Here is a 72,089-nt window from a genome sequence, read left to right on the forward strand (position 1 = left end):
TCATCACACGCTTGGGATTTTGTGCGTAATGAATGTTAGCAACCGAATCCGGTCAGCAGAGTGAAGATCTTTGCCTTATTGGAATCCATAAGTATTCCTGTGTCCTCAAAAATAATCATTGTGAGGGGGCATGCTGTTTTCTGGAGGAGGCGATGAAGCAAAATCACAGGGCCTATTTTGCGTGTGTCAGTCAGGGTTTGTGGATTTAAAAAAGCTTCTTATTTTACCCACAAATGTGCTATTTGTTCTCGTCAGAATCAAAACAATACCATCACTGACTTACAGTGAAAGTCAGGGCAGTCGCTACAGGTGATGATACTGTCAGTGATACTAGTTATTACTTTTGGATGAAAGACATTTTTTTGGTTGCTGTGTAGAGCTTTAAAATTTAGTTTGATCTTTTTAATAGGTACCAATGGACCCTTTAACCTTTGACAAATCTCTGTTTAAAATGTCGCCAATCCAAAGTTTTCAATTTTACAAATTGGACATGTTTTTATTCAAGAGTTGGGACATCAGTGATTGGAAAAGCAGTGACATGCAAAAGGCAATAAAATCTCTAAAAATCAGCAACATAGTGCCACGTTTGGAGTACCTTATGAGCTAACACAACCTGAGGCTGTTCACATACAATATCGTTTTATATTTATATTTTTTATATTTTGAGTATGAAGGTTGTTTGCACTGCAAAGTACACCAGAATATAGCTATTACCAGCGCCTGCATCAGTGGCTTTTGGATGAATGTCCAGAAGAAAACGTATCTAATCCTAGGTTGTCAGTTCGGGGGAATTGTTTGTTTAAAAGGAATAGTTTGACATTTCTGGAAGTTCCTCTTCTTTTCCTTTTGGGGTTGGATGAGAATATACATACAGCAGTGCCACTGACATGTAACAGCCAATGTTTCTGACATTTGCATGTCATCACATTTTGTTTTAGAAGTCTACTTAAGCTGTCAGAGGCAAATGTAGGACTTCAGCGAACATGTCATTGTACTGCGTCCTTCAGATATCTCTGGATCCTCTTGTTTTATCTGTATCTGTCCTCCAAATATGTGAATAGCACAAACTTCTAAATTTCTGAAACAGTGGTATTGTATTGCAGTTCTATTGTAGGAAACCAGTGGAGTGGGCTTTGATTCCAAAATTTGACAATAAATAAGATAATATAAAGTTTAAAAATCTTCATCGGTATAAGAACAGAAAGATGATAGAATAGAAAGACAGAAAAGCACGGAAACACGCATACACATACACTTACAAATTCACACACACACTTTTTCATTACCAGGGGAACCATACAATACAGAGGAGTTGATTAGGATTGCCGACAAAAGGACAGTAGGCTCCAGCTGCCTCTCTGAATTCATTGTCATTAGCAGTGGAACACCAAGCCCTTTTCAAACTCATTAGTTGATAAAACAACCCTCTGATTTCCCATTAAAAAACCCATTCGTCCTCCCTCACTGACGATGCCCCCCTCCCCTTCCACCGCATCCCTGCGTTTTCACACCTTCAAAGTCACTCCTGAGACTGGGAAAAGAAATGGCAGCTCGTATGCATTTTATTTTTTCATCAAGTTCCTCCAAGACTTATTATGCAAGTGTATGGTTTCACGGCAAACTGCAGCCATGATTTAAAAAAAAAAAAAAAATGCTTTACAAAAACCCAAGAACTGATGAATTGATTACTTATTTTGCACCTGCAACTGTTTGCAATTTATATGATTGTGCAATTTGATTTCCTGCTTCGGTTTAAGGTTTCTAACCACTTGGGTTTTTTGGAGCTGATGGGTGCTATTAAAGGTCTGAAATAGAAAAGTAATTGTGTGCGATGCTGTTATTCTGAATTTCCTATGCACTTGAAAAAAGCATTTGAGTACATCTTTTTTTCAAAGTAAGCAACTGAATATTTGTGTTAAAGAGAAGCAAAATCATATGTAGTTTCCTGGCAGAATAACAATTTATTTAAATTTAAACAAAAGGAAATACATATTTGTGCTTTGTGCAGTTTAATGAACAGCTTTGTTTATATACACCTTTATACACTGTTTTATATATATGTGTTTAGATATATAATCTCTTCTTACACATACCTAAACTGAATTATCATCACTTATTGTATATTCATAAATATCAAAGATCCCTTACCCTCCCCCCACATACCCATCTGTACCCATTTGATAATCTAAAGTTGTAAAAAACTGTTATCTTTTTTTTTTTATTTTCAAAAACATTCATTCAAAGCTGTGTAGTGTCAAAATTCAAGTCAGTATGTCTCATTCAGCCAGGATCAACATCTGAACTCTTTTATCCATCATCTGAAACAAAGGTCACGAACCCACAAGTACCAACAGTGTCTAGTCTCTGTTGTAATCCAGGTGAATCAAATCAAGACAGATATGAGAGGGCATTCACAAACAACAGCAGCCCGAATCCACCCAGCTTAACCTAGTCGTTCCTCCTAATCACTTGTCATCTGAGATCCTGAAGACGCACCTGAGCACAAAGTTTTTATTTTTAGCAGTGGTTCTGAGAGGCAGATTTGCCTCTTGACAAATTTCTTCATTATAATGTAGAACTGACAGGCCGTTTCAGTTCTGAGAAGAAAAAACTAAAATGTAAGATCTGTCAGAGCGTTTTTACAAATTTGCATGGATGTCCTCATGTCGCAGCACTTTGTAGGTGATCCAGTAGAAGATGTTGAATATGAGGAAGCTCAGTGGGAAGACAGCTCTGGATATGGTGTCAATGCGTTTGGCCCGGTCCACAAAACGCTTGTGAAGTACTTCTCCATTGTACATAGTAACGGGAGGCGGGGGGGTGAACACGGTGGCCGCTTCCACAGCGGTACCATCCTTGGTCTGCAGGCAGTGACCCAGTCCGTAACCCCGGAAGTAAAAACCGCGGCTCTCCCTCACCAGTTCCTCCTCCTGTGGAGTCGAGCAAAAATAAAAACAGATTGGCCTCTCGCTGTCAACAAGAATTAGCACACAGCTTTTTACGTTTCCGCTCAGCGGCTAATTCCCAAATGCATTTGGGGTGTCGGCACAAAAGAGCAGCCGAATGCAACAAAGCGAGAACATCAAAAGAACAACTTGGACTTCAAGGGTGAGTCTTTTTCAAAACAGTAGAAGATCTGTCAGTGATTGTGTATAAAACCAGCCTCAGTTTGAACCTCTAATGTATGACCTATCAATTCTAGTCACAGTGGTCAGCACCAGTTTCTCAGTTACAATGGTAATGTTTTAAAAACAATTTTTTTTTTTTTTTTGATGAATTCTCCCTCAATGATTTGAAAACTGTTCTGTATGCAGGACAATTTAAAAAAAAAAAATTGTATTCCTTCATCTAGTTGCGCCTATATTTTCTAACCCAAGTAACCAAAAAAAACGCAAGAAAAATATTCCTTTTGTTTTGTATAAAAATATATAATAATAGAAAGAGATGTCAATACAGACAAATACAATACATATTTAAAAGAGTTTTGTTTACATTGAATAGTTTAAGTAAAAACATAAAGCCAAATGGGCCAACTTTCACTATGCAGAAAATAAATATTTGTGCAACCAGTCTTTTACAGGAGTCTTTCAGGTTTGGAAATGCAGTGATTTTAAATGACCTAATGGGTCATTTAAACCAGGAATATCTTTTTTTAGAAACACTGATGAGAGGCATGCAGAGGGGAGCTTAAACACAGACGACTATTAGATCCACTTTTGTTTAATCAGTTAAGCTTTTTGAAGTTTCTGTAACACAAAGAGGGGGATCGGAGGGCATCTTCATTAAGAGGTAAAAGAAAATGTGTCCTTCTGAAAGTTAATCAAAAAATTAACCTCCATCTCTCCTTTGCAGCTCTTTTCAAAGTTGCAGAATGATAGACCTTTCAAAATGTTAATAAAACGGTTCAAAATATTAATAAAGTCATGATCTCACAAAAAAAAGCTTGCACTTGGCATTATGCTTTGATGAATGGCTGTGCTTTTTTTCTTTTTTTTTTACAGTGAATGAGACACTGTTCCCGCCCTTTGAAGAGAATATTAATAGACATGCAGCTTAACTCTGACAGCCCTCTGACACTTTGAGAGATTCACTTTAGCAGGGGAAAGTGAAGATGTGGGATCTAAATTGGATGATTAGTAGTCAGTGTGAAGGGCCCTGAAAGCTCTGATCCCTGCATCCCGCCTCTTCCCCTTTCCTCTCTCACCGACCCTGGCAGCTCACTGGTGCTCTGCCGACCTTCACATGGCTGTGCCGGACAGGTTTGGCAGAGAGACACCGACAGCTCCTGTCAAACATGTAGGGAGACTAATATATTTCACACCTGTCTCTTACTATTACATGTCTCCTGCACAGTATATTCATTGAGTCTTTAAACTTTCCCTACCTCTGATCTCTGCCAGCTGCCCTTTGCTTGGACCATCACAGTTTAGCTGTTAACTTAGTTTACTATAAACTTCCTCCGTCCTACGGTTTTCTGATTGTGAGTAACTTTATGTTGCCCCTGTGACAAATTGCACCACACAACAAAAAGAAAGGGAGTTGTAGCTCTTGGAGCACAGCTTAATTATCCCTCCCACTCCTCCTTAAATGATACAGTACATCATGTGCTAAAGTCTAATGGTGCGTTTCTCTAAAGATAATAGGTGCTCATCGTCTCTGCTCTGTGCTCTCAGCAGCTACTCACTTTGTGATTTGTTGGCATAAGATCAGTGGAACCTGCTCCGATAATCACATCGTGCGCGGTGGAGAGTGAAGTTATTGCGAAAATGGTTGTTTTTAGTCAATGATGAGCTGTGGTTTCCTGTTCAGTTGTAACTGTCAAATCGATCATTAAAACATTTGACGTTTTGGGAGCACTGCTTCTTCATCATAGCTGAGAGTTGGATGAGACAATTAATACCAGTCTGAGCAAGAAAGTAAATAAGAGTATTTCCCAAGTAGTTCTTGTCTTTATCAAAATCCGATAATTAGATGATTCAAACACAAATACTTCACTGTTTTAGTAAATGCCAAGACTTTTTGAGAGCATCCTGAAAGAGGATATTACAAATTCGATGACAGGGAGAGAACAAGAGGAAGAAATGTATGTTGAATTTAAATTAGCTTTAAAGCAGGTTCCACTTTGGGGAAGAATTGAGGGGAAAAAAAAAAAATCCAAGTCAGTAATAAAGGAGCAGGAGGTCAGAGGGAGAGGGCTTCAGAGACAAGGTGAGACAAGGTGAGATCAGCACAAAGTGAATTTGGTTGTGTGAGAGATGCCAGGATAAATTCATGTTTGAGGTGAAAGTTGCACAACACAATACATTTGGGAGGCTGGAGGCATGGACAATGGGTTGGGTTGGGTTGAAAGGTCAGGGTTGACACAGGGTTCCTTTTATTTATCTATTTTTTTTTACCCCGGCACAGGCGCTGCAGTGCTGATTTAGATTCCTGTAGGTTGAGTTGTTACCAGGGATGTTGTTGGCTTTCCGCAAAGATTCAACACTCCCAGGCTGACTGGCAAACACCTCCATTGGAAAGGAAAGTAGACAAATTGAGACAGAAGTTATTGCTCCTTATTTCAACTTTTATTGTAAAAGTTTGGTCGTCTTTTTGTTTTTCAAAGATGGAGTTTTATTGTGAATTTATAACTTGTTTTGGAAGTAGGCAGGGAACAAAAACTGTCACAGCTCCATTTAAATAAAAACATGTGCCATGACAGAAATACAGTTATTAAATAGGAAAACAAACTCAAGCAGACGTTTTCAGCTTTTAATTAGAGCGGCACTGTGAGTGTGATAATACAGGACATTATCTGCGGCTGTTAAGAGAACTGGCTTTGAAGATGGAGAGTGGCTCCTCAAGGAGACAGCTCAAGTTATTTCTGTAAAGACTATAAATGGAAGTATAGATCGATTTATTTATTTTTATAGTTTTGAAGGCTGTGTGGATGTACAGTGCTCGGAAGACAGTGGCTGTTTTAAAATCTCTGGTGTTTTCTTAGCAAAATGGAAGGCTGAAAAATTACATTGATTAAGCTTCGTTGGTCAGATTCCCAACCTCTCTCTACTACCAACACATCGAGTCGTGCCTCAATACCTCCCAGATGGATAATTTGCGACTTCAGACCCCTCGGTGGGAGTAATCGTGCAGCTGATGTGGACAGGGGAGGTCCTTTCCTCTGTGGACCATCACTTTCTCTCTCTCCTGTATCCATGCAGGATGGCAGACTGCCCAGTAAATCTGCTGGACTTTTCAGCATTTCCAGGGAACTTTGCCATGAGTCTGGGAGCCTGCTCAGCATCAGAGCTGTTTAATGGGATTTTCAAGATGTCCTGTCTGTTTATTTTAAGACATACATCTCGTTGTCTCTCACCTAAAAGCTTTTTGTCAACTTTACAAGCTGTTGGCTTTCATAATCGTCGTTCAAGTTGTGGATCCAGTTTCGGATATGTATGTTTGAATGAAAAGTGATGCCAAAAACAAAGATGCCACTTACCATTAAAGCATACTTTTCAGAGAATTAGAGTACTGACTATTGACTTCACTAATTCTAATAAACCATGTGTTAATGCGTTATAGATATCTAAGAAGGAATTCTGAGTTGTCAGGTTCTGAAAAATCCCATTTTCTGGTGTTCCATTGCTAACTTACTTTATCATTTTATTAGCTCTTAAATTCAACAGGAAGAAGCCGTCAATGAAAATCAGGACCTTTTGATATCCATTTAATAACAACTTATAAATTAAAAGCCACAGGTTTAAAATTTTCTGACAAACAATCAAGTTTGCAGTTATAGGTATTCGTGATTCACTTAAATTAAGAGTATAACTGCAGGCTTGATGGCCTCTTGTAAAGTGGGCAAGTATTCATAAAAGGTACTTGCTTTGTCACTTTATAATCAGGTATTGAATGAATAAAACCGTAAAAGAATCCATGAAATCTTCAGTTATATATATATTAATGAATAGAATTTTGGTCAGAAGGCTCTGCAGCTTCTTTGCAGAAAATCAGACTCTGTATTCATGATGTGTTTCTAAAGAACTGAATAAAATAAGTTATGTGAGGGTAATATATATATATATATATATATATATATATGAGGTATAAAATCTTTTTTATATGGAAAAACAAACACTGCATAAAAATGGTTTAATTGTTATTCTATTTATAAACATTCATAAAGCCTAATAGTTCCAGTTAACTTCAAACCATTATTGCAGAACTGGTTTGACATTTTGGGAAAAACACTGATTCACTTTTTTGCTGAGTCAGATAAAAGATGCTGATGGATACCATCTTTCCAATAAAATATAAATCAACAGTCAGCAGCCATTTAGCTTGGCTTAGCAAAAAGATTGAAGCAAGGAGGGAACAGGCCTGGCTTTAAAAATGTTTGTCAGACTCTAGGAATTTTCCGCGTCCCTCTACGAAATAATTGACATAAATCCCATTGTGAAACCAGATTGTCGTCTTGTTTTTATTTTTTTTAGGTTGAACAAATGAGATGCAGCATGCGAATTGGTGAATTTCAGAGGTGATGGTTGTTGGCACATTTTATTTTTTTTGGACAAAGCCATGGTCGATATTTCCCATTTTAAGTTTTCATGCAAAGTTGAGTTAACCAGCTGCTGGCTGTAGCTTTATATTTCACAAACGGAGAAAGGAAATACAAATATTTTCCAAAGTTTCAAACTATTCCTTTAAGTAATACTTTTTAGAATAGAGTGCAGAGAAACGGTTTAATGATTTAGAATTACAAAAAGGGACCGTTTTAAAAGATAATTTAAACACAATTATCTAATTAATGCTTCTTTGTTATAATAATCAATCAAAATTAAATTACTGGATGGATAAAGACAAGGTAGGAAAAGAAAAAAAAAACAGTTGGAGTCTCTCACACTGTCCATAACCGGTAAGACAAGAGACATGTATCAACCAGGGTGGTTTCAGGGTGATTGCGAGGTTATGGGACCGCAGTCCGAAGGGGCTGTTGCTCTGTGTCAAACTTTGTGACGGAGGTAAAGAATCACAGGTCAGTGCTCACCGTGGAAACAAGCTGAACTGAAATGATCAGATCTTCCTCATGTAATATGACAGCCAGCTGTAGCGTGTTGATGTTGTCAGTTCCCGAACATACAGCATCCCACAATAACAAGAGGCATAAGTCAATGTTATAGGGGCTGACAAGGACTCCAGTGTGTGTGTGTGTGTGTGTGTGTGTGTGTGTGTGTGTGTGTGTGTGTTTTCCTCACGCTTAGTTTTTCAGAATCTGGCACAGTGTGTGGTGTTGTCAGTGTGTCTGGTTTTCCTTCTGGACCAGGCTTTAAACTGTGTGTGTCTGCGTGATTTACACTTACTATTCTCTGCTGCCGCTGCTTTTTCCTCAGCCTGATGAACTCCTTGTGTTGCCTCGAGACAAAGTTAACGGCTGCATACTCGAGCAGGGCGGCGAACACAAAGAGAAGGCACACCGCCATCCAAATGTCAATGGCCTTTACATAGGACACCTGGAAACAGACAAGGTCACGGAGCAATCAATGCTCAATCCATATGGCTGATGGATATTTTGTGGGTCGCGTAAAATGTAGCCATTCCTCAGCTCTGGCCTGTGATGACACGCATCTTTGGGATGGCCTAGAATTAAAATGAGTCAGTGGGATGCTGGCAGTTGACACATAGCCATGAGACAGGTCACAGCTAAGACTTGGGGAATGCCCCGGCCGTGTCATTCATGAGAGAAGACATGTCACAGCACATCAGCAATGCCCACTGAGCAGGCATTGTGTGGAAACTTCACTCAATTGAGCAGCAGTTCGCTGACTGTTACAGATACATGCAGAGAAATGGAAAAACCACACAGAAAATGACACGTGTATTGTCTGAATCAGAATCTGCCTCATGCAAAACCAGCATGTCTGGACTAAATACACAGTAACAGTTCATCCCAAGCCTAGTCTTTTACCAAACTTTGGAGGGCACAACTTGTACCTTCAATAATAATTAAACATCTGTCTCTGTTTCATGGAGTATTCAGTTTGGCCTTGTCAGAAAATATCAGGAACAAAAGGTAATGGTATTTCTAAATCATGTATCACTTTTTGGAGGATATGTCAGAGCAAAATGTCAGAAAAGTCGACAAATTTCAAACTGAGGCTGCACTCCTGTTTATTATAGACATTGTTTTTTTCATTGAGCCACTGACCTTTTTGTTGAGCTGAAAACACAATGTAATGTTATTTCCTGTCATTTACTTGCTTTTTGGAGAAAAAAGGGCGTATGATTACTTGCAAAATATCTTACTGTGACTAACATTTCAAGTTCTGTGGCAGATAAGTTAGCACTTTCTCTGTGCTACACTTATTTTTCTAATGTACAGGAAGTAAGACATGTTTTAAAATAAATATCTATTTACAACTACCACAATGTAAATATCCCACTAAATTGAAAAGACAAGCAGTGATGTAACTTATTTTAGTCTTTGGTGTATTTCCCCCTCTTTATCTCTGGTTTCTGGCATCTGCTTGCACCTGTGAATCCACCTGCCACTATGTACAAGCCATCACACATAACGATCACTAGTGTGCAGACTCACCTTGGGCAGTGAGGCTCTCGAACCCGAGCTCTGTGTGGTCATTGTCAGTACGGTGGTGATGCCCAGACCAACTCTGGCTGGTGCTGCGTCCATGTTTATCCAGAAAGACACCCACGAGAGGATAACAATGAGGAGGGAAGGGATGTACATCTGGATCAAGTAGTAACCCATCTGACGTTCCAGGTGGAACTTCACCTCAATGCAGGTGAATTTACCTGCAGGCAAATTACAATAGACATTCAGTTGTCTGTTTTGTTTAAAACCATTAAATTGGGTTTCTTTTAGGAATGTAAATGTAGGAAAATGACAGTTTGGTTAAAACCCACTAGATTTCATGGAATCATAATCATGCATTGAGTTGTAGGTTAACTACCCACAACCACCATTGCTGTATTCTACAAATGGTTGTAATTGAAGTGAATCTGCAGCTCAACTTGCTGCTAGAAAAATGATCAGCTTAAGCACTCAAATACAGTTTGGTCATGCAGCAGTGGGGTTTCTAGCTCTTCAACACTTCACATGGCATTTATAATTCACCTGTGTTGTAGTACTTAGTGCAGTTGCCCAAATCCTTTTCTTCTTTCAGCACAAACTGGGGGAGGGTGAGATCATCAGCCACCTGAACGGGGTTCTCAGCCAGCCACTCAAAGATCAAGTCATTCATGGTGTAACCAACTGTGAAAAGAGACATAAAGAACAGAGAGGATAGAGATTATATTTAAACAAAGGAGGAATCGTGAATTTTTTTTCTATCTTAGTCTATTTTAGACACTATAATCTGTGAATTCTTCGTGTTTGCATGGTTTTCCATCTATCTTCCATGATATTTGAGACAGACTTTGGCATACCCTTGTAAGATGATAAATCTTAGCATTTCGCCATGCCGAGCTCTTTTTTTTCATTATTCTTCTCATTTTGAATCAATTCAATTCTATTCAATTTTATTTATATAGCGCCAAATCACAACACAGGTTATTTCATGGCACTTAACACATTAAAGTCCTTACAGCAAGATCTTACAATATTATACAGAGAAACCCAACAATTCAAAGACACAATATGCAAAACATGTTCAGTTTATAAAATCTGGCAAAATTAAAAATGTTGCATCTGTAAAGCATCATTTTCTCCAACATATGGGTGACATAGGTGCAAGATGCTAGAAGTAGATCCTGGAACAAGGATGCATATCAGTTACTGCCTGATTATGGGAGAACAATGCATCATTCATCATTCAACAAATGCAAATCATTGACATCTTTACTAAAAGTATAACAAACTCTCTTCATATTTCAAAATCAAATCAAGTAACCAGCTGCAGTAGCTACTAAATATTCTTGTTATCACTGTTGTTCATCATTCTCCCCTTCCTCCATAACCTCATTTTTCATTGGGATCTTGTTACCATAGAAAACATCAAAACCTTTGGCAAATGAGACTCAGAGGCGGAGAATGAAATTCGGAAGACTGTGGTGACGTAATGTCCCTCTGCCCATCTGTTCAGCTACCAGCGACCCTGTGCCATCCTGTTTGTCACATTAAAGGTCACACACTGCACAGCAAGAGTTGTGTTTTCGTGGCTCTTTGAAGGTTGCAGAATATGGGGCACATGAGGGGCATTTCAAAAGAGAGTGGGAGATGTTGTAGGTGTTAAGTCACACTGAGCTCATTAGTGTGTATATTCTTACCAAAGCAAACTGTAACGTAATGGAATATATACTGTAAATCTTTGCTTCCTTTCACAGTTGAATATAGAGTTAAGTGAAGCACTTGGATATGACCACTCAAGAAAAGTCACTAATTACTTTGCTTACACAAATCTGTATCCGTTCGTGTTGATTTGCATGATGTTTTTGGAAGGTTATACTCCTTCTCACAGCTGCCTGATTTATCAGTATATTAAAAATGCATGCCGCACGCAACACCAATGTGGAGTTCCTCGCATATCTGAATAATACTGATGTCTACTGGGACCCTTTAGGGCCTGAGTTAGAAAGACATCAATTATTCAAGATGTTTTACACAATCCCGCACCACCAGTCTGAATAACACCACCACTAAAAAACACTTATCCTGTTCATGAGGAGAATTCACTGTCATTCACACATCCTGCTGCAACAACCAAGGGGAATGCCAATGCTACGCTAAGATAATGAAATGATCTTCTTTTCTTCTGCCAGCTGCAGCTAAGAGGCGTCAAACCATAACTGACATTGTGTTCATGGTGCAATAAAATTCCAATTTATGAGCCGAAATGTCTGGAATATCTCGGCAAGGTAACGACTATTAGTCACATACCATCTCCTTGTTCGTGTTAAAGAGTCGTTCATCTAATGAAAGCTACTATCGCCATAAAGCTACAGTCATGCTTCACATTTGCTGTCTCGCTCTTCACTTATCGTGTAAGTTGGAAAGTAGATTTGACAATACTGGACACTAATGGCTCAAGGCAAAGCAAAGTGGTATAAGCTGAATATATGGGGCTTTGATGTGTCAGAAGAAGGCAGAATCCTATGGCTGGCTTTATATACGTATCTGTACAAGCCCGTGGCATGAAAGGCCAGAAAAGAAGATCCTTGGCTCTCTCCAACCCCAAAGAAAACGCCTTTTTTTTTTTTTTTTTCTCCGTCACCCTCCTCTTGCTTTTCATGCTGGAACAGATGGTGTTGCCAAAGCTCCAGTAGTGGCACTAAAACTTATAATGTCCTCTTAACATTAAGCTCAAGCCAAGGTGATCACACCCTTGGGTGGTGTACTCGCACTTGTCAACACAAGGCCAAGTATCCTCACGAGGCCTTTAATCAGAAATGATCACATTTCCTCTAATGGAACTGTGATGGGGTACAATCACCCTAACACACACACACACACACACACACACACACACACACACACACACACACACACGGGTAATACTAAATTATCTGTTTGTCCCTATGTTAATTTGCAGAAATAAATCATGCTGCTTCTTGAACAAAGAAGGGCTTAGTTCTCTAAAAAAACAATACATCTTGATGTTATTGAATCAGATAAGGATACGGGTAACAATACTAGCACTGTAAGGTTGACTTATTTAGTGGTAAGAAATGCTGCTGAAAAGATGTCTTTATAGTGTGAGTGCTCTGTCCGTTTCACCTCTTGAGACTTAAATTCTTTTGGTCCCCATGATGAGAAATTACAGTAAGTCACCTCTAGGCACAGGGGGGTCACATTTAATAAAGGGGATACAAAATTAAAGTTTTATTATTTATATCCTGGAAATTGGTTTCATGAGGGCAAATACTGCTACTACTCTCTTGCTAAAGGCAAGGATAGACTGAAAGAGGAGAATATATTCCTACTGTATGTTCTGTCAATGCAATTGTACATTTCTCAAATGTGCAGAAACTAATTAAAAAGCAAAAGCACTTGACCGTTATTGAGCTCCATCCCCTTTACTGTTGCACATGTTGTTCATTGTTGAGGGTAGCAGCACGGGAAGGGGTCTTAAAAATGCATTTGATGGAGGTAGGGTACCAGATAATGTGCTAAAAGACAGATCCTAAAGGTACTCTTCACATGAGAAAGTTAGCATCCTCTTTAGCGGATGACCTATGTAGCTGCTCAGCTTGCATACAACGAAAGGAAAGACAAATTTCCTACATGGAGACAAAAGGTAGATGTGCTAGTCATGAATGCTTTTATTTTTTGCATAACTTGTCACCCCACAAAATAATGTAGCATAACATACCTTTGGTCTTTAAAGGCATGCTGGGTTACTGTATCGGGTGCATTAAGGAGCACTTGATGACAGATTACAAGAGCACACACAACGGAGACTATGATTTCTTGTAGTTTTTGTTTCGGAGATGATAAGCAAGTATAAAGCTTGACATTTATACTCCTGTCTGTTACTGTGCTAGGTTATGCCTGGACAACTACTGTCTGATACCACGATACATAGATAACTTGCAGTACTTGTTTGATTGAAATCACTTTCCCAGTTATGAAAAACCACAAACACATGGAATGTAATTACACAACCTCAAAATGAAACAAACCTAAAGGTATGATAGAGTTGGTATCTTTGGGGATATAGCAAGGTTAGACACACTGCAAGCCAGGCAAAAGTTAGAGTACAGGAAGCCAATGGAAGATGAAAAGGGAAATGTGAGACAAACAGAAGAGGAAGAAATTAAAACTCACAGCTTTCAAGCTGCATGGTACAGGTCTGAATGTCCATTGGGAAATTCTTCAAGTCCATAGGGCAGGACAGGGTAAGAGTCAACCTGAGATAGAAAAACAGATTGGAGAGAATATAGGAGCAATAGGGGATGTCAGAAGGCACAAAAGGGCTCAAGGGAAGGAGAGAGGATAGGTTAAGTGATTAAAAGAACGATGAAATAAATCAGTGACAAGTTGCTTTGTTTTCCAATTCATAAAAAAAAATTCTGTTTAAGTGTTCAATCCAGTAAAATTAGAACTAAACAGATTTTTCATTAAAACAAAAGTAGATTGGAAAAACATCTTGAGTTACCCCGCTATGTGATCACCTCTCAACACAGTAATAGCAAAGTAATTGGTTAAGGCATTCCCACGCTCATTTGTTGTGGTGTTGATGCATTAAGCCTCGAGAATACTCAGAGAAAAGAAAGAGAGGGCGCTATTGGGGAGTCTGTCTGGAGGAAAGCTGTGTAATTACCTTCTGTAATGCATTGCCCCGAGGCGAGACAAGAGCCACCAGCAATATACATACAGGCACCCATTTGCGACTGCGTTATGATAACACAAAAAATGTTTTTCACAAGCAGAGGAACAAACTATAAATCCTCAAGTGATTGACTCTCCTAAAGTCACCTAAATTGTGTCATGAATTTAGAGCACACAAAGGCGTTTGATCCATAATTACTAAACTCAGAACGCAAATCTGGAAGATGCAGTAAATCAGTGGAATGAGGAGGTGATTATCTGGATTTGCAATACTGTTACTCTGACTGTGATTTCACAAACACAGTTTCCAGTTTGGACCGAAAACAATTTGTTCCTTTCATCCTTGAAGATTTGACTGTTCAAGTAAAATTATGTACACCTTTAGTCCATGTATCAGACTGAATAGCAATCATGTTTTCATCTATTTTCTTCATTTCATTTTGAAGAATCGTACCAACACAGACCTCTCCAAAATCAGTGTGGAAAATGGTCACCTGCTTCATGTTGATTACAAATTAAAGCTACAGCAATTGTTTTTTTTGGCATAGCAGTAATACCATTGTGGCAGTCTGTCCTGAGATACAAATTCTTGTCCATCCTTAGCATCTAATTAGTCAATTTTTAAGTAATTTCTAACTGACATATTTGCTTGTAGCCTCTCATCAACAATCTGATTATATTAAACAGTTGAACAAATGACAGTGAATTTTACACACCATGTTGCAGTTGCAGTTTGGCCGACCCCCCCCCCACTTCTAAATGCTCATGACCCAGTGACCAGTGGCTCTGACGTTTTGGAAAAATTATCTAGTTACCTGATGCTGTAAAGAACGCTGCCATCCTGGAAAATCCGTAGCAGCTTGTTATCAGTGGTGACTTCGTGGAAATTGGCTCCTTTCTCGTTTGCAAAGAATAAATCGGGTTTCCAGATAGAGTCCAACATGGATGGATCCAGATCAAGGGAATCATCTGGGTATTCACTGTACGCCAGACGAGGGTCATTCCATTTTTGCCGTAGAAATACATTAAGCCGGTAGTCCTGTGGAAGAGCCCGGGGTAGTTAATGGAAAATGTATCATCGGTGGGATTTGAACAGATAGAGAGCTTAAAAGTGGATTATTATGCTTTGTTGTGTTGAAGTTTCTGGACCTGCTTTGATACTGGTTACTGTTCGTCCTCTCTAATATTAATTAAAGGGATTGTACGCAATGAAAGTATGATGAAAGAGTTACTGTCTTTGGATGGAGGATAACTTAGAATATACAAAATTAATTTGCGCTATATAAAACTTGATTTTGGATTTAAGGATGTATTCCCCATGATAAGACAAAAATTAAGATTTGGATGGCCAATTTTATTTCTGAGAAGTGAATAAAAACAGTTCTGCTGTTGGGAGATGGTGTCTGAGCAGCCTCAAGATGTGGAGTTTTCAGTTAAACCTGGTGTCATGCCAAAAGCATGCACTAGACCTGTCAGACCACTACATTTTGCCTTACATGGGCCAGAAAAGTAATATGCCTTAGGTTTGGACACCAAAAAGCATGTGGCTAGGGTTAAGAAAAGATCATGTTTTGGGTTGTTTGTGAAGTGGTCACAATTCAGTATGGATGGGGAAAAGATAATGGGTTGAGTTAAAATAAAGTAATTTTATGTCAGTAATGTTACATATGTCGTGCAAGTTGTTTAACTTTATGTTATGTAACTCGCGTTACTCAAAATATATCCATGTTGACTTTTGCTTTTTCACTAAATCACACACTGGTCTCTTGGGTAAAAGTCCTGTGTTGGCGACCGTTGTCGCTCTTTGTACTTTGTCACATGACCTCCTACTTTAACCCAGGTCATCCGTGTGTGTACTTTTCATGCCGGGCAAAACATGACACTGACACAGAATCCTCTACTGGGCTGATGTATTTATTATACACTTTGGCTTAAAACTGGGCCATTCAGTGAATGCTTGATCTTGAGATGTTTTTTTTGTGAGCAGAAAATTGCAAATACATAGTAGACTTAAAAAAAAAAGTTGATGTAATACCCCTGCTACAATCAGTTAAAGTGCATTTGCTTGAGCATATTCTTCAGATTTGACCATTAGTGACTGATTGAATAAGATGGGATGAGCAGAGGGTTGGCAATGTAAGCCAGGCCAAGGACACGTACTGAACACAAACCTGCCTGCAGCCAACATACATGACTAATTAAATTTGAATTCTAATCTGTACAAACAATTCTTCTTCGAGTATTGTAGATTGTTTCTTTTCTTGCTTGTTCACTTTATTTATCAAAATAAAAACGGACTGCTTCACCAGCACATAGAATAACGTCATTAGTGTTGTCATTCTCAGGGCTAACCCGGCTGAAAGACCGGCCCTCTGGAACTCCCTCAGATCCCTTTAAACACTTCATCGCTGATTTGTGCTGACCCAGCAGCCCTACATACTGTAAATGCAGACTTAAGGGAAGCCATTTTTCCTATCCTCTCTCCCTCCCCCCTTTTCATTCATTTTCTCAATTTTTCATTTTAATTGCAGGGTGGACAGTTCATTATCATCATGTCAGTGACCCAGTGGTCTCTGAAGGTTGCACTGTTATGCTCGAGGAAACAGAAATGAAGGAATGGCTTCAGCACCAAGAAGATTAGCACAGAAGATGGTAGAAAAGGAAAAAGAAAGAGGTGTTGAAAGATAAAAAAAAAAAAAATAAATCATGGCGAGATACGACTGCGGTCTTACAAACCAGAATCCATGTTCCAATCAGGTCCAGAAAAGAGTGAATTTCAGTGAGATGTTTTGATATATTATTTGTATGTTTTTGTGCTGTTTTTAAGAAAAAAAAAAAAAACTGCATTTCTAACATATGCACAACGTATGAAATCTTTAAGGTCTTCTTACCATGGTAGTTTCCGTGATCGACCCAAAGCTGTTGATGAAAATATTACAGGTGACATTCACAGGTGGGCCTGAGGGGGGAAAAAAACAATAGACTGAATGTACACATCATTACAGATAAGATTTATCAAATGACACTGGTGTCAACATTAAAAATCCCTTTCGTAGTGTCTGTCTCCTGAAGCTTCTGAACATTTTTTGTGGTTTTTCATTACTTTTAATGCAAGTTCAGTAACAGTGACTGCAAATGTTGCTGCAATAAAAGTTATGCTAGCTCCAGTTTGAGCCTGTGAAAGACTGTTTTCATTTTTAAAGCACATGTGCTCTTTTTAGGCCTTCAGTGTAATTATAGCTAACAAAGTTCTAAGAAAACTTCTTGGGGAGTAGAATATATTGCGATTGTTAAGACTGAACAAGAGAGGTCACAGAAATGTGCTTGCCCACTTTTAGATGTGAAAATACTTTGTTGTGTATATATGTATGTATGTATGTATGTATGTATGTATGTATGTATGTATGTATGTATGTATGTATGCTTGTATGCTTGTATGCATGTATATATTATATATATAATGGATATTCTTTTATAAGGTGACATTAAGGCACTCAAATCACTCGGTTAAGTTTTGGAATTGATTATGATCTGTTTAAAATTGAATAAATCAATAGCTGTTACAACAAGCAATACATTTTTTTTTTTTTTAACCTTAACACACACTTGCAAAGATTTTCCTAAAATTAAACAAATTGCTCATAACCATCAAATTAGTGGTCCCAAAACTGTGAGCATTATTATCCCCCAATTATTTGTAACTACTTCAAAGCATTACATTGAGTAAGGCAACTTTCTGGACCAAGATATCCACCTCCACTGTATCAAGACTTAGAGCACGAGCCTCCCCCAAAGCAAAATACAACAAGAATAATAGCAGAAACTGAAAAATCCTTTTGCTTTTAATGCTGAACTATTATACATTATTAAGGCTCACACTAGGTTCACAGGATGCAGTTATTTCAATTTGTGTCTGGGGTGCATCCAGACTGTTAAACCTCACTACATGCAGGAGTCAAGATGCTTCATATGCGCACCATCCACCTAAACCTCTTATCTTTGACTTGCATGTGAAACAAACTGTAGGAGACGGGTAATTAACCTGTAAGTCATTTCTAGGAGACAGGGTTGTAGTGTTTGTACTGCATGTCTAAATTAAGACAACTTAAAAAGCATAATGTCTGACTGTTACCATCAAGTGTAATATAGAGTATATGTAAGCTAAAAATCTCAGAATCATACTATAGTTTTGACAAAAACATAGGGCACATGCACTGAGAGTGGTGGGCTGTTTAGCTTTCACAGCACAGATCCACCGGTGTTTGTTTTGTTTTCTAGTGCTTGTGCTTTCTACTAGATTTTCCTTGAGGGCTACTGTGAAGGTCTGCCTTAGCACACATTGTACCTTTGAAGTTGGGTCTGATGCGGGCATCATATCCTGACGTTCTCCCCATGAGCTTGTCCAGGAAGTCAGAAGGTGACAGCTGTGGTCCCGACCTGCTTGGGGGCTTTATCTCCTCCTTACAGGAGCTCAGTCTGACATTACCCAGGGAGGGAGGCAGAGATGAGAGCACCATACACAAAAGGGAGAGAAAAGAAAGAGGATTTGAAAAATAGTAAAGGAAGAGGGTATGCATGTATGGGAGGTAGCAGTGGGGGTGGCGGGAAAATAATGAAAATCCAACAGAATGAGAGACCAACAGCTAACAGCAAGTCAGGGAAATGAGGGTGAAAAATGACAACTGAAAGAGTTGCCTTAGCTGGCAACTAAAAGCTTATCTATTTCACATCAAGTCTTAGCCTCATTGTGGTTGTTAGGCCCTAACTACAGAGAAGCAAAACAGAAGCAGAGGTAAACTTGTCCCTCTTCTGTGCTTCCCACTGCTCATGGCTTAGCAGGGGTAAAGCTTGACAGATTGATGGCTCAATTGTAATGCTGTGAATGTCACACCGGGGAGAGGAAGGAGTTGATACGAGCTCCGGTGAGGCTCAGGCAGCTACTGACAGGAATAACCAACAGGCCAGGGTAAAAGTAAAGACGGGAAGGCAGCCAAAGGAACATCTCAAGGAAAAGCAAAGATCGACAATGCTCTTTAGGCCACAGTTCATATTAAATGTGATTTCTGTCTGGTCCCTGCTGTAGCGCAGCGTATTGCACCCCATGATTTTGATACAACCGTTAACAGTTCACGATCTGTCATGATCTAAAGCTTTGTAGTACAGATGGCAGGTTCAATCCCCTCCGAGGCACAGCTTTGCTGATGCCCTGTGTTCTCATGAGTAGCTGATCCACCAATGTTACGGCCTCTTAGCATCGTCACGGGCTACAGGATGGAGGAGTGGAGTATAAGGAGGATATTTTTGGAACTTCAAGAGTGAAGCTGAGTTGATCCTGAGATATTTTCCTTTTATCGGAGTGTAGGTTACAATTAGGAATTGAAAATTAGACTATAGTGAAAGCAACCACTGTGGCAACTTCAGAGTGTTATGTTTATGAAGTATATTTTCTGGACCAAGAAATCCACTTATTCCACTACTCAGGCTGAATATTTCATCACACAAGCATTAATACTTACCCATAAACTTTTGCTTTTTACTAACATGTATTCATCTGCTCACCTATGATTTGCTAATGATTCCCATCCTTCAGATGGAAACTAGCATATTGTTTATTTCTCAGTGTCATACAACAGGAATTGAAAACCTTCAGTGACTATCGATCAATCAATCAATCAAATGTTAAGTATTGCGTCGACAATTATTTTACTGCAAGAGACAGATTGCAAATTCTACATACTTCAAGGCTGCAGGTTGCATCAAGATGCACTGTAATCTAAGGAGTTAAATCCCATCCCCTCCCACACTGGACAAAACAAGTACATACTGTACTTCCTTTGTAAGGGTGGGTATCATTCAAAAGTTTCTGATACCTTGACTTCAATACCAGTTCCTGAACAATACTTTTTTTTTTGGACACCAATTTGATAACATTAATTTGAATAAAAAAGAAGTTCTTTACACATTTTGGTACAAGCCTTTAATTTCCACGCACTTTAGAGGGATAAAATTAAACCCAGGTTGTTTTCAGTACCTACAATTGACAGATGTCTCTTAGACAGCTCTCATGCAAGTGATGTGGTTAATGCCATAAAAGTATCCAAGTTCAGTGCCTAGCACTCATCATTCGTGCCTCCTAACTATACACTGATTAAATAAAGGATTCATATGTTTGCTTTGTGATCTGCAATCACTTTTGTTAAGGCCAGTTCAGGTTTAAACACACTAACTGCTACAAAGTCAGGAAACAGTCATGGCTGAAAGACTTTGGTAAGCCCACGAGGTGTTGCAATGCTATAATATTGTAAAAACAGTTGTGCCTTTTGCTCCGAAGCAGACAATAGTCAAAGGCTCAGTTCACACTGTCTGTCCAAATCAAATATTTTGTATATCCAACAGACCAGCATACAAACAGTTGTCATGGTAACATCTCATACGTCATGGTCAGCTGTTAGTCTTTATCACCGGAGCCTCATCACGTGTGTGACTATGTAGTACAAGCATCCACCGCCTTTGTTGATTTTCATAATGGAGCTGTGTTCATACATCAGTCTTTCTAACATGATAACACTCAATTCTCTCTGGTCCCTTCAGCCCACTGTGCTCTTCTTCTGCTCTGTAGTGATACGGATATTAAAGCATATCAGTATCTCCTTCATCCTTCTCTCTCTCTCTCTCTCTCTCTCTCTCTTTCTCTCTCTCACACACACACACACACACACACACACACACACACACACACACACACTCAGTTACAAATACACACAGGTGAACAGGGAGATGGATTGATGGTCAGATTCTTACTTTCAGTAAGTCATCGATAACAAACAGTCTCTCTTGGGTGGAGAGCCCCTTTTATAAATACGACACCGAACAGTAAAATATCATGTTTGGTTTCAAGTGTGATTTTTCTCTCAATGTGACAGTAAACTCTTTAGTCTTTGGGAAATATTGACAAAAGAAGGATGTGTTTCTACTACAATAGCATGTGTTGGCACTGAGTCTAAATGCTTTTTGATATGGCTTGCTTATGACAGATGGAAAGGGGTCCGTTAGATGACATTTCTGGGTGGAAAAACCTAAAGAGGTTAATTACAGTCAAAGCACTCGGTCACACCAAGACATAGTCAGCAGCCTATAAGAAGAGGTTACTCACCACTTACCCCCTATATTATACATACACGAGTCAGTGCACTGAAGTCAATACTATTAACCAGGACAGTGACATCTACATCATATTCTAGTAAATTATAGCCTCAATCTGTTGAGCTGAGGTGAGAGTCATTTCTGCTTATAGATGGTAATGATCACAAGAAATGGCATTATGAGATTCTTGAGCTATAAAAAGTCCTGTTGTTTTGATGATTTTTCCTGATACTCGTCAAACACAATGGTTCACATTCAGTAAAAACACAGTATGTGATCAAGTCTTTCTCATAATGAATGTCTGTCAAGTGTTCCTTTTTTGGGGGATTTTCTGTGGATTAATAATGCTTGGGTTTGCATTAGTTGTGCTTTAGTAGCGTTTGTTTAATGATAAATAATTGTTTTGATCTTTTAAATTCTTTATTTGGGAGCACTCTTGTATTTGAAAATGGCTTTTTGAAGATGTCTTGGCAATTTGTTATTTACTTGATATATTTACTGTAAATCACTTGTATTTATTTGCATTTACATACATGTATTCATAAAAGTTGGCACATCAGAGGTTTCTGTGTTTTAGAAATTCAGCTCCACTATAGGTACCCGAACAACAAAAGTTTTGTTATTTGAATAAAGACCATTTTTCTCACAATACTAGTCAGACAGTAATCATATTATGAGTGAAATCTTTGTGGTGAGGTGTAAGACTGAACTTCTCACCCTCAGCTCTGGGAAGCGCTGTGGGTTTATGCTTTCCCTCAGGGCCTACATCCCCATCAGCCCTCATGCATCTCTAATTGGACTCCTTCCTATTGTGTACGGTGTCATAATAGGATCTTATATCACTGACAGCTTGAAAGAGGGAACAGCCCGAGTCCATTTACAAGGATGTCAAAACAATTTTATCTTCAAGTTTTTGGCACAAATTCTCTTGTTTGTATTCACACTAATGACTGTGGACAGAGGTTTTAGATGCAGTGCAGGGAGTGCTGGAAAACCTGAACTCCTTCCAAAAATGGACATCTTTATTGGCAAGCAATATACTGTGTCTTATGTAATTGTTTTTGGATTTAAGGTTAATGTACTGTACAACGGTCACTCTTAAAATTCATGTCCACTGCTTGTATTGACTATAAAACTACAAGCGTAACTGCAAGTAGCTCCTCAGAACTCTTTAGAACTAAATTATGTGGTTCTTTGTCTGAATGATTCAATTATTAAGATGCTCTTTTCTGACATTTAATTAGCCTGACCTTTTGCTTCCCCCTGCACCCATTTCATTCGAGCATCCATGCCAGACTGCTGTCAAGAATACGTAACGACTCTTTCTTTCCTTCCATAACAGAGCAAGTTTTGGCTGTCACACTCTTGTTAGCGATGACTTTATTTAGTTTGAAGTGGAGTCAAAGCTGAAATACAACTGTATAAACATATATTCAAATACAAGAAAACATGTAACAATCTAGCTGATAAATTATTTAGGAAATATGTTTCTTTATTGTTTTGTTGTTGTTGTTTTTTCCTCTTTATTTCTTGAATTTATCTGAGAAGGTTATTTTGACATGGAAAATATGGTTTTAATCCAAAAACCTGTCCATGCAAAGTAATTACAGACATAGATGCATTACTTTTATTCTTGATGGAGGTTGTATTTCATTTATTCATCATTCTGCACTCGCATAAATACAGGTCAATTCAGTCTCCTGCAACAATTGGGAAACCCTGTTTTGACAAACCTGTCAGGACTGTGCTGTCAGCAAATCCACCATGAGAACCTACAGCATGTGAAACTAATCTGAACAGCTAGTTAGTATTTGATTGCCATTCCACTCCACCTGGCCTTTAACAAAAATTTCAGTCAGCCGTTCATTTTGATTAAAGAAACACTCTTACCGTGTGTACACACAACCAGCAGTTCAGGAAAACAACATTAATGTCATTAATTTTCAGCAGAGATAGTTGCGTGTATCAGTGTTGCCAATGGTTGCTTTGTTTTTCCAATTTTTCCCACGCAGAAAAAAAGCTCCTTTGGCAGTAGGCAGCTTTGTCCATAAGATAGACGATGCATTGTTTATTATAGGTGTTAATATTTTATGCCAAGTGTTTATCCAAATCAGAGTGGGTCCAGACGCATTATATTTCCTGCTTTTGTTCAGCCCAGCCCTCAGTAAGAGAAAGATCATGGTGATGGCAAATACGCTACAAAATCATATGATTTAAAGGACACTTTCCAATGGCAGCATAAGTGGTTTTAGCATGTCATCAATGTCTATACTTTTATGGAGACCAGTCAACAGTGTTTATTTTTGAAAAGCATTATAATGATTTATCACCTTAGCCACGTTTTATTCGTAATGCATTGACAACAAAGATCCTCTATGTATCTATCCTCTATCCTCAAATGTAAAATTTTGGCCCAAATTATGATATTGCCCTAACCTTGAAGTGGTTATATTCTATATTTATTCACACAAAAATGAAATGATGATATGAATTTTTTTTTTAAAAGGGGTCGCTAAAAGTAACAAACCTACATAGAAAAATAAGTTAAATCTACCGCTTTCTCTTGGCTTAACAGCTGTATATTTATGTGATCAACCAAAAACACGACTGAGCGATGAAGTGATTTTGATATACGTTATTCCCTAAAAATAAACAAGCCGTTTCTGTGCCAAAATCAAACATAGTGTTACATCATCATAAAACACACTTAGTTTGCAATTATTCCTTGAATGGTAGACACGTTGTTTGATGATAAGGGCACCAGATAAGGCTTTCTGAGTCATTCTGGAGGGTACACAAACCTATTTTATTTGTTAAGCCCTCCACACTCTTACTTTCCAGCCCACAACATTAAAGGCACACTCTTTCCTGTGTCGGCATTGAATTTTGGCACTGCATTTAAACTATGAGGTGTATGTATTCATATAATTCCTACAGATACTTTGCTATTGCAGAAACAAAAAGTACAAAATCATACAAATATTATGTAATGTTAAATTTCAGTGACCAAACAGCTCAGGCGAATAATGTGAAGCAGCTTAACTTGAGAAGTGGCATCCCTTTCCAGTGTAGTGCATCACTTAGTTGTAAGGAATATGTCAGCACATACAGTAAAAGAAAAGAACTTAGACCTGTCATGCTGTATATATTACATACGGCTCAAATGTATAAGGACATAAATGGACTGGGGGGGGGGGGGTGGTGGTGGTGGTGGAGGAGGGGTTGGGGGGAAGCAAGGTCAGCAAGAGATCAACAATGTTTTACATCTGCAAAATTCTCTGCTTCCTCTTTTTCTCACCAACATAAAGCTTAGGAGGCTCAAGAGGCATAGTGGTTCGTCCACTAATTAGAAGGCTGCATAATAGGGCTATATAAATGCGTCCATTTACCAGATATTAATATTCAGTTCACAAGACTGGTTGATTGGCCTTTACTTAAAAACAACCAAATCATATTTTGTGTGATCTCAACCTCATTAAGCCTCAGATTTGAAAGTATCAGATTTACACCTAATTAGATGAAAAGGGGACTCTTCCCTTGAAGTATAAACATATTCTGTTAATTGCTTTTTCATTAAGAAGCTAGTGATCGGAAAGGCACATTGTTTCACAGTATGACTGTTCCTTAGTTTCCTACGAGAAAGCGCTGGGTGACATCAGGGCCATTAGACATCCACACATGAACTTTTTAGTTCCATTAAGCATAATGGGGAAACAGAACAACATTGCACTCTCTGCCTGTTGAAACACATTGCTCTAATTTCCCACTTGCCATATTGTCCTTGACATCCACTCGAGCCATAGGTGTTACTCACAGAAGGGCTCTCACTTTGAGGCTGAATGCAGGGCTTTTGGGCAATCGATACAACTTTCTGTCAGGCCAACTAAACCATACAAGTTGGATCATGCCAGTGACAGGCCTTTTATCAAAATACATTGAACTATGACAGGCTTTATGGTAATACAATGGCATGTAATTTTTTGTCTTTAATGACCTATATAGCGCTTGTCTTCACACTACTGTATACAGTAGCCTATGGCTACTGCTGTCTCTTTTTGATCAATAGGCTCATTGGGGAATGGGATTTAGAGCACACTGCAATTTAACCTTGTACATTCATCTTCAATGACATGACCACTGCCACTCCGGCACTGTGACACCTCTTAGTATGGAAACACAGATACAGACAGAGCTTCCCACAGCAAAAGGGATGTCACTCAATCTGGCCATCTCCTTCTGGATGTCCAGTGAAAATAAAACAACTTCTGGTGAGGGTGGAAGAACGGAATGAAACCAACGAAAGTAGCACAATGGATGCAGAACTAATTTGGTGACGTAACACACTGACTTGGCAGTGTCAGTAATAAGCCAGAGTTTAGTGGGATCGAGGTCAAATGGAAGAGCTGTGTAGAAACAGTATACAGCACAGAGGCTTCTTTTGCAAGGCAGATTACCAGAAACTGCTCAGTTGGGTTTATGATGTCATGAGAAAAACCTGCAGGGCACATGTGCATATTCTTTGTGGATAAGATGGAAGATAGATGGACTTGAAATTACTCTTGAATTTTTTAGTCAGTTCATTCTTGTAAATGACCTCCATCCGTATGTCATTATGCAGATGTCATCAGGCAGTCATGAGCATGACTGTTTTATATTCCATCTACAGTTAAAAAAAAAAGCCACAGGACAAAAAAAAAAAAAATTATTCTTCTGTTACAATCTAAAATCAAGAAATTGTGATACATTTTTAATATTTACAAATGTGTCAAAAATATCAACTTTAAAAAAAGGCAAAAAGCATCTACACAGCTGGGCGCTGTAGTCTTTTTCTTCACAAATACTGGCTAGTAAGTGGTGCTAGTATGTATTTGTGCCTATATTCATCATAATGAAGCAACATGTCAGCCAAATGCAATAGTGTGTTTTTAATATTCTGTGGACAACAGTAGAAGTCTTTACTACACAGGAATACTGTTTCAGGCTCTGGCCTAATTATTAATATCAATTCATTGTTGGTTTGTCCTTTTCACAGTTGTTGTTCAAAGTAGCTCTTGTACATTCATGGAAGTGAAAAAGAACAGGAGTATATTTAAATGTTTAAAAAAAATATGTATTTTATATTGCTTTTTATACACATTGTACAATTTATATACACCCGAGAGAATAGAGTAACAAAGGTAACTGACAGATTTAGCAGACAACTCATTCCCACTAGATATTGTGGTGTTTACAGGCTTGTGCTCAGTTCCTTCCTTATCTTTGAACTATACTTCTACCATCCTCAGTGCTATCGTTGATCTTTTGTTTTGTAGAAAAGGATAATTAGTTAAGTCATGAGCCAATGCTGATGGAAGGCCTACAATATACTTCTTGTTAAAGTATATCTAGCTTTAGTGCCCAACCCGAGGGTCCAATGAGTTAGATTGATCCATGCTAACCCAAAGTAAATCACAACTCTGCGCCATCGCTCATGCACACTAATTTCTAACACAATCTTTAATCTTGTGGGAGTGAGGCTTGACATCTCCGGAGTACCCGGCAGAAATTATGTTTCCAGGCATGTGCCACAATAATGACGGGCACAATGAGCCGTGGCCGGATGACAGATTTACAGTATGTTTATGTTTCTACTACACTGAACTCCACCTACCACTCCAGGCTTTTTTTTTTGCAGCCTTGACAAATTTTTAGCACTCTAACACATTCTAATCTACTGACTTGAAATTTACATTTGTGGGAAACATAATATCATACTATTTATGATTTAAGCCGTTTATCTGCTAGACTCACAGCGTTATATCTGAAGAAAGTGGACCGACACTTTCTCCCACTCCTTCTTGCTACATCTGCTGTCGAAATGTCATGACAGAACGAATTATTCAGCCCACACACATTGTCGAGCAAAAGTCTCTTTTGTTGAGTTCATCTCAGAAAATATTTCTGCATTTACAACTTGGGAATCTGGAAGCTTAAGATGAGACGCTGAATTTCAGTTTCCTGAATGCATAAATATGACGTTCAAGATCAAAGGTCCATGAGAGCTTTCCCATGACTGAATCTCATACAGTTTGCATACTATAGGCTAGATTGGATGGGAATTGTCAAACATTGATTATATCAAGACTGTAGCTACCTCAACCTGCTTATCTTGATCTGATAAGAACTCTGCCAGTGCTTGGTAACTATGTGCTGTAGCCTTGTATTACTACTGGTTTAACAGTACCTTGATCCTTCAAGCCATTATAAATTAAGTCCATGGTGGACTAATATAACTCTGTTAGTAGGAATTTGAAATTATAAAAACTATCTGGCAACCCCTACCATGACTCAAAGAAAGAAAAAAAACAAACACAAAACTTCCCAAAGGTATGACATGGGGACAGTGAAAAAGGTCAAATAAAGTGACAATCTGCTGACAACCAACCACGCTCATTTCGACCACCTTAAGCACATACTGTAGTTGAATTCAAGGATGTAAAGCAAAATATAGAAAAAGCTTAATATCACAGTCAACAGATTCCAAATTCTCTTCAATATACAGTAAATTTACCAAACTATGGGGTGTTAAATAAGCAAAATAATGCACAGAGACACAGAGAATGAAGTATTTCATTATGCACTCATACTAAAGGTATTTTCTCAGCTAGACCTTCCGGTCATCGCTGACATTTGAATCAATAGTGACTCAACCATGGGTCCCTTTCCAACTGACCATCAGCACTAACCTCCGGATGAAAAATCTGTATTTAATTGTATTTACCTCCTGTTGGCTCTCCCTGAAGCTTAACTAAGCAAACTAAAGGTTTCCAACATTGGAAGTTTAAAAAGGCAATCTCTGTGATAAAGCTGAGGAACTGACCTTACACCCCAAGGGAGATGAATCTAACCAAGCGCCTCCACAGACCTACCCATCCTCCCAGATGTCTCTTCAAGCTACTCTGTATTCAGGCCATCTTTTTCATGTCTAAGATCTGATATCAGTGCGGATTGCCTCCTGTCAGTCTCTGTGAAAGAGAGCTAGCAGGATTTTTTGATATAAAGAAGGGACGATACTGACTGCAGAAAGATTGCTTTGCTGTTTATGCTTCGGGGCTTGAAATGGACCGTGGCTTTATCCGCATACAGCTCAGAGATTCATATATCATACACCATTTATGTTGTCATTATATGAACCTTGTTTTAAGCTGAATGGTTGTGTTCAAACAGGTATAAACACCATGATCAAAGTAGAATGTTTGTCTCTCATCTTCTACATGTACTGTTTTCAAGGTAATGAAATGCACTTATTAGCTTAATAAGACCGGGTTTTTTGATGCAACCAAACTGGTATGGTAATTGCATTATTGTGTACATATGCCCAATTTTAGCACAAACAAAGAGGGCTTCGTCAGCTGTGCATTACTTCACATGTTGGGTTCTGCATCGCCCCACACACCCACTCACAATTTTTCTCTCGATTGAAGGGCCACTGGGAAATCTCTCTAGCTGGAATCTTACAGAAGTAAATCACAGTCTTACCAGCAAACATGTAATTAGAAGGTGTGGACTTTACTTTTACTTTACTGTGATGATTAATGTCCTCGTTTTGCTACCTGCACCTATATGAATGTGGATAGAAGTGTCAGCGCTCATCAGTCTCAGTATGAATCACATCCTCTGACAGCATATGCTTGTTTCCCTGTTATCCCCAGCTCAATTCCAGCAACCATAATCTTTTTCTTTTTTTGGCCATTTGCTAACTGCTTTAAGCTGCTTATGCAATAGTGTTTTCCCTGCGCTATATGGTATTAGTCCTTTGGTTAGCCCACATTTCTGACAGTCCTCTGGCTACTCCCTCATGGTTATTACTGTAAGGCCCGGAACAAACTGCCTGCCTCGTGTGTGCATTACCTCTCACACGCTGCTTAGCTGCACCTTGGTTGCGTGTGTGTATCCACACCAGCTGTGTGTCATCTGTGGTGCTGCGGCTGCAGGTCCTACAATTGAATTAATAGGTGTCTCTAATGGCTATCAATGTTGAATTCTTGAGGTCCGACAAGGGATGAATTGGAACAAAAAGCAGGCATGTAGTTTTTGTTAACCCTCGTTCGTAGCGAGACACACACAGGCACTGAGACAGAGGAGCGATAAAGAGAGGGAGGGAGAGAAAGAGCAGTGTGGAAAACCCCACCCCTTACCTGTCATCATGTTTCCCTGTATATTCTAGCTGGGAACCTCGCGCAGCATCTGTGAAAAATAGGCCTGACGCCTATTTTTCACAATTTTTAAAAAATGACACACCGCACATGGGAGGCATTAGACGCAGGTGAGACGCGCTTCTCAGCAGGCAGCTCTAATCCATTAACGTGGACGCCGAAATGAAATAACGCCACTCGGCAACAGATAACGCACAAGTCACAAAGGCAGTGTGTTCCACTTGGGTTTGGTGCTCCTCTCATTTTGCCCTTCTGACTACTGCACCACAGTGTTTGCATTAAAAGAGAGATGTAAGACAGCCAAGGGCCAGTTGGGTTTGTGTGTGCTTGGTCCCAGTCATAATCCACCTATGCCTTAAAAGCACATTGTCATACAGAGAAGCGTTCCCATGAAAACACAGAGTGTCCCCACACACATATACAATCACTAGACTCTACATGACCCATATTTTTGACATGACACTTAAGAGGGAGGAAGTTGTAGGCATAGCCGCTGGCCTGTTTCGCTTGATCAAGCCAACATCGTCATGACAAAGCCACCAAAGAGCTGGGTCTACCAGGGATTTTCTGAATCATACTCACAAAGGAAGCAGTCTAACAATGCTTTGTCAAATGTCAGTGTCTCATTTCACTCATGGTGATAACGTATAGTTTTACTTTGTCTGAAAGGTAGAAAGACATTTTGACTCCATTGTCTGAGGCCAATTCGTGTTGATCTTATGTTGCTTTTACAATTTTAGCCAATATAATAATCACTCTTACCATTGCAGAGCAGCTGGAGTCGCTGTGAAGTGTATTATCATAAAAATAATTATTGACAAGTAAGTATTTGTTATTCACTGTTTTCTGTTTCCTAATGTGAAAACCACATGCTGATTTTGTTTGTGATTATCCTGCCTCAGAACAAGGCTTCAATTAGTAACTGTCAGCTCTAGCAAGAGAACAAAAAAATTCGATGTAAATGGAAATTGGTCTAACTAGTTAATGCAAAAAGCCTTTAATGTTATGTCAGTTTAGCTTTCCCCCCTCCAAAGCACATACAAATGCAAGCTTCTGAATTATTTACCAGTAAACAGAGTTTCTAAAATAGAAAAAAATACAGTGAATGAAATCATATTGTTCAAATATATTATGATGTTTAATATTTGAAAATATTTGAGGACAATATATTTAAAATTTTTGTAGATGTTCTCTTTAATGGGAGCAAGTTCCAGCTTTTGGATGAAACTGAGACAATTTATTAAAAAAATAAAATAAATTATAGTATGTTTTAAATGTTTATATCCTTACAGCTGGCCATGAAATTAGTAAATTAGTCTGCCAAAAAGAAAAGTCTATCAGCCCAATTTAACCAACAGAAGTTATTTTCTCTCTCAGAGAAAAATATGTAATCTCATTAGGAATGTTTACTGCAGTTTTGGTTTCAGAAAAATACCATGCATAGTATGTGGTAAACCTAAAAAGATGCCTACCATCAGAGCAAATCTGAGAGGAAGTAAGCCTAAATCATAGCTGTTATTCAGCTGAAAACTTTTAAAATCACAGATTAATCTGTTGTGCAACATCGATGCTCCTCTAATATGTTAGCATTTTGAGTTTAAAAGTTTTAATGGAGGAAAACAGCAGTTGACAAACAATAGTCTATTAAGTAGCGTTTCTGGAGATTTTGATCACATCATATTATCTTCATTAGGAAAAAAATGGAAATTAAAATACAGTTTCGGAATACCTGAGCAAACTCCATCTGCTGATGAAGGTCATTCACAGTGATTAAAAGTTCCAGAACAGTCACTGTACTTAACAGACCTCAAATGATAAAATGTCTTTAGAAAGACAGTAAACTAGTGTCATGTTTTATTTGTGTTGCCTCTGCACATTAATAGTGCAATTCATAAAATAGAGGAGGTCTTAACTGCCGTCTGAGTCAATAACTGTTTGCGTGTTTCCGTTCTCAAACTACTGAAATCATCCCTGTAAACAAATATTTTATGGTACAAAGCTGATGGTAGATAGAAATGTCTGAATGTTTTCTTTGTCACAGATTTGAAAACCCCACAAGCGAGACAGACACGGGCTCTGAGATTTTCTCGGAGGCTCGAGTCCAATACACAACTCGGGCACTGCTCCATTTGCTTTGTACACTTTTTCCAGGGTGGTGTCTTATTCACAAGAGCCTCTTCGGGTGATGGACATGCATTGCATGTCTTGCAGTTTTTCCAAAGAACAAAGGCATATGGCTCTGATAATCCTTTAGCCTGCTAAGGAAAAACACGTTCAGACAGACTACAAACTAATCCTGTTTGACATGCGCTGTTGTGCTTTCTTCGTCTTCCTATCAGGTTAGTTAATTTAATTATGCCATTGTGTAAGAGAAAAGCAAATCCCTCTGAAATGGAATTGTTTTATTCTATAAGTGTAGGATGCCCTCCACTGCAGACAAACATTAGACAAATAAAAAATTGGAAACATTACTGCTGGAAAAAATAACATGACTCGATGGTCGGGTCGAAAGGTGGGAGGACTCCAACTGTGTCTGCTCAACAGACACAAACAGATGCTTCTTCACCTCCGATATGGATGGTGAGGAAGCTCTGAGTTGAGTGTGCGGCCCAGGATAACTCTTAAGTATGGCCACGCATAACTAACACACCTCCAGATAAAATTATGCTAAAAGCGCATCTTTCCAACATCAACCCAGACATCCAAGTAGTATCCTACAAATGAGCCATAATAAAACATCAGGACACATTCTCCTTGACTGTGACATCTACAATTTATTCATCCAATCTCAATGTGACTTCTAAATGTGACGTCATTAAGACTTTGAAGTATTACCTGGCTTACCTTGAAATGACCATTTGACCGAGCAAGAGAACTTCAGTAATGACTTCACCGTTTCTTGTCAACACACATTGATAGTGGAGCACAATAACGTAATGAGTAGAGACTCAGCTTTTGAACTTTTAAACTTTATAGAAGGTACTATACGTTGTAAACATTAGGCGTACTCTACCATGGTTGAACGAAATACTGGGAATTTTTTGGCAGTCCGAATAAAATAGTTCAGTTTCGACCTCAAAAAAAGCAGGAAAACATCTTTCTTTTTCTTTTTCTTACCTTAGAAAATTAACGCCTAGATTGACATATTGTCTCTATTTAACACTCAGAATGAATTACTACATGAGGAGGCTTTGATCTTTAGAGGTCTGCAACCCAACAGGAGCTAACAGGACCAGGTGGGCTAAAGCATGATGTCTGACCCGATATCACGCCAAAGCGTGTAATACACCGGTCAGTTCACTGCAAGATAAACTTGGGCATTTTCAATGGACTGTGACCGGGCGCTTGTCATTGTCATTTGTCATTTTGGAGATCCCAAATGCCATTGTGCCACAGTTCAGGTCATGTGCACAAAATGTTTTCCCTCAGATGTCTCAGACTGTCAAAGTAGAACTCGGTGTTGAATGTCTGACCCTGGGGATTCACGGCGTACCACCCTGCAAATGCCAAAGAAAACCCAACTGGTTGCATGCTTGACCTGATGAGCCTTTTTCAGTTTTGGACAGTGACGTTCTGTGCATCGGAAACACGAATGCCACTCAAAACACCTCTCAAGGCTCATTGCTTCCTTGCCCTAGGCTTCCTGAAGCAATTCTCCATTGCCAATTTTCAGAATTTGATACAAAAGTTGATGTGGGCTCTCTGGTCTTGCCTACAGATAAATCGAAGACGTGCTCGACCACGGTCCACAAAAACATGCGTAACTAGGGTGCTAATTCTGATCAAGCGACGGAATGTGTAACGCTTGCTCATTAGGGTTAAACCTTCCTTCTGCTCCGTGCACATCACAGTGCTGCGCAACGCTCACATGCATCGGGAGCAGTTTCATAAGTTATGTCACATAAGTTTAATACGTTACGTTGTGTAAGTAATTTAGTGACATTCTGTCCAACCTCCTCCCGACACCGACTTTGTCACGATGTCCCTTGACTTCATTCTGGTTCGGGCTTAAAATATAAATACTAAACTTTAAATGTAATTAAAATGTAATCAATCAAACAGTAGCTAATCTGATAGCTGTCTAAAGTCTAGTTTAGGAAATTATCAGTCTCGCACCATGGACGTGATTTTAACAACAAAATGAACATGACTCTGTCCTTTCAGGGGAAGACAAATGCCTAGCAGGCTATTGATTGAATCAAGAAAAGGGGGACGAGTTAATTAAAGGCTCAGGATAGGATCTAATGTGACTGATAAATATGGCTCGTACCACTTTCAGTGTCTGAAACTTGACATTTTGTGCAAAGCTCACCATACTGATAATGTGTTTGTATCCCTTTTCATCCATTTAGTTAAAGGGTTATCAAACAAGGGTGTTCACTTTTGCCTTACATATTTACTGTACCTATACGTGTTGACCCATTCATAACTAAATAATGTACACGTCACTATTGATCACATTTGAAACAGAAAAGCATGACAGCAAAAACTCACTTTTTTTCTTCTTTTTTTTTTAACAATAAGATTATTTTGCCCAATTTTAAAAAAGCTCACAAATCTGCAGCAATATGTGCTCTGTAAATGAATAAGCTCAGTAGGTTTATTAAGTTGGTTCAACAGTATGTTCAATAAGATGCATATTAAACAGTCTTTGTCCAGGATTGAGACTTCACTATTACTTTCTCTTTTCTTGAAATCCACAAATGACAGTTAGGGAAACGATCAGACTGTGAGCCTTTTTTTTACACCAGAATTTTACACCAAAACAAGATTTATTCTACAGGACTGCTACTTCTTGTAAACTGCAGACAGCAATTATTTTGAGAAAACATCCTCGGTAGAGTCCCAGTCAGAGCTGCATTCTTTAAAAATCCTTCCCTCTAAGAAGCCATTCACCAACACAACCTAGAATATCCTTGGGATTAGCAACAACACATTTTAAAACTCAAACTGTTGTGTTCTCAGCTTCAAAAAACTTTATTTTTAATTTTTACTTAAGCACACTGTGATATCATTTCAGTTTATTACTGCACTTCACCTGTCAAGGACAACTAGTCATCTCACTAATGTGGGGAGAAAAGTGCCTGCCAGTGATGCAGAGGTCAGAGCACAAGGGATTTGTGCATGATCTGTGATGTTTTACCCTTGAAGCAACTTTGCACTCTGTATAAAAGAGTCACATGCAGGTCATTTAATAGCCAACAGACCACTTACAAGTGTCAGATAATGGACACCTACAGTATGTCCAACCATCATGGAGAGCTTACTTCTATGGGAGCCAATGATTGAAAATGCTGAAGTATCTGTTGCAGCAAAGGCAGGGAAGCTTTTTGCTTCCTGCACATGAAACTGTGATAAGTGCTACTGCATGTAATTTGGTTCTTCCTATAGTGTGTGAGAGTGAAGGTGAGCTCTCACACCAGAAAGTAATTTATTCAGCGTGCCGGAGAGTTACACAGGCTACTGTATTGTGGATGTGGACCACCCTCATGTGATGCTGCTGAAGAGGAGAGCCCCTCTTACTGCCATTGTGTTATCAGACAAACACAGCTGTAATCCCCCTCAACCACAATCTCAACCCCCTTCATCATCTGACAGATTCTGCTTCACTGGTCATGTGTGACTTCGGCTGTGGTAAAATGGAGGAAGAGCAACAATTTGTTTGCTGTTTTGGCTTTTAGTTTCACCGCAACTAGCCCTGTTTCCGTTGATATGAGTGAACTAGGTATTAGGATGTTTCATCTCTGAGAGGAGTGTGCATTTGCCACACTGGCTTTGTCTCAACTCTTATTGTCATGGTAATTTGCTAAAATTGGGTCTGTTTGCATTATGTAGAACTCCTACAAGCTCTTGGTACAATAACACACGTGGATATATGTATGAATTGAAAGATTAGACTCTTTTAGCACAGTAATCCAGCGAAACTCTGAACCGTGGATTTCACCAGGCACAGGTCTATGACATCGTGTGTACAACGTGGTTTTCTTCCTTTCTCAGCACATCTTTACTCATCACTGACTCCCAGTGATTTTAAGCAGTGTTTCTTCTGCCAGGTTTTGTTAACTTCCTGATTTGGTCTTTTTTTTTTTTTTCTGTGGTAAAGTTGGCTACATTGCAAAGTCATTACTTTGTTTTCCGTAAGGTGTTTGTTGTTCTTATTTCCTTCTTTGTTACATTGTAGCCTACAGGCGACAGTAACAGTGTTTCAGTTGTTCAAAAGAACATTTATCCCCATACTTATATCATAACTATATTTCACACACTGCCTGTTAGGAGGAGGGGGAAGAAGATGTAGTGACGTAAGTCTGCTTAGGGTGTTTGTTTTTTTAAATTGACCGGATTTTAAATGCCGTTCTAGTGTCTAGCTTCCTGCCCATCTTCTTTTTTTTTTGTGCATCTTAATGCGGCTTCCATCAAAAATAAGACGAGGCACATGTTTTAGCAGAGTAGAGAGACGCTTTGGAAACTCGCTGTGGGGCATTAAGTGGAATCCTAGCATTGTCTTAAATAGCAACCTGAATCCTATCACATACATGCATACCTATTGTTTGTAATACATTCACTGTACTGTCGCACACCCAAATTATGAAAACTGTACATTTGTTAGAAAACAGCTAAAAATATTGAAAAAACAGGTAATAGTTTAAGGTTGAGGTGTAAATGCAGTGATTGGTATGTGGTGCCTGTTCTACTACTGTTGCCCATAGCCTGCAATATTTAGCTGATAAATCACAGCCCTATGCAATTACTGATTGATTACTGCATGGTCACTCTACATGACTGGGTTAATGAGATTTTCATTCAATTACAAAGCAATTCCTCAGTTTGACTCCACCGGCCATTGTTTCTTTTTGTCTAGCAGTACATTATGAGGTCTGGCTTTCTTAGACCACAGTTTTCCTTCAACCCGACAGTGAATTTTAATCAGCATGGACCTTATGGTCAGACATAATGACATGATTGAGGGTTTCATAATGGGCCCCCACTTCATGTTCCTAATTGCAGAGAACATAATGACCTACAGTGGTAAAGTTCAGAGCCAAAGTGCTACTCTAGTCAATAAGTGGCCATTTTAATCTGCCAGGGCCAGAGAAGAAGAGTGGAGAGGTGGAGAGGTCCACTTAATTGCATTAGCTTACCACTGTGTCACATATTTTGTTACTTAGACTGAGGACACTATATGCAGCATTATTTTGGTCTGTGCACAGTGAGAGATGCTGAAAAAAAGAAGCATGTGTGGAGGCACAAATGTGCTTTTATAACCCTGATGTAGCCACCTGAAACCTGCACACCCACAGTGCCTCCACCTCAGCTATCTGCCTCATCTTCCTCTTGCAGCCAGAGCATTTGAATTCATTTCTGACTGTACCTGTGACTATAGTGAGCGTTGAAAAGTCTTTTTTCCAGTGTGTCAGTCTCACTGCAGAGTTGGGCTATTGTCAGAATTGATAAGAGACAAGTGTGCTTGCAAAGAGTGTTGGAGTGGAATGTTCCTAAGCTACGCAAATTATTTCTTGGCTTTGCTTATTTAACCAAGCCATGTGAGGAGCACAAATTTAAACACAAACATTTGAATATATTCCAGTAGCTGTGTATTTCATGTACTGTGTGGTCTGCAGAGAGAACTGCATTTTATTTTATTTCACAATTTGCAATGAGTTGTTGGCCATTTGTCAGCAGCGCACCAACCTGTCAACCCAACAGCATACCTTAGAACAGAGGTCTTCAACAGGGGGTCCGCAGAAGTACTGCAGGGGGTCGGGAAATTTTTGGTTGATTAGACAATTTTTCATATTTTTTTTTTTATGTTTTCCCCCCAATTTTTTCCCCCACAAATACACATTAACATGAATCCAACATATTGTAGTGAATGGATAAATGGAGGCAGAAGATGTTATCTTTCAGTCAGAAATGCACACATTCAGCAACACACAGGAGCTCCTGTACTCCTGCACTCCTCCAGTTTAATATAAAACACCATTTTGTGCAATATATATAGTTGGGGGTTCTTGCTCCATCTCTCTATCAGTTTGGGGGTCTTTAGCCTGAAAAACATTGAAGACCCCTGCCTTAGAAAGTTCATATGACATTGCACGTTGGAAAAAATTACATCTTTGCACATCCAACTGACAGGGAGCAACAATAGCATTGTCCTAGTGAATATAAATCTTTACAAATGTTTAGCTCAATTTTGGTCTCATCTCCTGAGAAAAATGGCTATTTAGATACTTGCAAGCCTTGTCTATTTTGTCTTTGGTGCTGGTAAGGTATGGAGATGGGCATTTCAATAATGAATTATATTTTAGTAGTCGAGTATCATTCAAATAAACTTTTTAACGGCTGTAGTGGTCTTTGCATGTTTATGCTGTTTGTACCATAGCATTTATTCTCAGAGAATGTTTGTTTGTTTGATTAATGGTGGTTTGCAAACAAGGTTTAGGTGAATTACTGCCACCTTCTGGCGGTAGTAATGGATTTCTTCCGGGCACCAGTAAAATCAATGGGAAGAAGACAAGTTAGTTTGCATAAACTATTTGCATTTTTTTTTATTTAGTTTAATGATTAGAGTATCAAAAATTGTGTAAGTCAAGTCCCATCCCTAGAAGGTAGAAAAGGTAACAGGGAGTTTATCATAGATTTTTATTCAAAACTGCAGCCAGGGTTGATTACCAAAATAAGAAATGCAGGTCGTACAACCAAAACAACGAGATAGAAGATGCTAAAAAGTTCAATAGATGTGAGGAGAACTGCAGAGTTTGTAGATCATCCTCTGTGGCTTTGTCACAATAAATGATTCCTTTTGAAATTATTAGTAGCCTTTTCAGCCACTACTACCAGAAAAATATTGCTGCATGCCTGAAACATTTTTATTGGTTCCTTGTTTGACCATTGGGAAATGTTGCATTTAATGCTCTTTCAGTTTCGCATTAGCTGGCTACATATCTCTAAAGATTAGAAGTTTACCCTGAGCTGATGCGCATCAGTTACACTTCATGATGCATTTATTTGTCAGTGGCTTGGGGTTCCGATTTCAGCTGGCAGCAGAAGCATGTCACAAATACATGGTTTAGTGCAGACAGGAAAAGATGTAGCCTCATCCATGGAAAATTTAGATTTTAACATACCAATGATTACAACTTTTAATTCATGGTGGGATTTTTGATTAAGATATTAGGCATCCTCAAACTTCCGAAGGAAAACTATTGTTTTTGTCCTCTAGCACCAGAATCTCATTGAAAACTACCGTGTTAAGATCTGGCAAAAGGAGGCTGTTATGCACATTTGATGAAACAGAAACAGGGAAAGGTCAGTCACATCTCTGCCTGAAATCTCAGCCAAAAACTGAAGGCCCCTGGCTGACTTCTAGAGACCATCAGTTGGCTGTCACCTCGACAATATATCCAAACACAAATGCCCACTGAGGCAATGAGCAGATCTGTGTCAGACACTGGTCTCTTGTCAGCGATTTAGATTAGACTGTGTGGCCACCTATGTCTGCACACAATGCCCTTTTTTATTAAAAGCTTCTGATGACAAAAACAGGACGGATGTTAGTGTTACTTTAAGTTTTCTGCAGTGACTTTTCATTCTGGCTGCACAGACAGATATTATGTAAAATTAAACTAGGTGTGGAAAAAACAAAACAAAACATAAAACAAATCCAGACATCCCTCAGAGAACAAACAGAATAAATAACTTGTTTTGAAGGTTTTTTTTTTAAAACAAGCTACAATTAAATCTTCAACATTTCCTCAATGGAATTTCAATCTTACCAGCGCAAATACATAAACTCTGTTTATCTTTTGATGAATTTTCTTTGTGTGCATAGTCCTCATATTTCATTAAGTATACCACTACTGTTCATAGCGGTGGTGGCTGTGGAGGGCAAACCGTCTGTTCGAGTCTTGTCTCCAGCTTGGCTCTCATTTTTTAGTCATTAACTCACGTAAACATCCCATCTGTTCTCCTTTTACACTTCCTTTTTTGCCAGCACTCCTTGATGCTCCAGTCTGTGTATCAACCAAGTGTGTGGGGATTTCCTGTGTTTTCGGAAAGGATACGAGAGCCCCAGAAGTGTCTCCAACACTAACTCAAGGTGAACTCACTGGTAGACTCTATTGATTTTTTTTTTTCTGGCATGTACAGTTGTCCTGTTGGAAAAAGCAAAACAAAACAAACCCTGCATGTGACTTCAAACCACATCTTTATTTAATTTTGTATTATTTAATTTCTTGTATGCTTCAGTTTCAGTTTAAAAGGTTTTAATACGCAAAAGTTTCCACTCATTCGCCATAATTTTAATAATAAATGTTTTTTTGGACAACTCTTTGTGGGTTGGGAAACGTTTAAAATGAAGGCACACAATCTTTGCAGTCCTCCTCACTCCACTGTTTACTAGCCTCCAGATATTACTTTTCTGTTGCAGATACTTCTGTACCAGCTGGGAATACCATCAGAATTTAATTAAAAGCTATCACAGAAAGATTGTGTCCTCGCCCCAACAACTGAGCGTTTGAAGTTTGGATCGGCTAAATTGTGTTTACTTCTTTGCAGAGTGTTGCCAGTGTTAAATAGTTTGTTTTTTTCCCCCTGTTGTTTAACAAAGGGCTTCAAAAGAAAACATTGCTTTCTGATACAAGTAATGTAAATGGGACATTTAAAGTACATACTTTTTTTTGGGGGGGGGGAGGCCTTACATTTACAATTAATGTAGTTGTAGAAGCCTGGAGTCACAGGCGACTCTCAGGACAAGCTGATGAACTGGCGAGCTGCTACAATACTAATCAGCTAGAGGAACATGTCAGTGTCAGTCAGACTGAACTTCTTTAAATTTTCTCTACTGTTCCAGAATACTGGCATTTTATTCTCAGAACTGTATAAATGTCATGCAATAAAGGGAGAAAAGCTCTGAGCAAGAAAGCTTACTGTCAGTTACTGTAAACGTCAAGCTTGCTAAATGTCAATTGGCTCTGGTGCTAAGTGGACGATAAGCATACAGTTTAGTCAGGAGACATAAATTTGTACCACTAACTCTTGTCTCATATTTGTCTGCAAGCTATTTTGGAGAACTTTATACTTTTGATAGAGGAAGGTAAAAAAAAAAAAAAGTGGATGCTCCATTTGAACATTTGACCTCCATTCTGGCTCTCTGTTCCCTCAAAAGACACTTGTGACAGTTTCCTATTGGCAAAAATTGGTCCAGCTGAACTGGACACTGCACACGTTTATTTCATTACCGCCTGCAAACTCGATAGCGATTCCATTGGAATGAATTGATTTAATTTTGCTATTTTAAATCCTTTAATGTCCAGCTTTTAGAAAAGCAACTCTGTACTTAATAAATTGGAAAATTATTTTAGTACAATGTAATCCTTTGCTAGTCACTTTTATCTGCTCATCACTGGAAGAACGATGTTTGGCTGCATGTATCAGAAGAAAACCTCCAAGCATTTGTTCACCAGTAAGATGAGTAGTTGTGTTCAGGAGAAAAGTTCTTAGAGACATAATTTGGTATAAAATACCTGAACCATTTCCCGCTGATTCCCAAAACCTCTTCCTCTGGCCCTGTTTCACACCCTCTGACATGAAATATTTGAAAAAACAATAGCAGCCAACTGGAAGGAAAATTGTGATAATTGAATGCTATGGTAATAGCTTGCGGTATTAGGTATAGGCAGATAATTTGGAGCATGAATGCACCCTTAGTGAAGCTCATCACATTAATTTCTTAATCAAATAGGGGATTTTATATCCAGAAATGTCAGACGTTTGTACAGTTGCGTGCTGAAAGAAGACATTCAGTTTACAGTACACAAAAAGCCTGAAAGATCAAATAATGACGCTGTCAGACTAGAGCACAGATTTCTGGATATTAGTGCAAACTGGAGAGTCTCGAAAAGTTTTTTTGTTCGATTATCGAGTTTGACATTCATTGTTGCTTGTTTATTTGAATATTTTAGCAGTAGAAGTAGCTCAGTTTTATATACTGTACATCATTTTAAATGGGTCAATTACTCATGGGGATACAGGAAACTTGCCAGGGAATGACAAAATGGTCCCAGAAATGCAAATCTGAAGCAGTGTATTCACACTTTTTGGACTGCTGACAGTACATTCAAACTATTCCACATATCTGAAACCAAATATGAGAAACAAAATGTGTCAGCAGTGCAGTAAAGACTCAAAAAAAAAAAAAAAACGACTTCCCTTGCTACTCCCAACTCGGTTAGAGCATTTTAGCTAATCTTTGTTTCAGTCAGTCATATAATTTGTTTATTTTAGTAATTCTGCTACTGATTTTCTAAACATGGAGATGAAGTTCCTAATCAAGTTAAGATATCTACTTGCACTGCAGCTGAAAGACGTTGTGCCACCCCCAGAACTACCTCTCATATACTCGCACACAATATAATCAGTCTTGTGAGTGACCAGCTCTATCTGATGATAAGACTTATTCTCTGATATTTTCAGCTCTGAGTCATGATCTCTAACTGACTGGAGGCAAGGACAGCGGGGATCCTTGGTGCGATTCTCTGCCCTTCACTTCAGTGCAATCCACTACGCTTCACTCTCAATTTGGCAATGAACACAGACACATCAGATGACATGGGGACGTGGATGCATTCACACAATTTGCACGTCTGCCTTCGTGATGTTCACATGCTGGTGAAGCCTTGCATGTGTGTGTGTGTGTGTAATAGTTTTTTTTTTTTATCACATTAACAACATACAACTTCAACTTGTTGAATGTGAGCAGATGCAAGTTGTACAACTTGAGCTCTTAATTACTGACATTACACACCAGATGGAGGAGCTTGCAAAGAGTTTACGATGTGATAAGTCATTTATCTTGGTTCTGACCGAAATGTGTCAGAGGGGTTAAATAAAAAATAAAAAACACCATGAGAGCGCAAAAGAGCTGTCATTGAATGTCTCATCAGAATTGCATCTTATCATTGTGCACTTAAAGTTCTTGTATGGGCATTTTCAGAGTCAGTATTTCAACTTGTCATGAAAGGACAGGTGTTAGTAATAAAATGAACTATGGCTCAGTTCTATTCAAATGTCCCAGTAAATTGTGAGGCAGCACAAACAGTAACAGGACACTGAAACTGAAGCAGGTAAATGGAATGCAGCCATCATTCATTTCATTTTTTACACCTGTGCTTTTCCTGCAGCACAAAAGTTTAGCAGCTATGGATGGCTTGAGTTTGTTTGAAGCTAAAACAGATGACTTCTGGTAGTGGCATGAAGCAGGCTTGCAGTGCCGTGGACAGAAAGCATGACTTGTAGCACAGCGCGTGGATTAGCTTTATCTTTCGATCGTGTTTGATTTGCAAGAGCTGTTGTGCCTCTCGACATCCAAACATGCTCACAGGTGCAATACATTTTATGTCTGCTGAAGTCCAGCACAATGCAAAATTCATGACTGAGAAAGCAGTAAGCCTGTTGTTGTTGCCCCCTACTGATCTGAAGAGCAAATGCTAAATTCACCAAAAAATGCATACACCCATATTGGCCCCAACAGTGTGATCTGTGTATTATTGAATTAAATGCATAGAAATTGATCTAGTGCTGAAACAATTAGTTGATTGATGCTTTAAGTAATTTTTTTTAAACTAAAATTCCCCAAATTAACTAGTTTCATTTGCATTGGGATGGTAATCTTTCACAGTATTCTGATATATTGTACACAGATTATTGCAAAATGAGCAGATTAAGTAAAATATAATTTGGTTCAGCCTCGTTTTAATTTCCCAAGCATTTGAATCTATATACTTGTAAAACATTTGCAGTGTTATATCTGCACTCGTATTCAAAACTGTCTTCAAACTAATGAATCGCAAGCAGAGAAAAGCGATATGCAGCATAAAAAAACGGAAGCACGCAACCCAAACATTTGTAGCATGTAAAGATGGAACCAATCTGATCAATCATTTTTCACTACTACTACACTACAAAAAATGGTGAACAAAATATAAAATATCTGCAAGTTCAATCAACATCTGTGCACACTGCAGTGTCTGAAGTCAATGCATAAATTAACATAAATCAGCAAATTTGCAATTTGTATTTATTTTTGTTTTTTTTTCCCCCTTGAAGGGTCTTTAGAAGAAATCAGCTAAGATACCCGACAAACAAATGGACTGGGTGGCAGAAAAGATTCAGGACAGATTGAGGTTTTCTTTTGAGCTGGGATTCAAATTGAACAGTCCTGAAGTGCAAGATGCAACACTCTCTTTCTCCACACAAACGCACACACCTACATATAACCGCTTAGCCATCACCGTCTCAGACTATGATATGAACTTTTTTTTATTTATTACACCCTTCATTTCTGTTTCTCATTTCCTCGTGTCGACAACCATCTAGTCCGAAACCTATCATACCCATCCAGCTTGAGCTCTGCTTTACATGACAATCTCTTTTTCACATCTCCAACAAGGCTTCCCGTCTCTCACACCCACCAACCCCTCTCCTTCTTCATCTCATCTCCTCTTTGCTATCTGCCCCATTTCTCTTCATCTACCAGCCCCATTCTCCACTTTACTAATCTCCCCGTCGCCTCCAGCTAAATGAATCACCCTCTCAATTTCTTGTTCGCATTTCTCTCCATCCCAGGATGCTCAATTCCCATTTTCACATTCCATCATTCCCCCCCCCCCAACATGTCCACACCTCCATCAGATTCTGCCTGTCTTTTACACCTGCCTTCCTTCCTTAATCCCTTCCTTTTCCCCTCCTGCCTGCCTCCCACTCCCTGCCTACATGGCGAGCAGAAAGGCTGGTAGGGGACCATATAATTTGTCAGAGGAGGTGCTGTCAGTTGACTGCTCTCCAGGCTAAGAGCTTGCTCTTCTCGCCCCTGGGTTCACCGAGTCGCAGCTCTGTTCCGCTCCAGGATTATGCAGATCTTAATTCCCTTCCGCTCACACCTGAGGGTGGCAGGGCATGAAATAAGGAAAGTGTTCACTGCAAATAAAAGTTTTTGCCACCAAGTCAGGGAGAGCGGGGGAGAGGGAAAGAGAGAAAGAACAAAGGTATGGGAGGAGGAGTACAGAAAAGAGAGAGAGGGGAGCTGGTTGCTGGTCAGTGGTTTCAGTCAGGGAATGTTGGAAGAAAGTGTAATATGTTGTTGGACAAACTGAAAACAAGAATAAAAGAGACAGAACAAGAGAGGTTTTCTCTGTTTTAGAGACATTGAACACACATTGACAGGTCATTTCCCCTTTTTTTCTATCAGTAGTGACTCAAGTCTGCACGTACTGTTTATGATGAGGTCTCCTCCTTGTCTTTCATTAAAACATGAATCCAGATGTTCAGTATGCACCACCTCCTGGAGGTTTCAGTTCTGTGCTCTGTGGTCACATGTTGCTGTTAAATTCCTAATCGCTCCATAAATAGAATATCATCCACTGGAGTCTTCATATTGCAATTCTACAACTCACAAAGCCACCAATCCAACCTGCAACCGGGAATTCCACAGGTAGTTTGCGACCAGGACACGGTTTTTTTTCTTTTTTCTGTGCACTAAGAACAGGATCCATTGTTTGCATGTTTGTACTCCATTATTATTTACCGCCAGTTTACAAAATGCAACCCAGAAGCCAAATCGTGATTTTTTTTTTTCAGAATTAGCGTCTAAACATCTGTTTACTTTGTGCGCAAAAAGCACGGCTGTTTTTTTTTTTTTTTTTTTTTCGGAATTGTGCCGACGTTTCCTCGCATGTAACACTCAGGAAAAAGGCGGTTATTTGTCCCATTATCTTATAAAATAGCGGCAAGATGTGGTCGAATAATTAGTTGAAGAAAGTCCTGTATTTTTTTTCTTCCCTTCGCACCAACATTAAAACGCACAATGGGTGTTCTTCTAAAGAACAACATCAACTGATCAAGTTAAAAAGTCGATAAAAAAAAAAGAAGACAGATGTGACGTGGACAGTCGGCAGTGTCGACTCAGATGGTGAAAAAAAAAAGTTTATGCCAAGCAGTTGATGAGAGAGTCGCACCAACACACAGAGAGAGAGTAATAAATGTTAGTGCGCCTCACCTGATAAAGCCTCCATGGAAAAAGCAGAAAGACAAGACATACAGAATCCGAATGACCTGTGGGAGCATCCTCTGGCTCAAAATCTCTCCCTTCTCCCGTTGAATAACTTGCAGAAAATAAATTAAGGAATCAGCAAATCCACTGAGCAGCTTGTGAGACTGGGCTACAGGAGGAAGGCATCGCCTCTCTCAGTGATCCAAGCTTGTCTTTGGGGAAACTTCTCCCCCTCCCACCAAGTCCAGAGAGCTGCACACATCCACACAGCAGGCTTCTCTGCTTCAGGCGGCTGGACGGCACTGGTCAGTCTGACAGTGTGTTGGTGCTTGTGTTCAATGGGGGGGGGGGGGGGGGGGGGGAGGGGTGTCGGTTTTCGCGCGCGCGTGTGTGAGTCTGTTTTTTTGGGGGTTTTTTTAAATTATTTTTTTGACTGTGGTTTCGCCCCTTGTTTCCCTCGCTCCGAAAACATTAAAAAAAAAAAAAAAAAAAAAAAGGGTGAAGATTTAAAGGAACAGTAGATTTTGTTTTGATGGCTGTCTCGTGTGTAATTAGCCTTAATTAGGACGTAGGGAGTGATGGCTGTGATAAAGGGATAAATTGCAGGGTTTAATATACGCCAGTTTATGATCGGTCTGGAGTGAAACACTCATACAAATTTCACTTGGAGGATGAGGTCTTTAGAAAGATAAAGTGCTTTTGTTTGTGTAGGAGTACAGCCTGTATAGAGAGCGTGTAATGGACTGAAAATGATGCTTGTTAATTAGTTAATAGTTAATTCAACATGTTTTGTAAAATATGTACCAACGCCAATATTAGGGAGTCAAAAAAAAGTTCTGATTTTCATGTTCTGTGCGATAGACATACTTGTTTTGCAGCGATCACTCAAATTTGTTTGTCAAACATTTAAGTGCCTTAAACTGCAATACCAGGGCCGGCTAGGGGTTGGCTCCAAAAAGACTCTGGCACCATAGGCTCGAATTCAACTAATTAAACACAAAGTCAATAAATGTTTTCCACCAGTCAGTTTGGTTTCATTTGCTATAGTTGCTCCTTCATATTAGTTTTCTGGTGGTCCATCTGGAAATAATCCTGTCATTAATTATATATTAGGCCGTAAGGCGTGTCTGTTTGATTGACAGGCCTGTGGTGCAGTCAGGTTCTGACTGTAGGCGGGCGGCGGGTTGTCTTCTTGGGTTCCCAATCAGATCGAGTCAGATCCACCGCTCGATCGTCCCCAGCTTGTTAAATATGGATGCTTTTAGCTCCAAAATAACAAGATGGCGACGGACAAAATCTGAACTCGAGGCTTCAGAACAGCACTTCACAAACCAATGGGTAATGTCACAGTTGGTTGGTGCTTGGGCTCCACATCAGACAGAGCATAGATATGCATTAAAATAGCCAACATTAATGTATTGTCCTTGTTGCAAATGCTGGTTTCTGGCTTGAATGTTGCACACCAACATGCATATTCACTAACATTTAGAGCATTTTCTATCAGAGAAGAAGCATTTGGGTTATTTTTTTTAGTTTGTGACATTCTATTATGTTTTAATCTATAAAGTGACAAGACATTTTTCGGACATTTCAAACAACCCCGCTGTCATCATACATGAACTGGCTCTCTACCCATCGGAAAATAAATCTCCTGGGTATCTCTAAAGTGTGTATGTGTCACAGGTTATAGATCAGTGTATGCACACTTTCAGGATCCATTAAGGTCTCTGTATATTAGAGATCACAGGGCAGTAGCACAACGTGACACGTCACACACAGGGTTTGACCATCAAATTGTCTCCTTTGTAGTCATTCGTCTTCTCCAGCTGATCCCACCAGCAGATCCAGTGTTTCCGAAGCAGCCAGAGGTATCGCTCTTTTCTTTGTGTGGGAAAACACAGCATATTAACCTTCACCTTATACAATTACTCCGTTCCTTTGTTCCACTTTGACTGAAGCATGGGCATTAAAGATGCATTGGGTTTCTGTGTTTCTATTAAGGGCTGAAAAAAGTTATTAATTTAACCAGTTTTTGCTAATGCCATTCAAATGCTGTTTTTGTGTTTGGTTCCTTTTATATGAGCTAGAAGATTGACTTCCATCACTGCAAGGAAAGTCAAAAGATGTGAAATATTATATTTATTAGAAATGTCTTGCTTGGTTTCTCACAGATGAAATGTTAATGTGTACTCTGATACTGGTGTAGCCTTCTGATGTTTCTTTATATTTTCTGCCAGATGCAGAAACCTCAGAGGTCAGCTCAGTAGTGTAGCAAGCAAGATGGAGGTGGGGCTGAGTAGATTTGGAGGTGATGGCAGAGAGAAGTAGAGGAATTGGAAAAAGTTAGGACTTCTGTTGTTGTTGTTGTTGTTGGCTGTTCTCCTATACAGTGGCAAACCTCCAACATGAGTGCTGACATCTGAGGCCAGAGAGCATGTGACCTATCCAGGCCTCTGTCACCCACGACATTTCCATGAAGGACAGCCGTGCTAGCCACAGGAGGATAAATATTAATTTCACATGCAACATTAGCTGAAGTCATTGAAGTTTGTTGTAACTTTAAGCTCTGTGTATTTTATAAATACATTCAAATGTTCAAGTGTTTGATTGGATTATTCAGTACTTTTGTCTTTCATAATGGAAATATTACAGCAAACAAACAGGTGGCATTTTTCTTTCTCTTGCACAAGAATTTACAGTGGCTGCATATGCAATCATATTCTGGAAATTAGATTTGAAAAGGTCACCTTAAGGATTAAAAGACTAATCAATTACGTGTTCAGATCAGATATTGTTTTCTGAATGGAGCGAGTATAAGGTCTTGAACAGAGAGTGTTGCATTATGGCTGGTTTCTAGCCTTTTTATTGCTACGAAGTGTTTTCAACTTTGTCGATAGTCTTTGGTTAAATTAAGTGTTTTGTTAGTCCAGTTTAACCTGCAGGAGTTTCTGAAAAATGGGAGTAAATGGTGCATTTATTAGGGACTATTTTCAACAGTGCATTGATACAAACGGCCTGCTGAGTGGAGTTGACTGAAAATGAACTACACTGCTTACTATATGTTCTCAGTACAGAAAGAATATGTCAGCTCATTTGTGTGTCAATAGTTTTTAAATATCACTGGAGCTACTGACTGCACACACAATACTCATCATGAATTAATTGTTTGTTTTATTCTCTTAAGGGGATTCACTGAGCATGTCATCTTAAAGTGAAAGATATGTCAGAGTAAATTAAGTGACAACATTATGTCATTGAATAAACTGCACTAATACCACCATCCAACTTCTAAATCGTTCTCACTTGCACGGAAACATGTTTTTGAATGTTGCAAGACAAAGATAACAAAGAAAACAAGCAGCTGATAAGCTACCTAAGTGATATCTGAGGTGATTGCTGTAAATGTCAGCCTTTTATCTTTCCTGTCATTCTATAACCCCTCAAAATAGCCTCGTCTCAGTTTTCAAGATTAATGGTTGGCTCGCCAATAAAAGGTCAGATTCCAGCTGTGGTGATCACTCTGTCCATTTTTTTCCCTTTCACCCATGCAACCAAAGGGAAAGTCTTCTCCATCCAACCCCACCTTAATATAACCATGAGCCACACTTCTGTTTTATTCATGGTCACATTCCAAACTTGACCTTTTAACACCGTAACCAAGTAGACAGTGTTTGAGATTGGATCTAATATTCCTGTATGTTACATCGCAGGCATGCTTCCTCTCTTCGAATCTGTAAAGAATGAAGAAAACCACTGAGACCGTGATTTAGACTACAAACGCAGCCATTCAGTTGAGTGGAAATTGCTACAAAATGTCTATGTAATTCTCTGAATCGCCGTTTTGCTGCCTTCATGTCCAGCAATTGAACATTTCCTTTTTTTTTTTTTTTTTTTTTAACCCACGCAAGGTTGTACCTTTGAGAAGTTTTCACCCCATTTAGTCCCAGAGAAATGGCTGCTCAGCCCGGCGCAAAATCCCAATCTCGAGCTCTCCCCGGAGGAACAGACCTGTGGCAGGGGCGTGTGGCCTAACCTCTTCCTTATCCTCAGCTACTGAGTGAATAACATTCTGCCTGGCTGTTGGTCTGGGTGAATACAAAAGCTTTGTGCAATGGTCCATGCTGTTTACGGCCTAAAGAGGTGATTATCCTCAAAATGTTTACGGAAACTCACATGGAGACAAGGTGCCACCCTGTCGGGTTTTATCTGAGCTGTTTGGATTTGATGGGACTTTGGTTACAACTGTCTATCCCCTTTCGTCCGTGTACTTGGTATCTACACTTGTCAGAGCTTCCCGTCATTAATAATACTGTGGTAGTCTGTCGCAGCCTGGTATCACACCAAAGCAACAGCAATACACCTGTCAGTCCCTTGAGGATACAGTGTCAGTGTTATGTTTTGCCTTGGAAAAGCATGCACATTCACTGCAAATGGTCGGTAACAATATTAAATGTTTAATTTTCTCAATGTAAACATTTAAAAAACAAACAAAAAGAACTTCAGATGAATAAGACCAAAAAGCAACATCAGTTAGTTAAATAAATCATTCACCAGTTTGTTCTGATAATAGTCAGAACTGTTCCTGAGTGTGTGAGGACCCTGATGTTGTTTGTTCCCTGCTACTCCTTCTAGTGGCTTTCAACTGGGTTTTGTGTTTTTAAATCTGGACCTAAAATTGATCTTTTATAGCTTTTCCTAAGTTTAATTTTGCTTTGTTTTCTCACATGACATGTACTTCATTAAATTTCAATTTATCAATAAATATTGACAGTAGACAAAGTCAATTCAGTGCAGATTGCATAAACAGCGCCTATCTTAAAGGGGATTAAGAATCTTACAAGTCAAACATACTGAATTCAGAAGGGAGTTCAACAAGCAGTTATTGTTTATTTTTTTAAGCCAGTGTTTTAATAGCTATTTTTCTCCGAGTTCTTTTTCTTGTAAGTTTTTACTGTTTTTGATTGAGTCTGTGGAGTTCTTTGGTTGCTCATGTCAATGCATAGACCTCTTCAAAGAACCACTGCAGCTCTGTGAGGAATTTTTCTTCCAGATTTAACATCAAAAGCAAAAAAAAATTAAATAGGTTTTGTGTATTTCTTTGCCTGTAACAAAATATATTTGAAAGAAACGTTTTGATAAGGTATTCTAAAAGGTACAAGGATGAACCAATTCAATTGCTACCCACCATTCAATGAAGAACGTGCTCGCTCATATCTAACCCCTCATACATAAATATGGGCCACAGCTCGTTTCAGCCTAATCCTTGTGCCCTTTGCTGTTTGCTCAATCATGTTTTAAAGTCCAAAATAAAAAAATTCTTTCAAACTTTATGTAAAAGTAAAGTGCATTATTTTATTTGTATCATTTGATTAGACGTAAGGGATAAGGTCACCCTTGGTGACGTAAATGTGTAGCGATAACACTCCAGGTCTTCACAGCTGTATAAAAGTGAAGGAATAATACAGACTGACGTAAGCATTCATCTGCATGCATAAAGCATCTGTTCAATTCGTACAGACAGTCCAAAGGAAAAACCCTTATAGGCTTTGAAAAACGGATGTGGTCTTCACAAAGTAAGAGTCAGAGTCAGTCAGCCAAATTATTGGAAGATTACAATGTCAAAGTTTAACACAACATGAGCTCTACATTTTATTCATATTAGCGGTAGTCAAAGGCTCTTTTATGATTCAGCTGCACGTGCTTCACTGCAGCACTGTAGCCCTCCATTCACAGGCAATCTCTCCGAGACTGTTTAAAAGGAAATTTCACTTGTTTTGGTGAGTCAGCCTGAGCCCAAAGCTTCAGACAGTGACAAATTAAGAGCTTTTTATTTGAGAATGAAGTAACACCTTTTGAGCAGATTTCGTATAAACTTTGCTGACATATTTGTTTGTAAACTCTTGTTGGGTTAAACAGCACTAAACTGATATTTCACAATGTGTGATGAATGTTAGACAGCTGGTTGACATTCCAGGAATAAAATTTTTTTTTTTTTTAAATTCTTTGCATTAACGATTGGGAAATTTAGACAGGTTAGTAAATACACTAAATATGAAACTGAAACCAGCAGATGGTTATTGTAGCTTAGCATGTATCTAGTTTGATTTATTAAAAAAAAACAAAAAAAAACCCGAATGTGTAAAAAGTTTTTTCAGCCTTTCCCCATGCTTACAGTCTTTATGCTAACTGTCTCCTGGCCACAGCGCCATATTTGGCACACCGTATACAGAGTGGTACTGATTATCTCGCCTAAAGAAACCCTTCTACAAAAAAGCGAAAAAGCATATGACCAACTATGCTTTTATTGCAAAAGCTTTTATGTATTTGGTCATCATTTGTGATAACATTCTTAATTTTAGAAATACAGAAATACAATGACAATAAAGTCTCATCGTCACATAAGTGGTCAGACTTTAAATTACTTCCCAGTTTTAACAAAATTATTAGAGTCACTTATTTTGAAATAAACATAAAGGTCAGTTTCAATGTTATTATCCAAAACATACACGTGTCTGCTGCTTGCTGGTTCAACTTTGGCCATACCCAAGTTTTACTGTCAGATCCTTTTCATGGAAATGCCGTGTGCACTCGTGAAAAGCTATGTTTAACACCATTGTCATGTCCTTTTTTTTTTACTACCGAGAACCCGGAGGGTTAAAAGTAGACCAAAATATAAAAATAGGTCTCCACAACAGAAGCTTTCAAATACAAAAAAATAAAGACATTTTTCACTGTAAGACTCTGACTCAACCATCCAACAAGTCCGACAGCCATTATCACATGACTGATACGAAATTGCAAAGACAACTCAACAGCACCACACTCTTTGGACTTTTGAAGATGAATCCAGATGAAATGAAGATAAAATACAACATGTCCTGTAGTTTTCTTGCTCCGTCTATCCCTTCCGCTGCCAGTTTCTGACCCCTGTCAGAAGAGCATGGCATCTCCTGATCTTGCCAAACAACTGCAAAGAGCCAAACAGAGGCTGGTCAAAACTTGATTGAGGGCTTGACATGTTTAACAGTGGCATAAATAGCTGAACATACCCAAATAGAAAGAAAAGATCAGACTTTAATGATAGACAGTGGCACAAGTTTGGTAGGCCCCTAAAGGAAAGGTCACAAACGAATGTCTTGGAGGCCTGATCAAAGATAGTCTGTATCCCTTTTCAGCCTTTTGCATGCAACTGCGGGTTGTTAACAAGTGATGACTTGTTGTTGGTAGAAACCATTTCTTCCAACAACAAAGCAAGTGATTTGTGGTACATTTCTGCAACTGGACAGACACTGGTGCTTTGGTCTTGTGTGGTAAAGTGAAGACTTTGCTCAATTTCAGATAAGAGCTTCAAACCTGAGCAGCAACTCCATCTTTTCTCTCAAACAAGAAAATATATTAATCTGTGTTATTCATATTCAAATTTGATTGTGATGTCTTTTAATAGCAGGACTACAAATACCAAAATCTAAATCATTAGTGCTTTCTGATGTTTTAATTAGAAACAGAGAGAAACATGGTGGCATCAGTCGGCAAGTGTCTCAAAACAATACATAGTATGTTTACATGTAAGTGACAAAACCCCACATTATTGAGGATGGGAGTGGTGTCAGGTGATGTTACTATGACGAAACAAAGTTTGCAAAAGGAGGGAGTTATGGTGGATGGGTCAGTCAACAAACTTTTGCAGTTGTTTTATTCCCATAAATATTATTTATTATAAACAATAATGCTTGTTTAACTTTATTAAATTAGTCATTTTAAGTCAAACTATGATGATTCATCATAAATGTATTTCTCAACAGCGCTGTTTTCAAATCATGAGGGAGAAACAGGCAAATTGCTGTTTTTACACTTATAACTCTCACTTCTCAACAGAAAAATAAATGAAAAAAAAAACCACATTGTGCCTTTAGATTGAACACAAATGCTTTTAGAGTTTGCAGAAATCCAGACTAAATGTCATATTTTTGTCATTTAGCAGATTCCCAGTCCCCCCTTTTAATTTTAACACACAAACAGTGAACTGAGCCACCATTTCTCCACAGATCAATTGAAATGATTTGTATACTGAGCAGATTGAATTGGTGTGCTTTACAACTATGATGCACCGGGGTTTAATTGCCGCATCTTTTCATGACACAAGCCGGTGTATCAAAGAGTTGTAACCATGAAATACAGCTCTAACTGTTTTGACTTGAAGGTGCAGCTGTGTACAGCTATGGGCAGCTTTATGGCTCAGTAACATGCAGCAACCGTAAATAAGGTGCTCTATATTGTCTTTGTACTCCTTTTAACTGACTGAGGCAAACAATACTTAATTGGCTGTTGAGGAAAATATGTTGATCATTTTTTTAATTTAATATTAGACAGCTTGTGAAAAAACGTTTTGAAGATTTAAAACAGCATTTGTGAGTCATTTCCATTAGAGTGGATTCTGAAAGGCACGTTCAATGGCTGTTCTATTTTTCCACATTATGCCTCTGACACTCATAGAGTTAGAAACAGTGAGAGACAACAATTCTGTGCCCTGTGGCTTCTGCTTATGTTGTGAGTTTCTTTGAAATGAACAAAATGCAGAGCATTGTGGTAATGTATTACATTTTAATTGGCTGACAAAAGCAGTGAAGAGTTAAGAAATCTCTCAGCTGTCCTTTTCCCTCACAGCGAGGGATCTTTTGGACCACAGTACTGTCAGTTTCTGTAAACATCCTTTAGAGTTGTGTTGAACTGCATCTTTGCATCTTTCTAAATTAATCATGGATTTACAATCAATCATGGATGCTCTGAAGTTCATGTAGTCTCCCAAGTATGATTTATAAGTGCCGCTAACAGTGTTGTTCATATAAATGTTTTACTTTTGTGGAAAAATATTAATGATACAAGGAACTCAGTGGAACCAGCATTACCTTACTGATGGTAAAATGTTGGAATAATCCAATTTGTTTTTGTATTTTCCAAATAATAAATTCACTGCGGGCTGGTCTTCATATCTCTCCAATAAACAACAAATCCATTAGAGAAAAATATTTCTTTAGATTTAGTCATTGGACTATCACTGTATTGATTCTACTCTCTAATATTAGCCATGGTACCCCTTCTTTTTAAGGCAACTACACAGTAAGAGAAAGGACGAGATCCAATGACTCCTTCAATGGACATATTGCATGCAAGTATTAAGTGACTAGAGGAAAGAAATGGATCTTCCTCTCAAAACTAGTAACACCATTAAACTTGTTTTTGGTTTTGAGGGCTTATGTGGTTATAAATCAACAAAATAAACAGGCAAAGTCTGATTGAGTTGCTGTCTTGGCTGAGAAGTGGGCTGTGATGTTTGAACATGAATGATGGTCCTTCTTGGCCATGTTAACCTGCACAGATGCAGTAATGACCACCTGAGAAAATGCACCTGAAATTGGTTTAGAATTAGAATCGGAAAGATTTTATTGTCATTGTAAGCTCTGCATACAACACAATTATGAGTGCTACTCCTCTTGGTGCATAGAAACACAGAACACAGGAAAAACGACAGAGGCGTTAAAATAAACAAATAGTCTATAAAAAAGGAAACGAGACCAAAAAATGCACCAAACGTTTAGTTTAATTTACTTCCTATATTAAGCATTTCAGGCTGGAGTAGAAAAACAAAAGTTTGTTACAGTGGGGTCGATGTGTTTCTTTTGCAGTGACCGTAGCACAACAGACCAACAGGGGTATTTGACCTGAACATGTCTGTTAAAACTTGAATTACTAAATGTAATTCACCATCGATAGGCTCTAATTATTCATATTCTGCCAGGAATTAAAGTACATTTGAATGTACGCATTCTGAAAATGTTTTCATAATTGATCAGTGACTCTCAGCTGCCATAAAAATTAGTTGCAAAATTAGTCAGGGTGAAAATTTAGCCAATTAACACAGTTGATTGACCCCTTTCTCGTCAGGATCACTGAATCTCAACAGGTTCATTTGTCTGCTCTCAATTATTATTGATGCGAAAGGGACATGGTGATGTTTCTCTGAGTTAATGGGTCTGAGAGGGATTTGAGTTATGTTACATAAAATAAATAAGGCAGGAGCTTTTCTGAGCTGCCAGAGGTATCATAGACCTACAGATTTAAAAATAAATTTCTCTGACATGGGTATGATGAAACTATTGGAAACAGCATTGTACCTTTTTATAATGGAAAAGGTTGGCATTGTTGTCTCTCAACTACCAGACCTTGGAGGTTACCCCACTCAGACATCCTTTGCTTTGCACATTATAAACCTGCTACTCAAGGATAAAGCCGATTTTTAGGAGGAAAAAAGACAGTTAACTCATGCATCTGATTTCAGAACAGTGTGAGGAAAGAGAGAAGATAACCAACAATTGTGCTTGCAACAAGAGAGCAAGAAACCAGGAGCAGTAAATGGGGGAGAGGATGATTCATGGTGCAGTATCAGGAATGTGCTTACGTGAGGTGGCACGGGATGTACCAGAACACCGCTGAAGGTTGTGGATGTACTGAAACGATGTTTTAGCATTCAGATGATTAACTGTGTTATATGTGGTCACATGTGGGGTCATTCCATTTTCAACAGATTACTGAAGAAAATTAAAGTTTCCTTTTATTATTACTTTCTTCCTCAAACTTCAGCTGTAGTTTGTAGTGTATTCTTACTGTAATCATCCACAGATTTTTCAATCATTTACATCATATCATTATATTTCCGTAAAGCAAATCTTTGTCTAAAAGAGTTTTAAGAAATGCTTTTGTGTTTGTTTCACATTTAGATAGAGATTTCTCATGAGCAAAAGATACAGTGTTGTCTGATCTGCAGGAAGTGCAAAGGACTACAGTGGTTGCATCCACAATATTTATTTTCAGTCATTCCCTAGCCCTCCGATTTTTTTTTATATTGTTGTAAAATGTTACTATTAAACTTTGTGCAGTAACATTTTTAATGAATACATAAAGTTAAAGGCTCATTGTATGAGGCTCAAGACATTTATAAATTAGTGTATGAATCTAGAAGACTGTCGGAGAAAAGGAGAGATAAAGTCAGTTGTTAACAAACTCACTCAACTTAAAGGTAGGTGAACATTTTCTTTCCTCTCAATTCTCTTAAGAAAACAATGATGAGCAGATAAGTAACACGTCTTAACTATCCTTAAAGTATTGGGTGGCCTGCCCTTCAATTGCCTCACTTGTGTGTGTGCTCTCAGACCAACATCAAAATAATCCCACAGCAGGAGATTCAGCAGCACTGTAAACAACGCAATTGTTATTTTATACTCATGCTCTCTGGTATCTTACCAAAAGGAAAGAAAAAATTAGGCCCCCACAGCCATACACTCAAAAGTAAAGACAGAAAACAATATGCCACAGCACAACACAAAGGTATTATATAGTCCTTGATAGTATTTTTTTTTTTTAAAAGAATGTTCCAATTCAGCCTGCATTAAAAGTACAGTTTCATTATTCCAGCATGTAGGTTTTGTGAGATGCTAAATCTACCAATTGCACACTGAACTGAAGGCTATTCTAACCTGATGTGAAACATTTTGGTGCTAATCAAAGTTTTAATAAGCTCAAAAGTATAATAAGAGTAATGTTGGTGTTTTTCGGCTTAGAACACTTTTTAAAAATGTACAATAAGCTTCGAGGATACAACCAAAGATGATTTTATTTAACTGATTACACATTTGGCAAAGCCCACTGGAACAAGACCCTGAGGTCAATTCAGAACCTGCTGGAGGGATCATATCTCCCAGTTGGTCTGGGAGTAGCACAGGAGCCTCCAGGATGAGCTGGAGGAAGTTGTTGGGAATAGGGACGCCTGGGCTTTGCTGCTTCCTCTATTGCCACTGCGACCCTAATTGGACTAAGCTACTAAAAAGATAAAGGAATGAATGGATGAGTGATTTCTCACGTTTGTGGAATGATTCAAGTGGTGACTGAGTTATAGATGTCTTTTCTGTGGCCAGGAAATTATTGTGTGGGACTGAAGTATTAATATAAGCACAATGTCTTGTTAAAATGACAATAAAAGTAAAATAAATAACAGGTATCATATGTTTTTGATATTGTCTTATGTGAAATATTTTGTTTTAACAAAGCGTTCTGGTCCAATAGGTGGCTTGTAAAACAGAATAGTGTCGTTTACTGCACAAGGTACAGGTGTGGTATATATTTTGAGTGTGTGAGTCTTTGCTCCCCTCATCAGTTCCCCCCTCTCCCTGGTTATGAATATTTAAGAGAGCTTCAGACCAACAGCCAGGGGCAAATGGTAGAGTGTAAGTCAGAGTGAAAGACAAATACAGCTTCAGTTTGGGACAATGGGAGTTCAAATTCAGGGGAGAGAGGATTGAGAGATCTGGGTGGTGATATTTGGGTTGATGGTCATATTCTCAGGCTGGCAGCAAGCAGCAGGAGGCAGATGTTCTCAAGAGAAAGTAAACTGGTGCAGTCGGTCAGCCCAATGTAGGATCTCCATGTACTGCTGACCAGCGAATGGCAGCTATGTATTTGCTTGTTAAGTCACTCACACCTCTGCAGACCAGTTCAAATGAGGGTGTATCTTCTCTTCTTCATTACAGTTCTATTATTATTTGTTTTCAGTCACAAACCAAATCTTAAATTAAAACTAAATATTACTACTATATCTCTGTATTTAACTTCATACCAGAAGTATAGCAACACATAAGAAGAGCAAAGTTGCGTTATTCTATGAGAGCTAGTAAGCTACTGAGATACATTAAAGTCTTATTATGTTTGTAAGTAAGTATTTGGGAATTCTGTGCCTTTATTGGAGCATCGACACTAAAGAGAGACTGAACGACATGTGGCAATCAAGTGGCAACCAACTGTCACCCATTGTCTTCGAATTGTTGTTTTGGCATTTCAGCTGTCGCCATCTTGGTTTTTTGTAGCAAGAAGTGACCATATTTGGATGAGCTGGGGCAGGGCAAACGGTAGATCTTACTCAATCTGACTGACAACCTAAGGACACAACACCTGCCAACCATAGCAGAAATCTGATTGCACCACGGGCCTGTCAATCAAATCAGACACGCCCGCAAACATATCTCAAAGCCTAATATCTAATTAATTATGGAATTATTTTCAGATGAACCAACAAAACATTGATCATCAGGAGTGAATTTAGCAAATGACACATTAGTGACTATGTATGCCATGAGAAAAGTTGAATGGGAGTCATGGGAGCCAGAGGCTCTTAGTGGTACTGCACTTTAATGTACTTCGGCATTGATTTCACTTTTCAGACCCAGAAGCTCCGTCCACTTTTATATAGAGTCTATGATGGCAATGTAGTGAGTTCCATGAACTCTCAGGTGCCCCGGTGACATTGACTCGGCAAGCAGGCACAGCGAAGTGTTGGTCGTACCTGCAAGTAGGACCTGAATGCATCCATCTGACTCAAAATTCCCACTCAGTAAAATCAACATTGCACAAATATGGTGTATTATTGTGCAGTATAGCATGTTGTGGTATTGTATGACAGCAGTCACACAGTAGAAAGCGGAAATACTCTTAAACAGAGCCATGTTGATCTAAAATACTGAGAAACTGGCAGATACTGCAAAGCTCTGCACACACACACTGGCAGGAACAAAACATATCGTCTTGAAATAAATGTCGATAGGAATCAGAATTATTTGTCATTGAAACAGAAATTATGCTCTGAGAAAACCACCACATCAGTGTTCTTGCTCCTCTCAAGTGCAGCAGATTGCCATTGACAAACTGCTGGAACAACAGTAATTCACTTTGCGCTACACTATGAACTGATAAATTCCATCACCTCCGTCTTTGCACTGCAGCAGTTTTGACTGCAGCAAGTTTAGAATAATGTAGGCAGCCGCTCCTATTTCTTCTTCTTCTCACATGGTGCTCGAGAGCTGGAGGGGAGTGGATGGTAATTGGTTTGACTGGAGGTTTAGTCGGCTGGAGGAAAGGGGGTTTGCCGATAGTGATAACTGCATCTCTCTCTCGCAACTCTGTCTTCATACATCACTGAGTCAAATTTGAATAATTCATCAGCATGTTGTGGGTTTATTTTGTCAAAGCATCTCCAGACATGATGAAGGGCACGGTCTGGGTGTGGGAGGAAGAGGAAGCAGCAAACTCTCCGGGAATGATCAACACAGTTATTAGTTCTTGTCAGAAACTTGTCTAACATCCATCATGGGTAATTAGGTTTATGACATGCAATGGCACAACATGGTATTTTGAAAATTAACGGGGAGGCAATCGAAATGTGGAGCAATATCTGGAAATGAGAACTTGTTCCCTGCATCTCAGAATTATCTCAGCTCCACATTTAAGATTCTCTTTTTGAACTTCTTTGGGTGATCTCCCAATCTATAATTCACCTTGTTGTGTAAGATCCATTTTATTGATGGGAAAAACGTATTTTCCCTCAGTATTCACAGACAAAATAAGATATTCATTCTCATGTGTGAATCCTTCTAATCACTTAGTTTGTACAGTATGTGAACATTTAGGTCACCTCTATTTAGATAAGACGGCTTTGGTGCTTTGCAGCAAGTGTCTCTTTTGTAGGAAACATTACCCACTCAAGATGGACCGCAAAACAATCTGGCTATTTTGCTTTACTCGTCTTTTCTTATGTTTACTTTATGGTCTATTAAAATGAAAAAGGCTTACACTTGTACTTTTGCCACCTGACATAAATGTTTTTGTTAATGACAGTCACACACACACACCCCTGCCAGCCTGTTTGTTTGCCGCGTCTGCATCTTCATCTCAATTATCACCGTCCTCTTTTGAAATCCCTGAAAAGGGGTTTTTCAGGCCTCAAAAGTGTCTTTGTGTTTTTTATATTGCGTAAATGACAGCTACCCTCTGGGACTTGTCTCTCTGTAGCCCTTTTCAAATTTGCAAAACATTTCCCACTTTCTGAGTTCCAAGAAGTTGAATCTTTAAATCTGCGTCTCTACTTTCGACAAGGATGAGGTGAGTCTTGACTGATTCGGTGTAAAAATACCCCACTATTTTTAAATTCTCACTTCTCTTTCCATCAGTGAACTCTTATGTCAGCTTTGTCACAAAACACTCTGCACCGTGACGCCCTACCTACACATGACTTCCAGGCAGGGTTTTGTGGGTTTGTGCTCAACTTTCTCTGAGGCCCTCTTTACACAGTGTCCTGCTGAGACACCTGCAGGATCTTCTTTTCAGAGAGGCTGACATTCAGTCGTGTCTCTCAGGCTCATGGCTGGCTCTCCGGGGAAGCTGACGAAACAAAAGCCCAACGTGGCATGGATCCTGACAAAAACCAGTCAGTGCAGATTGGCTCCGGCCTCCCTGCTGAGATACACTGATAAGGCCAGGGAGCTAACTGACAGCATCCTCTTTCTTAAATGTGTCACTTCCTCTTCTCCTCTGTCTGTGTTGCAGGAATAGATTGAAACACACTTTTTAAGGGCCTACAAATTTCAGCATGTTTTACACCCTTTAATTCTGAAAAAAAAACAACTATAGTAATCAATATCACTACCATGAAGTTCATACCCTTTCCACCTACAGCACATAAAGGAAGCATGAGACTTCCTACTGTGGCATTGGAGATAAATTGTATGGGGCAGTATTGTCTCGTATGGATGTAATAACGAGGACATTGGGGCGCTCTGACATATAGTGTTGTTAAGTGATAGTGCAGCAGGTGCAGGTTTTCATGGTTCTGAATAGGCTCCAATGGTTTTTAGTAGGTTCCGGGGCAGGTTATATACGAGTGGTGAGGCACTTGACCTCCTAATGTCCAGTTTGTCCCATTTTATTTTCCCTTAAGTAGCTTTAGTGTTGAAAAATCCTCTCCCTCATTGTCTGACAGTATCATATACATGCACTGCTACTACACCAAGTGAACACAATGGTCACCCATTGTAACAAGTAGAAATGTATGATGAATGACAGGTTAATTATCTTTCAAGACTAGAATTCCAAAAGAAGATCCGTGGCTTTAAACAATGTCTGGCTGCACAGCATCAGTTTGTAGTGTGATATTACTTTCACACTGTTAGCTCCTCTACTCCTGACAGACAAGCATCATTACTCTTTCAGAGGCTTCAGTCTTTGTCACATGAACATAAACTGATGTCGCTTTTGGGGCATTTGTCTAAATGACTTATAAATATTATTTTTGTAAGGTTGCAGTAGATCATAAAAGGACTTTACTCCACCGAACAATAGAGGCAGCACTATATTCCTCAAAGGGAAATACAGATATTTGAAAGCACAGCACAGTGTAATGTAGAATACATCATTATGATTGACAAAATACCTGATGCTCTCTAACCCGACAGCCAATTCAGATTACAGAAATAAAAGAGTAGGAATGTTTTTACATGCACTATGAGCCCGTTCCTTCTTTGATGGAGGAGGAGATGAGAACATTTAGATGGTAATGCACGTGTATTTTCCGATCAATGCTCTGACGGAGATACTTAAACTATGCGTGCCATTGTTTTGGATGCCCACTGACTCCGTCTGTTGCCCTGTAATGAATACAAACAGCAGTGTAAAATTGAATAAAACAGAAACGGCACAAACGTAAATTCAATAAGAAGAAATAAATGGGGCACAAGACCAGGGAAGTGTTTTCTTTTTTCTATTTCTTTTTTGTGATGGCCATATAGATGTAGGGAAGAGAAAAAGAGTGAGGATGACACACCGGTGCTAAATGTGACATTCAGGAAGAGGTCTTTTGTGAAATGAGAAACCACTTGGTGAGGCGTTCTTATGACACCTGTGTTGTTCTCCTTCACTGATTAATGAAAGAAGTGATTTAGTGTTCGTTGATAAGGTCTGGTTTATTTGAATATTGTTATTGCTACCAATAAATAAAAGCCTTGCTTTTTTTTATTTGCTTTATATTACCATTTCTTTGAGGGCAAAAAAGAAATAAAACCAATAAAAATTGGCCTTTTGTTGCATCACATTAGCTCTCTTAAATTTAAGCTGCTGCCACAAACTCTCTCTGAAGCCCCGAATATTTAATCTATGATCACACTTTCCTGAGCACTTAGAAGTTTGTGGGGAACAGAGTGGGGGCGTGGAGCCGGGGGAGGGCTACATATTGGTTTTCATGTTGGCTTGCTGCTATTACAATACAAAGAAACCAGCAGACACTAATGGAATGATAGCGAATGACACCAGGGAACAAAATATTGCTCCTCCTGTCTTTCGACTGAGGAATTATATCAATAAACATGGTTGATGGCAACACAAGTCGCAGCGTTTGAAGGGGTTACACGTCAACAGAATACTAAGCTACGTGTAACACTATAAAACAAAAGATCGGTGAAAGGAGTTTTTGAAAGTGAAGCAGACGTATGGAGGTCATTTGTGATTCCAAGGACGTAGGAACAAGAAGACACCGAAGGAAGGAAGGGAGCTTTGGAACACCGGTGATGTCTCCCTTAGCGCCTGCTCCATCCATAATTTTCCATGCTGGTCTCTATGGCAACCATGGCCTTGTAAGGTGCCTAACACAGACACACACAGCTGACAGACACGTTATACAGAGACACAAACCTATGATGTATTCTGTGCTGACAGGTGCTTTACACTGTTATTTGTTTTTGTTGGAGGTTTTATAAGTCTATGGAAATTAAAATTAACTCCAGCTTTTCAGGAAATACGTTTTGTTGAATTTTATAGAATATCATTTCTGCTGATTATGAACACATTTAAGACTGAGAGTTTATTCTTGAGCACTTATTCTGCATCCAGTTCATATTTGTGCCTTAACTTGTTTTTGGTTTTTAAACACAACTAAACACTAACCAATTGAACCTACAATCTCGCCAATCACTCTCATATGCTTACACAAGATTGTTTCCATGAGCTTGTACAAGGCTGTACATGTTGTAAAATCTCAAATGGCAACTTGTCTTTGGATTGATATGCAGGGGAATGTGAGCAGATTGCAGCTCTGAATATAATCTAAGGCCACATGGGGGGAAGAGCGAGGAGCAGGGGCGAGATGTAATCTTCTAATAATTCTGTTTCGTTGATTTGGGCGGCACTCCAAGCAATCATGGTGGAAACATCCTGAAGAGGGATGTTCAATAAAGCTTCTACCCTTCACGCTCGTGAAACAAGACCCGCAGAGACCCGTTGGTAGATAGTAAATATGGTTATGTGACATGTTCACACCAGAGTTGATATAGATCCTGGAGGATGTGCAACGATGCCGGCTTCCTGATGCAAATGTCTTGTTTACATTTTCGTGTCTTTATCTTATTATGTAGTAAAATATAATGCATGGTTCAGCTTTAAAATCTGACATAATTAGATGCCATTGAAATTTAGTAGCAAATTTACATTTTGTGCATTTTTGACAAGGGAGATGAGGATGAACAGGAAGTTGTAAAGAATAAGGAAGAAAACTGGTTTCCTCTGTTCTCATATTTTATAATACCATTATAATACCAGCTCAGGTATTATACTAATCATCCTGGTGACCGCTTTATTGCATTATCATTTTACTATGAGCATCTTTACTATACATCAATACTTCCAATACTGCCGTGTAAAATAATTTACTGACTCTTGAGCCCAGAAGCAGCAAAGCAGTAAAGATCAGATTCAAAGCAGATTACTCGGCTTGTGTTCTTTATTCAGCATTTGACTCGCGTACAGTTGGGTTCAAAATTATCGGCATTAACTCCCTGAGCTTTTTACAGTAAACATGTTGCACTTTATTCACCCTAAAATACCTTAGTAACTGTTACACAATAATTTCAGTGCACAGTAAAGCCCCATATAAGGTTTAAACTGTCAGATTTTAGTTCGATATTAAAGCCACACAACTCTTTTGGTCCATGAGGTGGATGTGCTGCATATACTGTACACCGATACACCATTTATCATGAATCATAGATAGGTCCCTATAACATAAAATCTATACAGTAGGTGCTTGAAGGTGGTGAAAAAGAGGTTTATAGGAGGCCTTGTAAATATTGCTAAAGGTCAGGCTCAAGGTTGCGTGTGTGTGTTTGTTTGTTGATTTCAATGAAAAGGCCTCTATTTAGTGCAGTCTTTGTCTGCACTTCTGTATTTTACTGTCTTCTTTTGTTTACTGTACAAGTCTGCAAATTTGAGAACGATCGATATTACTGATGTTTTTCTGTCTCCCTCTCACTGCTTCTATCGATGGCTCAGTGAGTTTGATGTGCAAGAATTATTTTCACACGGAGGAATCATGAAAAAATAACCACAACAAGTCAGCTACGTGTAAACATTTTACCTACAGTTCATACTAACAGATTGGCGCACAACAAAGAAGCATTGCCACAATGCTGCTGCAGGTTGTAGGTTACCAGTAAATGAATAAAGAGCCTCAGACAGGATAAGAAACGACATTAGTGAGAACACAGCACAAACACACCACAAGAGCTTACATTACATTTCCTGTATATTCACAGCCCACTGGCATGGCTGTAAACCCAGTTTCAATGCCAAATACTATCGAAAGTGACACTAATGACAAAACAGATTAAATGTAAAACTGATTGCAGGTGTGCAGCATCCAAATTAACATGACCTCCAGCAAATAAAACAAACGCTGTGGCAAAATACAGTTTTCCTTTTCCTGCTGCCCATTTACTCTGTGCTCACATAGATGAGCACGCAGCAAGCTCTCCACTTTGTGTCACTTTAATTAACACCTGGAAGAACACGCAGGCTAACACCCTCCAGGCAAAGTTTGCTCGGCTGCCAAATAAACAGTAAATATAAACCCTGCAAAACACTGATATTATACACAGAAACGGAGAGAGAGAAGCAGGTTTATAACTAATTGATTAAACTTGCAACTTCAAACTAAACTGATAAGCCAAAAGCAATAAGTCCATAAAAAGTGGTGCTGTGTATGATAGAAAAAAAATTGCATAATGAATAATGGAGATACTGAAATTCTGAACTTTATTTGACCCGCATAAATTATTTCACTTATAAATATGCTGTTTTGCTCTTCATCACTCAGGTTAGTGTTTTAGAGCTTACACATTACTACAGACATACATTTAATCTTAGAATTATTTACTCTTATGACCATCAAAGAAGGAAGTCGGCAGATGGAGCTGGGTAGATGGATGGCTCGAACACTTGACTTGCACCCACAAGATCAGTGTGCAAATCTGTAAGAAAGCAAAAGTCAATAACTCCTTTTACAGAAATGTTAGTAAACTCGCATAACATTTTTAACTTACAGAACGTATGAAACATTAGGTATGTAAGTAACATAAAAACAATGATCTTTTCCTAAACCTAACCAAATTTGTTTGGTGCCTAAACCAAAGGCCAGACCCAAATTCACTGTGCAAAAAATATGGGTCTGGGCATGCTCGGACTGTTTCCAGTTGTCATATCCTGATGGGTGTAGACCTCAGGATTATTTTTGAAACTACTGGAGCAGCCTTTAACCAATCGGCATCGACGAACCACATACTGCATGTTGTGCACTAAAACTCTACCGCTCTCCCAGGTGGAATTACTTCACCATTATCGTATTGAGCCAACCGAACTGTAGTCAGGTGGAGCCATTCTAGTGTTTTACGCCCTTGAATGAAAACGGGTTACCTGACCAAATGTAAACAACAGTGATGACTGCCCATACAAAGCAATGAAAGCTTGTAATATCAGTTTTTTTCTCTTGATGTTGATTCATGCCCATTCTCCCAGGAGTAGATTTGTGGGCAGTCAGTAAAAATAGCTGATTCAGGGAGCTACTTACTGTGTATACTTTTGTTTGGATTCTGAAATATTTTGAATGATTCATGAAAAACGTAAGGCAAGGTTTAGTTGGGGGAATTTTAGGTGAATCATGCATTTCAATGTGTAATACATTGTTTTACCAGAATCAACTTTTCAAATCTCTGCAGGAGAAGTGAAAGTACAAAGTTAGGATTATCCACTTGCCAGAATGGCCACAAATAAAACCCAGTTTGTTAAATACTGGAATCTTTCAGCTATCAATCAACACAAAATGTTAAAAACTAAGCTTAAATAGCCAGTGTGTTTTTCAAAATAAAGCTACAGTGCATCTACTATAGTTCTTTAGCTACGACATCTTCATGATTGAAATCATCGGCCACTCATCACCATCCCAGCGAGTCTTCACACCCTCTCTCTGTTGAAACACATGCATGATTTGTCATGATTTGCACATGTTGAGATATTTCAAGCACCTATGACTCACGCTCTGGCACTAAATGGGTTAATTGTCTCCCTCGGCGTTGTGCAGCTGTGAATAAATATCCGATAATTGAGTCATTTTCTTAATTCCAGCTCATTTGGAATCACATTGGTTGTAACAAGCTCCCGCTGAAGTCCAGCCGTGTTGATGAGAAAATTATATTTGACCAGCGGAGTCAAACCCACAGAGTAAGAATGACACGGCCCGCCAATTAAACTGGATCATAATCTCGTAAGCTTACGCCATCACCATGATACATACATTATCGAGATTGGAACGCCTTAATACTCCCTTACATTCACAAAGCGAATAGAAATTTGCCTTATCACCAAGTGAGCTGTAACCTTGAACGATTCAACAGTAGTTTTAATTTGCTCTCACTGAAACACCTCCGATTGCTCTTCCATCTTAATGCACGAATAGTGTAGTTGTAAATGCACAGTGGTTGTTAGAGGGGTAGAGAAACTAGAGCTTTAAAAGTACAATGGGGGATGTTATATCATTTTATTACGTCATGTCTAGACTTGTGGGCCAATCAACAATGACAAAATATAACAGGAAAAGGCAGCTTCCTTACATTTTAAGCGGAGTGATTTTTAGCATATAAGGCCCACAAACAAAGATTTTGCATCTTCAGAATAAGAACTGTAGCACTCTAAACTCTAATCCATCATTTTGCCACAGACCCTCAGGCATCAGGTGCTAATGCCTAAGGCAATAAAAAAAAAAAAAAATGTGCTCATTTCTGCATGCGTGAAATCTGCAGTTTGCAAATTTTAAAATAGTTCTTTCCTCTTTCGCATTAACCAGAAATCCTCCACACGGGTGCTGTGTGGTTAAGTGGTTTGCGTGATTCCACTAAATGTTGCTACAGCCTGGAGGGCCTGCAATTCAGTGGTGGAATGGCAGGTAAAAAGAGGTTGCTTAGGGCAGACAGTGATGGATGGGGAGTGTCCGGAGCCATTGGCTTAGTGTTAAGCATACACTGCATCTCTCTCTTGTCCTTCTGCCCTTTAAGGAGCATCAGCAGGCGCTCCATAACTCAGTGGCATATTGGAGGGGACGAAGGTGGGACACACAGCGCTGGTCAGCCCTGATAAAGGTCTGTGTCCTTGAGAAGTGACTAAAGAGTAAACAGCATGAGATGATCCCAGCCTTTGTCATGTGGACATGGGAACATTTGTGCATGCAGGTGTGTGCTGGCTGTGTGTTTGCGTAGTGCGACAGAAAGAGAAAGGAAGGGCTAGAAATTTTAAACTCGATTGACCCCGATGTGACACAATAAGTTGGTAACCTTTACCACATTTGATTTTATCGTGGAAGTGAGTCCGATTTTCTGTAAATGTAAATAATCTGTGTCCTTGAAATTATGTTCCTTTGCAACTAAACTTCTGAAACAACAAAATATATTTTGAAGGTCACGTTTTCTGTCATGAAGAAATGTAGTTAATTAGTGTATTTGGCACGTCGTACCTATGTTAATATTAAATGTGTCGTAAAAATGAGAAAGAACAATACCCAACAGTATTGACTACAACATCAATAAAGCCCTTTAGGATTTTGTTAAGGCACTCATATTTCCTTTTGGGATAGTTATATAGGTCTGGTTTAATAAAGAAAAAGTCTGCTGTAACTTGAGACACAATGTTCTGGAGTGTCTGAAATAGAAAATCTAACTTTTTTCAAATTTCTATCAAAACAATCTTTTCCTAACTTTAACCAAATTTCTTTTCTTTTTTTTCTTTTCTAACCACAGACAGGCTCTGGATGCAAACCCCAGTCTCTGGTGAGACTCTACTGCTGCTCATAAATGTGACACTTCATTTATTTGAAAAGATAAATTGCATAGGAGCGTAACTTTTGTGACACCCTGGAATGTCATAAGATAGAAAAAAAACAAAAACAACTTTTTTTGTGAGGTTTAATCAAACACCGAAGCACAAACTAACTTCTCAGTAAAGACAAGCGAGGAATGTCCGAACGGCCAACTGAGGTAATTGTCCAAGGAATGTTTCATCAACTTGTGCGCCCTTCCTTAGCAGATTTGTATCCCCTCCTGTTTACCTCATCTTTCCAACTTTCTCTCTCACTCCATCATTTGATGAATGACCCTTAACAGCTGTCAGTGTTGCGACATTTAATGGCTTCTGCAATCAGTGTGACATGTTAGCAGTAAACACAACCCTTCATGCCCCTCTGTCATATGGAGAAAAACAACAGAAACGGTATCAGGGAATCTCTCAGTCACAAAGAGAACTACATATTTTTATGTGGGTGAGATATCTTTTAAATTGAAAAAAAAAGTCTTGTGTAGTGTTTTTGAGAATTCAGAAATATTCCAGGAAAAATGTCTTAGCTCAGATGTTAACATTTCACAAAACAATAGACTTGGGTGTGCTCCTTACCAATGAAATATACATTATATGTAGAAAATAGGTGACTATTAGAGAATATTTCATTTACACGGCAAGTCCTTTATATAAGACATTTAGCCAGAAACTACAGAGAAAATTAATAATGAAATAAACATGAACAGTGACATTTTTTTTTAACTGTGTAGATCTTAAAACATCCGAAACTTTAAAGAAAAGTGCAAAAAAAAAATAATTAATTTCCAATTAATAAATAGAAAGACCTACATTTTGCATTAATTCAAGAGGAAGTCCAGTTCATATAATAATGAAGTAACACGGGCTTTAACCAATTCTCAAAACATTCAACTCTGTGTTGAGAAAAGATTATAATGAAGGGGAAAAAAACATGGATTTTTTTTTTTCACTCATAATAATGACAATAAAAGCCGTGGGCTGTGAAATGTTTGTTTTCTCAGCTCCTTCTCGGCATGTAAGTAAGCATAAATTTGTGAGGGCACACATTGGTATTTTTTGATTCTGTATTCATCCTAATCTTGAGAAAACAACAATGTTGTTACTCTATCTGATGAGCGATGCCAGAAGTGTTTTCAAGCACTGTTTCACTGTTTACCTCCTTGGTATTCACTTGCAATATCCCCATAATCCCTTAATACTGAGAACCACTAACATACAAAATATGTTGTTCAAATGTATGTTTTGCTTTCGCAAGAGGAAACCCTGCTGATAGTGTCATGTTTTCATGCTTGAGAGAAAAAAAAAATTAATGCACACCTCGCAGTAGGCCTATATGATGAAATCATGACAGCACATATAGATCATGCTGATGCCTCAAGGCTTTCTGCAAAGCTAATAAAATTATTCATTTCAGCAGTATTTTATTACCATCTGTTGTATTTGTCTTCAACGGGGTCTTTTTAAAAACAGCTCTGACTCTGAATAACAGCGCAACGCTACGGAGCACCGATCGTTTTCATAACAGGTGTTGTTGTGAGTATGCGTCATTACTATATTGTGTTTTATGGAGCCCCATGTATATTACTCACCTGTCTTTATTGATGTTACAAACATTTTTTAGCCTTTGACTCTTAAATTAACACATTACAAAACATTTTAACACGTTGTGGCTGCTCATGAAGTAGTGTGTCTTGTAGTCGGTGAGGATTTTCAGTGTGTGACGATTAATGCATATCTGAACGTTTAAGGGCAACAGCTGCGTACAATATGTTTTGCTTTTTTTGTTTATTCTGATGCACGAGATAATTTTTTTTGACCGATCGTAAAAAGTCATTGACGTTTTTATTGCAAAAAGCAAAGCAACAAACATATTACATTAAGGGCCATTTAAAAAACATCAAGACATTTGCTGTAGGATTTACACTTTCTCTTGATGTCATATCTCACTTTTTTATCACAATTCTGGTCATACTTTTGATCATTTGGATTATATTAATGTGTGCATGAGTCCACTGAGTTTGAAGATAAACTCAAGATTTTCTTGCCGTGTAAGTCTAAATTTGGGTTTATATAGGATTAAAAACTTGTTTAAAAATACAGCCTCATTATGTGAGGTTCAGACTACAAAATAGTTTTGTCAGATAGGACAGTTACTGCATCACATCAAATGATTATAAAGACATAAATTAATGTACTCACTTGGCCGAGACACATGATTGACAAAACGTTGGATCCCGACAAGTCAACCAACGTTTTGCTTGTCGACCTTCATGACATGCGTGCTGTCATCAGGAATGAGTGGACAGGGTCCAACTACGAGAAACAAGAATGCAAACAAACAGTGATGTCAGAAGCTGTGTGTATGATACGGACTGTTTTGTGTTTAGAAAAGCCATGTAAAATTGAAAAATTACTGTGAGGAGATCTTTTGCATCACCATGTTTGGTACTAAAGAGGTCAATGTCACAATCATGATGTGGAATTTGTCATACAATGCAAGAGAAGGGTAAAAATACTTTCTAACGCAGCTGTCTTTTTGTTGACACATGTTGAGGCGTCCCTATTTTAGTCCATTATAATAATGCTACTCAAGACAAAATGTACAACGGTGTAAATCGTCCGTTTTCAGCTCTGATACCGTACGTTTTTTGGAATAGGCTGTTTTTGTGCTGATACTGTGCAGTCCGAGCCTGACATTAGGGGATACATCACCTGGGTTGAACCAGAAAAGTGACTATTTGTTGAGCGAGTACTTTTCCTACTTTTACTGAGCATCAGCAACACCAGGTAAAGTGTATCTGTTGAAGCAATCATGTGAAACATCTTCAGTACATAATGTCCTGGAGTCAGTGAGAAGATGCACGGTAAACAGATATAGATACCTGTGTCAGCTGGTCAATGAGCCACAGGTCCACCACTGAGCATCTGCACAGTGTGATGAATTGAGCGGTGACATCTGTCTGCAAATGTTGTGGTGCCACTTTGTCCCACAGCGACCGGCTCATTGCTCAGTGGAGATGTAGAGTGTGGATGGGCAGCAGGGATGGCACCATCTGAGGCTAACAGGCCTCATGGGCAGAGGGGGTGTGTGGAGCTCTGTTTAAGGTACATCTGGGCAGCTGGCTGTCCTCTATCTGCAAGTGTAAGAGCCAGAGTCAGCTGAAAGTCCAGCTGTCACTTTTGCTGCAATGAAGCCTCGTTTCTCTTTCTCAATTACCAACTTCTGATCAGAATATTTGTGTTATTTGGACTTAGAACTCACACTTTTTATAGCAAATGTTTCCTGAATTTTCTGTGTACATTAAATGTCCTCTACCTCTTTTGATTGTGCTCTAAATTGTTTAGGTTTTGGAAAACCTCTTTAATAGTTCTCTACACATGTCCA

The 72,089-nt window shown here is 38.8% G+C and overlaps 1 protein-coding gene across 1 annotated transcript; it reads right to left on the reverse strand.

Annotated features, from left to right (window-relative positions):
• Nucleotides 1-1,952: 1,952 nt before the first annotated feature.
• On the reverse strand, nucleotides 1,953-45,942 carry glra4a (glycine receptor, alpha 4a). Its single transcript, XM_069170859.1, has 9 exons — nucleotides 45,653-45,942; nucleotides 18,609-18,739; nucleotides 17,155-17,222; nucleotides 15,079-15,302; nucleotides 13,760-13,842; nucleotides 10,112-10,249; nucleotides 9,575-9,789; nucleotides 8,340-8,489; nucleotides 1,953-2,930 (listed from the first exon to the last, which is right to left on the reverse strand). Exons 1-9 carry the CDS (start codon nucleotides 45,718-45,720, stop codon nucleotides 2,640-2,642), a joined length of 1,368 nt encoding a protein of 455 aa, XP_069026960.1. The 5' UTR covers nucleotides 45,721-45,942; the 3' UTR covers nucleotides 1,953-2,639.
• Nucleotides 45,943-72,089: the final 26,147 nt, after the last annotated feature.

This window comes from Embiotoca jacksoni, unplaced genomic scaffold (genome assembly GCF_022577435.1).
Source record: "Embiotoca jacksoni isolate LCO1_2020_lvr unplaced genomic scaffold, fEmbJac1.0.p SCAF_5, whole genome shotgun sequence".
Classification (NCBI taxonomy): Eukaryota; Metazoa; Chordata; class Actinopteri; family Embiotocidae; genus Embiotoca; species Embiotoca jacksoni.

Excerpts from the sequence above, each read along its gene's own strand:
- glra4a (XM_069170859.1), bottom strand. The coding sequence starts at position 45,720 with ATGCTCCCACAGGTCATTCGGATTCTGTATGTCTTGTCTTTCTGCTTT. Across the intron at positions 13,843-15,078 it reads AGCGTTCTTTACAGCATCAG|GTTGACTCTTACCCTGTCCT; the intron begins GTAACTAGATAA and ends TTTCTATCTCAG. Across the intron at positions 8,490-9,574 it reads CGAGAGCCTCACTGCCCAAG|GTGTCCTATGTAAAGGCCAT; the intron begins GTGAGTCTGCAC and ends GTCTGTTTCCAG.